This window comes from Lissotriton vulgaris, chromosome 12 (genome assembly GCF_964263255.1).
Source record: "Lissotriton vulgaris chromosome 12, aLisVul1.2, whole genome shotgun sequence".
In the NCBI taxonomy this organism is placed as follows: Eukaryota; Metazoa; Chordata; class Amphibia; order Caudata; family Salamandridae; genus Lissotriton; species Lissotriton vulgaris.
Window position 1 is genome coordinate 591,184,072 of NC_141700.1, and position 72,089 is coordinate 591,256,160.

Below are 72,089 nucleotides of genomic sequence, written 5' to 3' on the forward strand. Positions count from 1 at the left end.
TCAGCTGTGGTGGCCCACACGACAGAAGATGGTCTCGGCCAGGCTGGCACAATGGTGGACGCTCAGCAGCTACAGCTCTCTCTTAATTGCAGCGGTCCACACAGGTTCAGTGAAGGTCTCAAAGGTGCGGATTCTGGTGGGTTCTCAGTGGCGGCAGCTCTCTCTCTCAGCAACAGCGGCCCACACAGATAGAGTGGAAGAGTTAAAGAACCAGATTTAGGTGAACTCTCAGCGGCGGCAGCTCTCTCTTAGCTGCAGTGGCCTGCACACGCTTAGCAAAAGATTAGAAGGTTCAGAGTTAGGCGGGCTCTCAGCAGCAGCAGATCTCTCTTAGCTGCAGCAGCCCACACAGGCTTAGCAAAGGATTCAAAGGTTCCCAGTCCACGATCCTCAGAGTAGAACTAGAGGCTCTGGATCACTCGACGGAGGCCTCACTGCAAGTAGTATTCCTCGCACAGGAAATCCGACGGATGACAGGGTGAAGTCTTATGTCCCTTAGACTTCTGCAGGAGGCGCTCTCGATTTAGGCCCTCGGGTAGTTTCTTCGGCAAGCTTGGTGAAAGTTTCAAAGTTCTTTCCTCTGTTCACTCGGACAGAGTTTCGTCTTGACATCCAGAAGGAACACAAGTGGCCAAGGTTCCAGCGCAGCATTTTATACCTAAAAAGTCTTTGTTCTCTAAGGTCGCAAATCACTGGCTCCAGTCAGAACCAGTTTGGTGGGGTCGGGAAGCACTTGGTTTATGAGGCGACATCCTGCCCTTTCGGAATAAAGGGGTCTGCTATCAGACATCCAGTGGGAGTTGGAGCCATTATTCACCTTCCAAGCACAGCCCTGCTCGGATCAAAGAGTCACCTCTCCCCACACTCTGAATACCGATCTCTCTCTCCAGCCAGGTCTGACTCAGCTGGCCCTGTTGTTCTAAAACCAGACGGCCAATACACATACTAGCGACAGCCTGCAGAAAAGCTTTAGGCAAGAAACTACCGCGTTTTCAGGAAAGGCATTTCAAAACATGTGATATATAAATGGTCCTTACTAAAAGGTGGCCCCTTAATGTGCTGAGCATAAATATATCAAATTTGAAGTTCCTATTGGGTTCCTAGGGCCTGATAGGGTGAATGAAGGTAATCCTTAATGAACAGGCTACATAGATGTAGGCATAAGGGTTATCCTTATTCACACGGTCATTTATATACGGGGAGCATTTGCGCTGTGGCACTGATTAGCAGTGGCACAGTTCTTAGAACATCTACAGCCAGCCAACATACAAGACAGGAAGAGTAGAAGGGAAGGGAGACCCACGCCAATGATGCCAGGTCTAACAGCTACCCTCTAGGTTCCATCATTCACTTTACATTTTTCTGTCAGCATCTTGAACCTCTCATGGCCCCAGGAGCGGCCTTGCAGGTGAGAGCGGTGGGGTTGAGTGGGGGGACTGCACAGACGATGACAAGGGAACATTAAATTATATAATTCATGTTTCCTAATCGTCGTCTGTCAATTTTTAGCCCAACTCCCATACCGCTCTTACCTGCAAGTGCTTCTCCTGCATAGTGCATCTCTGTGGAACAGGCAGGCCATTAAGTGGGCCGGGTCTTGCCGGTGCTCAGCACCAGCAGTTCTAAAAAGCAGATGCTTTGATGGGTCCCTATCAGGCTCCCCATTTTTGACCTCAGCTTAGGATGAAAAACAATAAACCTTAACTCTGCAGCAGTAACACACTTCAATGCATTTGATGTAACTTCAATGTGATTCGTTATAGTTCTTTCACAGTTTCGCCATTTCAGAACTGAAGCCTTTTCAATATGCTGTTATACTACGAAACCATGGTTGTTGCTTATGTATGTTATGCAATTAACAACCATTGATGAAGCAAATAGTACTGGCTTGTTATAAGTGTAATATTACTCATGTAATACATATCTGAATGTAATGTCAGAATCAGCAAAATACCAATCAGCTGGCACACTGACCTAAGCCTATTTTTATAGCTTATGTGCTTTTAAGCAATGCCCTTAATCACATTGAACACGCCCCTTTGAGAGACCCCCCCAGTTTTTTCATCCCACTTAGAGCCCTGGGAACAGATATGTCTGGTTGACAATATGATGTCAATATCCAGTAATACCAGAAGCTTTCTCCCCTGCAGACATCACAGAACTTTTCATAATCTCTGAGATTCATGTTAAAACATAATCATCAAATACACTGCTCTAGGGGAGTGGCTTAGCACCCACTGAAGATGGCGGCAGGCTAACAGGGCTCTGTGGCAGCTGTGAGGTATTTTTCTTCACATACATACAATTTCTTTCACCAGACTGCTACCTTTAATTTCCTAATGAAACAGAATACTTTCGGAACACAACCACATTCACAGGTGACAGCTTAATGGACTCTTTATCATCTTTACTGATAGGGATTTTCATCACCAGTTAATGGACAAAGTAATGGAGTTGTTATTCTGTGTAAAAAAACTTTGGATGTTACCTTGTTGTTACGAGAATCTGATAAAGAAGGTGGATGGCTTCTCGTAAGATTACAAATAAACAAAATACCAATATCTGTTTACACATCCTGAAACATTTTGGCCCTCAATTACATGCAAACTGATGTCTATTTCTGATGACTACTTAGTTTTTGGTGGGCATTGTAATCTGGTAATGGCTCCTTTTTTAGATCGCTCCTTTAAGTCTTCTTTTGTCCCTTTCCACATTCACAAACAATTCACCAAAGCCATCAAATAAAGATCCCTTATTGATTCCTGGAGAATTTGCAACCCCTGTTTACAAGAATATACTTTTTTCTCCCCTGTACATTATTTTCAGTGTAGGATTGATAACCTTTTTGTCTCTAAACCCTTATCTCAATACATCTTACAAGCTGAGATAGGCACAATTCTAATTTCTGATTATACACCGTTAATTCTAGATCTAGACCTCCTTCCCCTTCTCCCCAAAGTTGTTGGCGCTTCAATATTTCTCTTTTATAGGATACCTCTTTCACACAAAAATTAGATACTTTTGTAACAGAAATGTTTGCTCTGAATGAATCTCGTGACTTACATTTCCAAGTATTTGGGATACATTAAAAGCTGCTTCTAGAGATTTTATCATTACTTATGTTTCCACTAAAAAGAAAGTACATTTTAAAACAGCAATAGAGTTAATTAAACATATTAAATCATGAGAACAAGCCTACTTCGTATCCAAATCCACAATTTGTTTAGATAATTTAACTAAGGCTAAATTTAATTTAAAAAAACTCTCTACTGAAGATGCTAACTCATATTTCCATAAATCTAGTTCCAGATACTATGGTGGTCAAAATAAAGCAGGTACACTCTTAGCAAATAATCTTAAAATCAGAAAAGAGACCTAAAATCGAAACTATTTTATAAGGTGATGCCATGCCTCTTTTTAGAGACAACAATGTACCTAATGAATGTACAAAATTTTACTAAAATGTATATGTGCCAGAGTTAGATCCTATCCAATCTCATATTAACTCATATCTTTTTTCCATCCATAAGGAATTTGATTTAAACACTGATTTTTCTTTCCTTGGTTGTGATATCACAACTTGTGATATTCATACTGCCATTAAAAAAAGGTAAAGCTCCTGGGCCTGATGGTTTTCCTATTGAATTCTACCTTCAGTCCTCTAAATAACGAATCCCTAAATTCCATTGATTATTTATTTTCTTTACTTCCTCCAATTCTGCTCCCAGGACATTTAAGGAAGCCTTAATATGCCTTATACCAAACAATAATAATTGACCACAAGTTATGCATAGAGTATAGCCCTATTTCCTTAGTTAATTCTGATTATATGATTTTTGCCAATATTCTTCAGTTACGCCTTGATCCTCTCCCCACCAGTTTAATTGGTTGTGAGAAAGCTGGATTTGTGAATGGTAGACAACTCTCTGATAACACCAGGCTTTTCTTAGATGTTCTGAGAAAATCCAAAGTTTATAAACATTCCTTAGCAGTAATTTCCGTAGAGCTTCCATACTAACATAAATATGGTTTGCTCTTTTGTTGCACTGATAATTTGTACTTTATGGGGTAGATGCTCTGAGAAAATCCCAAGTTTATAAACATTCCTTAGAAGTCATTTCCTTAGATCCTGATAAAGCTTTTGATCGGATACACTGTACATTTTTATTCTCTACACTGTCATGGTTTGGTTTTGGGGAAAAATATTTATCTTAGTCTGTCTTTTATATTCTTCCCCTTCTACGTCTATATTTGTTAATGGTTAATCTGCTCTCCTTTTCTTTTATACAGAGGTGTATGACAAGGCTGTCCCCTATCACCTCTTCTATTTAATCAGGCTCAATCCTTTTCAATATAAAATTCGACAGATCAAGGATTCAAATATGGAGATAAATAAATGTAATTTTCAGTCCAGGCTGATAATATTCTTTTATATATATATCCTCTCCTGATTCTTCTTTACAAACCTTTTTAAACACAGTTTCCACTGTTGCCTCACTTTCAGGTTATAAACTTAATTTTGACAAATGTGAAATCCTTCCACTTAACAAATGGTGTCTCAAACATGATTTACTACGAAACCATGGTTGTTGCTTATGTATGTTATGCAATTAACAACCATTGATGAAGCAAATAGTACTGGCTTGTTATAAGTGTAATATTACTCATGTAATATATATCTGAATGTAATGTCAGAATCAGCAAAATACCAATCAGCTGGCACACTGACCTAAGCCTATTTTTATAGCTTATGTGCTTTTAAGCAATGCCCTTAATCACATTGAACACGCCCCTTTGAGAGACCCCCCCAGTTTTTTCATCCCACTTAGAGCCCTGGGAACAGATATGTCTGGTTGACAATATGATGTCAATATCCAGTAATACCAGAAGCTTTCTCCCCTGCAGACATCACAGAACTTTTCATACTCTCTGAGATTCATGTTAAAACATAATCATCAAATACACTGCTCTAGGGGAGTGGCTTAGCACCCACTGAAGATGGCGGCAGGCTAACAGGGCTCTGTGGCAGCTGTGAGGTATTTTTCTTCACATACATACAATTTTTTCACCAGACTGCTACCTTTAATTTCCTAATGACACAGAATATTTTCGGAACACAACCACATTCACAGGTGACAGCTTAATGGACTCTTTATCATCTTTACTGATAGGGATTTTCATCATCAGTTAATGGACAAAGTAATGGAGTTGTTATTCTGTGTAAAAAAACTTTGGATGTTACCTTGTTGTTACGAGAATCTGATAAAGAAGGTGGATGGCTTCTCGTAAGATTACAAATAAACAAAATACCAATATCTGTTTACACATCCTGAAACATTTTGGCCCTCAATTACATGCAAACTGATGTCTATTTCTGATGACTACTTAGTTTTTGGTGGGCATTGTAATCTGGTAATGGCTCCTTTTTTAGATCGCTCCTTTAAGTCTTATTTTGTTCCTTTCCACATTCACAAACAATTCACCAAAGCCATCAAATAAAGATCCCTTATTGATTCCTGGAGAATTTGCAACCCCTGTTTACAAGAATATACTTTTTTCTCCCCTGTACATTATTTTCAGTGTAGGATTGATAACCTTTTTGTCTCTAAACCCTTATCTCAATACATCTTACAAGCTGAGATAGGCACAATTCTAATTTCTGATTATACACCGTTAATTCTAGATCTAGACCTACTTCCCCTTCTCCCCAAAGTTAGTAGTTGGCGCTTCAATATTTCTCTTTTATAGGATACCTCTTTCACACAAAAATTAGATACTTTTGTAACAGAAATGTTTGCTCTGAATGAATCTCGTGACTTACATTTCCAAGTATTTGGGATACATTAAAAGCTGCTTCTAGAGATTTTATCATTACTTATGTTTCCACTAAAAAGAAAGTACATTTTAAAACAGCAATAGAGTTAATTAAACATATTAAATCATGAGAACAAGCCTACTTCGTATCCAAATCCACAATTTGTTTAGATAATTTAACTAAGGCTAAATTTAATTAAAAAAAACTCTCTACTGAAGATGCTAACTCATATTTCCATAAATCTAGTTCCAGATACTATGGTGGTCAAAATAAAGCAGGTACACTCTTAGCAAATAATCTTAAAATCAGAAAAGAGACCTAAAATCGAAACTATTTTATAAGGTGATGCCATGCCTCTTTTTAGAGACAACAATGTACCTAATGAATGTACAAAATTTTACTAAAATGTATATGTGCCAGAGTTAGATCCTATCCAATCTCATATTAACTCATATCTTTTTTCCATCCATAAGGAATTTGATTTAAACACTGATTTTTCTTTCCTTGGTTGTGATATCACAACTTGTGATATTCATACTGCCATTAAAAAAAGGTAAAGCTCCTGGGCCTGATGGTTTTCCTATTGAATTCTACCTTCAGTCCTCTAAATAACGAATCCCTAAATTCCATTGATTATTTATTTTCTTTACTTCCTCCAATTCTGCTCCCAGGACATTTAAGGAAGCCTTAATATGCCTTATACCAAACAATAATAATTGACCACAAGTTATGCATAGAGTATAGCCCTATTTCCTTAGTTAATTCTGATTATATGATTTTTGCCTATATTCTTCAGTTATGCCTTGATCCTCTCCCCACCAGTTTAATTGGTTGTGAGAAAGCTGGATTTGTGAATGGTAGACAATTCTCTGATAACACCAGGCTTTTCTTAGATGTTCTGAGAAAATCCAAAGTTTATAAACATTCCTTAGCAGTAATTTCCGTAGAGCTTCCATACTAACATAAATATGGTTTGCTCTTTTGTTGCACTGATAATTTGTACTTTATGGGGTAGATGCTCTGAGAAAATCCCAAGTTTATAAACATTCCTTAGAAGTCATTTCCTTAGATCCTGATAAAGCTTTTGATTGGATACACTGTACATTTTTATTCTCTACACTGTCATGGTTTGGTTTTGGGGAAAAATATTTATCTTAGTCTGTCTTTTATATTCTTCCCCTTCTACGTCTATATTTGTTAATGGTTAATCTGCTCTCCTTTTCTTTTATACAGAGGTGTATGACAAGGCTGTCCCCTATCACCTCTTCTATTTAATCAGGCTCAATCCTTTTCAATATAAAATTCGACAGATCAAGGATTCAAATATGAAGATAAATAAATTTAATTTTCAGTCCAGGCTGATAATATTCTTATATATATATATCCTCTCCTGATTCTTCTTTACAAACCTTTTTAAACACCGTTTCCACTGTTGCCTCACTTTCAGGTTATAAACTTAATTTTGACAAATGTGAAATCCTTCCACTTAACAAATGGTGTCTCAAACATGATTTCCTCTCTTCAGGATTTCTTTAGATCCCCCAAAAAATTAAATATTTGGGCCTTTGGTCCCCTGCTTCTATAAAAGATCTATATCATTCAACACTACAATACAATACAATACAATATGTTTTTATTGTTGAATTAATAAAAATCCTTACAATAAGAAAGGTAAGATTAACCAGGTTACATTATAAAAACAAGAAAATAACAATTTTAAAAAAGAGTTAAAACTAAAGCTCTACTCGAAACCCGCCCCCTCTACATTACTGTCTACTTTATCTAACCTTATTTAGCGATGGAATTCGCTAATTCTCTCCTGGTAGGGTAGGTTAGATTCTATTAAGAAGATGCTAGTCCCCATCATTCTTTTCTATGTTTCAGCAATTCCGAATAACTTTCCCACCTCTACTTTAAAAAAAATATTATTCTTTTCTCACTGTATTCTCATGGAATAATACAAAGCATTGTATATCTTTGTCCAAATTACAAAAGCAAATGCAGCAGGGGGGAGTTAATTTTCCTAATTTTCAGTCTTATCAAAATGCTTTCTTTTTAAAACAGTCAATACATTTTAAAGATGGCTCACCCACAATTCCATCTCCCTTATGGTCAGAACTGGAGCTAACTTTTATTCAACCTTTCTCTTTGGTAGAATGTTTGTCTTTAGTCAACACCTTTCTTCCCTGTCTATTCCGATTCTAAAAAATGCTTGCAGAATATTATGTCTATTTCATATTTATTCACTTTCACCTCTAGATCAATTTCTTCAATCCTCGATCTGATATAATACAGTAATTACAATTAATAATAAAACTATCTTTTGGAAAGCCTGGAGAAATAAAGAAAGGTTATGGACTCATCAATTTATACATAACCATTCACCTTTCACTTTTTCGCAACCTCAATCCATCTTTCATTTCCCTCTTTCATATCAACACAAATTTCAGTCACTGATGTCTTCTATTTCTACCACCTACCTTTCACTTTATTTGTTACCCATTTCCCCTCTTCCTATTTCACCTTAACATTATTGCTAACTGCCCCTACTGCTTCTCATATATATATCCACCTTCCCTCTCCCCCTGTTGATCAACATAAATCAGCCCTAGAATTGCAATGGGAAGCAGATGTTCACACCTCCTTTCCTATTCCTTTGTGAAACAAATCAAAATGTTCTTTTTCATTTATAACCACCTTCTACACACTCCTGTTTCTTTACACACATTTATTAGCTCCACTCCATTGTCTTGTTGGTTCTGTTCTGCATCAATTTCTGATATTAAACATATTTTATTGGAATGTCCCACCACCTATCAATTTTGGTTACAAGTAAGGAAACACATTAACTCTATTTTTCATGTACATATACCTTTCTTCTTTACTACTTTATTTTTAGATAGTGTTTTGTTGATTGGCATTGCTATACTTTTAATATGCAGATTGTAGACTTATAAATTGCTGTTGCATTTCAACAGATTTCTAAAAACTGGAAGAATGCTCAGCATATCTCCTTTCAAGCATGTGGTATGCAGTTTATTTAATCATAAACTAGATTCTCTCTGGTCTCCAGTAACCATTTTTTCAGATTCCTCAGTTTCAAGGACTTTCATTCATCAACCCTCAATCAATGAAGTATCTAAACTTCCTTGAATATATAAATTTTTCTTCTTAGAGCTTCCATACTAACATAAATATGGTTTGCTCTTTTGTTTCACTGATAATTTGTCCTCTATGGGGTATATTCACAAGAACATGTGATAACTACCACAAGAGTAGCGTAACGCAACGTTCAACATCTCAGCCTATTGTAGGAAATTAACTCAGTGACAACGTCCAATTCACAACACGGCGGTAGCATGCAATAGTTTGCCGACACTGTGGACAATGTCAGCGAAACAACCACCTCAACAGAGATAAAAACACAAACCCCAACGCAACAAAACCTGCGATGGGCAAAAGCGCGATAAGAAAACAGTGACAACCAGTGCGAGGGCAGCAATACTCACACGCAATGCTGGAAAATAGTACAAGAACAGCATAGGGAAATTGCCACTAAACAAAAATCATCAACAGCGGAGTTCCATGGATGCACCCTGGCCAACTGCAGAGGACAACATGTACATCACAACATAAAAGCACTGTGGAAGAACAGAACCGACAGGCACAACACACGAAAGAGACCAGTGTCAGACAAACCAGAGCCACAGGAGCGACACACCCACCATCTAGTATACTCACACAATCAGGACTGCAACCCAGCAGTGACAACATCCAAGGACAAATAGTACCCCCACCACATTTGAACACAGGACACAACTGGTTCAGCAAATGTGCACAACCAGCCAAATCACATCTGAAACGCAGGCAAACGTAACATCAAAATGTACAAGTACAAGTTGAAACCTGCAAAAATGCTTTATTCACACATGCAGAGCATTTGGACATTTTCGACTGTCGCTTGATTGCCATGGGCGGTCACAATGTGCAGTGCTCATGAGAAATAAGTGTCAATGATGGTATTCCTACGGGCCATTCCTGCCGCTGCTGAAGTAGGATGTGGGCCACTTGCCCCATCATCACCATCTTCAGCTGGTACCTCTGGAACTTGGATCCATGGGTCCCTGATGCGAACACAAATGTTGTGCAACACACAACATGCAACAATCAGCTAGCACACGATGTCCGGCCTGTACAGGAGTTTCTCATCTGTGCAGTTCGGGCACCTGAAACGTGACTTCCACATGCCAAATGTGCGTTCAGCAATGCCCCTGGTACGTATGTGGGCTGCATTGTACTGCCTCTGGGCGGGTGTGCTCGGGTCTCGGAGGGGTGTCATCATCCAAGGGCAGAGTGCATATCCTTGATCACCTGTGACAGTGCAGGGAGAAAAGAGTCAATACTTGGTTCGGCAGAATGAGATGGCAGGTCCACCAATCCAGTGACACCTGTGCGGGCTGTGTGTGGGGTGAGTGTTAGCCAGCCTGCAGGGAGTAGCTGATGCAGGCAACTACACCACCAGTCATCAGTCACTCAGACATGCAATGTCAGAACTACAAGGGGGATGACACGAGTCGCACAGAGCTAGTGGCCCCGGATGCACAGCGGGCTACAGGGGTCCACCGCCAAGGCAGGCTGGCCTGAGGGGTACTGGGGTAGGCCAGGATGACCATGGAGTGTTGTGTTCATGTCTGGTAGGTGTTCGTGTAGTTTGACATGTTGAATGTGGTTTGGTCATTTGTGCATCCCCACAGTTGTGCATTGTGCTCTGGAGGCATAGTGATGTGTGGTGTGGTGACTTGGTACTTACAGTACCATCCCAAATGTGCCATCTTGGAACCGCTGGTTGATATGGACTGTTGGAAGATGAAGGAATCATGCCCACTGCCTGGGTAGTTGGTGACAACATTGGTGAAGAGTCCCCAGTGGTCCACTATTGCCTGAACATTGATGGAATGTGTGTGCTTTCTGTTGCGGTAATAGTGTGCAGTATCCAAAGGAGGAACAAGTGGGACATGTGTGCAGTTGATTTCCCTCAACACGTCTGGGAATCCGGCTATGGCGTAGAAGCCTTGCTTTGTCTCCAGTTGTTTCTGCGCAGTGTTGGGGAAGTGAAGATACTGGGGTATGAAGCTAAGGATGGCATCCAGGACAGGTGTTATGAACTTTGATAGGGCTGGCTGTGAGACCCCTCTGACTCTGGCAGTTGTTGGTTGGAAGGTACCAGAGGTCAACAGGTGCAGCCCAGCCAGCAGCTTTGTCTGCGGAGGGTTGTTGATTCTCAGCTATGTTGGGAACATCAGCCTGTGGGCGATATGGATCATGATGCGGTGAATGGTTGTACTTTTGAGCCTGTAGTGGGCAATGACTTCCTCTGGCATTAGGTCTGTGAGAGTGGTGCTTTTTCGGTAGGTCCGTTGTCTTACGCTGCGCTGTCTCTGTGGTGGTTGGTAGGGGGGTCCGGGTCCAGGGGTTGGTGGCGGTTCTGGGGGTGGTGGCGGTGGGTGTTGTGGCCCTGTTGGGGCTCCGAGCTGTATGATGAGTAGCTCCATGGCGTTTTTCGTTCTTCAGATATGGCTGTGTAAGGGGCTCGATTGCCTACTGCAGGTAGTCATCCATCTTTACACCTACTTGAGGCAGTTGTTAAATACCTGCGGCTACCGCAGCTTATCGAGTTTTTTCGGTTTGCTTTACGGATCTGTCAGTTCATTGTGAAAGTGGTGTTGCTGTTTATTAGTCTATTTCTGCACGGGAACGCCTACTCTGCATTTTACTAGCGTTAGTTGGTGGTATCCACCATAGTGTTAGGTTTTGGGGCAGTTATCGCGAGAATTCTGACGATGTCTGCTGTTTGCACCAGCTTGTGAATGGGTGTTAAATATTTCTCCACATTTGATGCGTTAAGGAGGTGATAAATCGGAGGTAACTCCTTGTGAATATGCCCCTATGATTTTTGTAATTCCACTACTGTTTATAATTAGGCTAATTTCATTACATAAGAACTGCTTTTAATTTTATTTATTTATTTGTTGCCCTTTCTATTTTCTTTTTCACTCCCTTTCTTATGCTGTTTTCTACATATAATTGCAGAAATGTTCCTGTTCTATCTTATTATTGTTCAAATGTTTTCAATCCTTTATTATTATATTGTGAACCTGCTACCTGTTATTTCCCTTTTTCCTACTTAATAAACTTAATAAACTTTACTTTTAAAACATAAATAAAAATAAAACACTGCTCTAGTTATCCACGCCTGAGTCATTGCTTCACTGTAAACCTCCAGGTCCAGGCATGGCTACACCCTTTCACTATATTTGATAGCACATTGGATATCAAATGCACAAAATCTCTTTGTCTGAAGAATGGCAAAAGGTTGAACCAGCATTAATAAACTGGCTAAGAATGCTCATATCCATTTCACACTCTAAGAAGAATAAAATCGTACATCTCTGTTAGTGTTTCAAACCCATCACTCAATGACTAATAATAGTGAGAATAAACCTTAGTAACTCACTGGCTGCCAGTATTTCCAGTTGCACTGGTAACCCCTGTTACTGGCCATATCCAGATTATTTCACACAGACTTTCCACCTGCTCAAAGTGCCTGGCGAAAACATAACTGCCCATTAAGAATAACATGTACGACATGGCGCAGAAACACCAATTCCCAATGTTATTCCCGTTTCTCAATGGCCTGTCTCGCAGAGTTACTAATACCTGTAGTATGGGCACTTGCAGATGTACTGTATTATTTGGAATAGCCCGCCAGTGATATTTCCAAAGTGTGTCCTCAAGGCTACAGTGTCACAATTTGTATCGAGCAATTTGCTTAATGATCATACTACCCCAGCACTTGCCACACTTCAATGACTGCCTATGAAACCAGGGTCATTTATAAAATGGGCAGCTTATTGTACGGAATAGTATGCACCAATTCTCTCCATTAACTGGCACAGATATTGAACTTGTTTTAACGATTCAGTTTGCTCTGGAAGGCTGAGATTTTGTTCCGGTAGTACATGTCCAATATACCACAGTCTTTCTGTGGATGGGAGCGACCCTTGACCCTGTTACCAGGTAGGTCGCTCCCCACACCGCGCAGCTCCACCTGTCTGCACCCATGCTCTGTGCCCAGCTGCTGCTGACAAGGTTCGAGGCCCTCCTCCACCTGCAGGCTACCACCTGCGCATCATCCCTTGTGGCCAGTGTTAGGCCATAGGTCTGCTTCTGGTATTTGTACTGTTTTTCTGATTAAATTACTTTCCTTTTTTTTTCACTGTCATCTGTACTGCATGTTGGTTCAATTGTTGCACTGTGATCGTTTCTGTGCCTTTGCCTTTTGCTTTCTGTTCCCTCCTGTTTTCCCGCTGCTGTGTCCCTTGTGGCCCTGCCCCTCACCCGTCCAATGCTTGTGGATATTTGTACTGCTCTCTGTTTAAATTGCCCTTCTTTCTGTCACTGCAATTTTGCACTGTATTTTGTTTCATTGTTGCCCTGTGATCGTCTCTGTGCCTCTTGCCTTCTGTTCCCTCCTGTCTTCCCACCGCTGAGTCCCCTGTGGCCCAACCCCGCTTGTCCATTCATCCACTACCCCCTCTCAGCTGCTCCTCCCTCCCACCTTCCCTTCTTATGGCACATCTAAGGCATACCCGTCTGCGCCTGGACCGCGCCCAGCGCCAGAACCCCTGGTCCCCGCGACCGCCATAACACCTGACACCGCTACGATGCCAGCACCCTCCTCACACTCAACACCGGCTGGTCACGTACCTGCTGCCTGGCCACCCGAAGCGCACCCAAGCACCCTTCTCCTACTGGAACTGCAACTTCATCAGAATCCAGCCCACCAACCCACTGTCCAGGAAAGAACCCAACCACCTCAGATGCATTCTTCTCAACACCTGTTCCGCACGCCAACATGCCATTGAACTCTGAGACCTGCTCAACTCAACCTCCCCAGAAGTCGCCTTCCTGACGGACACCTAGCTGAACCCCTCCTCGGCACCCAAAATCACCATAGCCATCCCGAAAGGCTACAAGATCACCCGCAGGGACCGCACCAACGGAGTAGGAGGAGGTATCACCATCATCCACAGGAACACTCACAGAGTCTCGACCAATACCGATGACACCCTCAGCCCCGCTGAGCACCTGCACTTCCAGATCCACACCGACCTAAACACCACCCTCAGAGGAACCCTTGTCTACAGACCCCCCCGGACCCCGACCACAGTTCAGTGACTCCATCGCCGCGTCATCAGCACACACGCCCTCGACTCCATGGACTACATCCTACACCGGGACCTGAACTTCCACCTCAAGAACAACAACAACACCAACTCCACCACCCTGATCGGCAACCTCGCCAACCTCAGACTCAGACAAACTAGTCACAACACCCACCAACTCTGCTGGCCACACACTTGACCCCGTCTTCTGTGCAAGCTCCCACGTCACCTTCATCCACACCAAGGAACTCCACTGGACCGACCATCACTGCATCCACTTCACCTTCCGGAAAACCACCACGCACCACCGCACCCAACAGATGCCTCGCTGCTGCTGGAGCAAAGTCACCGAAGACCAGCTAACCACCACCCTTGCCGGAGGCCACCCGCCGACCCCACCGACCCCGCCACCGCCACCCGCAACCTCAGACAGTGAGTCGACAACTGCGCCAACACCCTCGCCCCGCTAAAAAACCCTCCAACAGCCACACCAGCAAGAAAGCCAGCTGGTTCACTGAAGACCTCCAGGCCTCCATACAAGCCTGCCAAAAACTAGAGAGGAACTGGCCCCGTGAACGAACACCGGACAGCTACGCCACTCACAGACACCATCACCTCATCAGATCCGCCAAAAGGGCCTCCTTAAAAGACTGCCTAGACAAAAACGCACACAATAGCAAAGAGCTCTTCAACATCGTGAAGGAACTCTCCAACCCCAGCTCCAACTCCAACGACATCCCACCTTCGCAAGACCTGTGCAACTCGCTGGCCACCTTCTTCCACTACAAGATTGCAGACATCCACAACAGCTTCAAAGCCACAATCGCCCCAACAACCACTGAAATCCCCGCCCCCACGACCACCATACGCACCAACCCCCTGCTCTCCTGGACCAATATAAACAACAACAACACCATCAAGATCATGAACACCATAAACTCCTGATCCCCGTCAGACCCATGCCCACACCACATCTTCAACAAAGCCAGCACCGCCATCGCACCCCATCGCTGGAAAGCCATCAACATTTCCTTGAAGACATCCACCTTCCCTGAGAGCTGGAAGCACGACAAGATCAAAGCCTTACTCAAAAAACCCAAGGTGGACCCCAAGGACCTCATGAACCTCCGGCCCATCTACCCGCTCCTGTTTCCAGTGAAGGTCATCGAGAAGACCGTCAACAAACAACTGACCCGCTACCTCGAAGAGGACAGCATCCTAGACCCGTCCCAGTCCGGGTTCTGCAGCAACCACAGCACCGAAACTGCCCTCATCACCGCCACCGATGAAATCAGGACCCTACTAGACAACAGAGAGACCGCAGCCCTCATCCTCCTGGACCTGACAGCCACCTTCAACACGGTCTGCCACCGCACACTATGCATACGCCTCCACAACGCCGGGATCCAAGAGAAGGCCCTGGCCTGGACCACCTCCTACCTCTCCGGCAGAACACAGAGCGTCCACCTTTCCCTCCGAAGCCACCAAGATCATCTGCGGCGTACCCCAGGGCTCATCCCTCAGCCCAACGCTGCACGTCACCCTACTGTACAACCTCAACATCATCTCTTATGCTGATGACACCAAGCTAATCCTCTCCCTCACCAAGGACCCCCATACCGCCAAAGCCAACCTCCACGAAGGAATGAAGGCCGTCGCCGAATGGATTAGTGACAGCCGACTGAAGTTGAACTCGGACAAGACGGAGGTCCTCATCTTCGGATCTACCCCCTTGACCTGGGACGACTCCTGATGGCAGACCGCACTGGGAACTGCTCCAACAGCCACCGGCCATGCATGCAAACTAGGGGTCATCCTCGAATCCACCCTCTCCATGACAAAGCAGGTCAACGCTGTCTCTTCCGCCTGCTGATTCAACACCCTATGCATGCTCTGCAAGATCTACAAGTGGATCCCCACCGAAACGAGAAGAACGGTCACCCAGGCTCTCGTCAGCAGCAGGTTGGACTATTGAAACGCCCTCCACGATCGAGCCTCGGCCAAACTCCTGAAACGGCTTAATCGCATCCAGAACGCCTCTGCATGCCTGATCCTCGTCATCCCTTGCCGCATCCACATCACACCTAAGAATGGGCGTAAAATCCATTCCATTTGCGGAAATTGCAGATTTTCTGCAATTTCCCGGTTTGCGAATCTCGCGAAATTGCCGAAAAATCCGTGAAATCGTGCGCGGGACGGATTTTCAAAAACTGAAGTACATGAAGCACTTACAGGGTTACAGCAGGTGCCCAAGTTGAAGCTAATTTCTCTGTAACCATTTACAAAATGGTTACAAAGAAATTAACTTCAACTTGGTAACCTGCTGTGTAACCCTGTAAGTGCTTCCTGAGCGGCGCCTCCAGAGTTGTTGCCTACTTGCAACTATTCTCTGACCCTGCTCTGACCCTCGAAGCAGGGTCAGAGAATAGTTACAAGTATGGCACAATGCTCCAGGCTGTCACAAAAATTAAACCACAACAGGAAGCACTTACGATAAAGAAGCAGGTGCCGGACTTGAAGCTCAAATTCAATAGCACATTAACCAGCCCCCGGTTGAGGCTGGGCAGGTGTGCTTTCTCCCCATAATCTACAGTGGTGAACCAGAGGGTGCTGTGATGAACCAGAAGGTGCAGTTGTGAACCAGAGGGTGCTGTGATGAACCAGAGGGTGGCAGTGATGAACCAGAGGGTGGCAGTGATGAACCAGAGGGTGACAGTGACGAACCAGAGGGTGGAAGTGGTGAACCAGAGGGTGGCAGTGATGAACCAGAGGGTGGCAGTAGTGAACCAGAGGGTGTCAGTGGTGAACCAGAGGGTGGCAGTGGTGAACCAGAGTGTGCTGGGATGAACCAGAGGCTGGCAGTGATGAACCAGAGGGTGAAAGTGATACACCAGAGGGAGGCAGTTGGGAACCAGAGGGTGGCAGCGACGAACCCGAGGGTGGCAGTGGTGAACCAGTGGGTGGCAGTGATGAACCGCAGGGTGGCAGTGGTGAACCAGAGGGTGGCAGTGATGAACCAGAGGGTGGCAGTGATGAACCAGATGGTGGCAGGGATGACCCAGAGGGTGGAAGTGGTGAACCGGAGGGTGCTGTGATGAACCATAGGGTGGCAGTGGTGAACCAGAGGGTGGCAGTGGTGAACCAGAGGGTGGCAGTGATGAACCAGAGGGTGGCAGTGATGAAGCAGAGGGTGACAGGGGTGAACCAGATGGTGGCAGTGGTGAACCAGAGGGTGGCAGTGATGAACCAGAGGGTGGCAGTGATGAACCAGAGGGTGACAGTGGTGAACCAGAGGGTGACCGTGATACACCAGAGGGAGGCAGTTGTGAACCAGATGGTGGCAGTGGTGAACCAGAGGGTGGCAGTGATGAACCAGAGGGTGGCAGTGATGAACCAGAGGGTGGCAGTGATGAACCAGAGGGTGACAGTGACGAACCAGAGGGTGGAAGTGGTGAACCAGAGGGTGGCAGTGATGAACCAGAGGGTGGCAGTAGTGAACCAGAGGGTGTCAGTGGTGAACCAGAGGGTGGCAGTGGTGAACCAGAGTGTGCTGGGATGAACCAGAGGCTGGCAGTGATGAACCAGAGGGTGAAAGTGATACACCAGAGGGAGGCAGTTGGGAACCAGAGGGTGGCAGCGACGAACCCGAGGGTGGCAGTGGTGAACCAGTGGGTGGCAGTGATGAACCGCAGGGTGGCAGTGGTGAACCAGAGGGTGGCAGTGATGAACCAGAGGGTGGCAGTGATGAACCAGATGGTGGCAGGGATGACCCAGAGGGTGGAAGTGGTGAACCGGAGGGTGCTGTGATGAACCATAGGGTGGCAGTGGTGAACCAGAGGGTGGCAGTGGTGAACCAGAGGGTGGCAGTGATGAACCAGAGGGTGGCAGTGATGAAGCAGAGGGTGACAGGGGTGAACCAGATGGTGGCAGTGGTGAACCAGAGGGTGGCAGTGATGAACCAGAGGGTGGCAGTGATGAACCAGAGGGTGACAGTGGTGAACCAGAGGGTGACCGTGATACACCAGAGGGAGGCAGTTGTGAACCAGATGGTGGCAGTGGTGAACCAGAGGGTGGCAGTGATGAACCAGAGGGTGGCAGTGATGAACCAGAGGGTGACAGTGGTGAACCAGAGGGTGACCGTGGTGAACCAGAGGGTGCGGTGATGAACCAGATGGTGGCAGGAGTGAACCAGAGGGTGGCAGTGGTGAACTGGAGGGCGGCAGTGATGAACCAGAGGGTAGCAGTGGTGAACCAGAGGGTGGCAGTGATGAACCAGAGGGTGAAAGTGATACACCAGAGGGAGGCAGTTGTGAACCAGAGGGTGGCAGCGACGAACCCGAGGGTGACAGTGGTGAACCAGTGGGTGGCAGTGATGAACCGCAGGGTGGCAGTGGTGAACCAGAGGGTGGCAGTGATGAACCAGAGGGTGGCAGTGATGAACCAGATGGTGGCAGGGATGACCCAGAGGGTGGAAGTGGTGAACAGGAGGGTGCTGTGATGAACCATAGGGTGGCAGTGGTGAACCAGAGGGTGGCAGTGGTGAACCAGAGGGTGGCAGTGATGAACCAGAGGGTGGCAGTGATGAAGCAGAGGGTGGCAGGGGTGAACCAGAGGGTGGCAGTGATGAACCAGAGGGTGGCAGTGATGAACCAGAGGGTGACAGTGGTGAACCAGAGGGTGACCGTGGTGAACCAGAGGGTGCGGTGATGAACCAGATGGTGGCAGGTGTGAACCAGAGGGTGGCAGTGGTGAACCGGAGGGCGGCAGTGATGAACCAGAGGGTAGCAGTGGTGAACCAGAGGGTGGCAGTGATGAACCAGAGGGTGAGAGTGATGATCCAGAGGGTGGCAGTGGTGAACCAGAGGGTGGCAGTGATGAACCAGAGGGTGGCACTGGTGAACCAGAGGGTGCTGTGATGAACCAAGGGGTGGCAGTGATAAACCAGAGGGTGGCTGTGATGAATCAGATGGTGGCAGGGGTGAACCAGAGGGTGGCAGTGGTAAACCAGAGGGGGCTGTAATGAAAAAGAGGGTGGCAGTGGTGAACCAGAGGGTGGCAGTGGTGAACCAGAGGGTGGCAGTGATGTACCCGAAGGTGTTAGTGATGAACCAGAGGGTGGCGCGGTGCACCAGAGGGTGCTGTGATGAAACAGATGGTGGCAGGTGGGAACCAGAGGGTGGCAGTGGTGAACCAGAGGGTGTCAGTGGTGAACCAGAGGGGGCTGTGATGAATCTGAGGGTTTTTAAATAGAGAGAGGGAGCTCGCACAGCGTGTTTGTTCTAAATGATAATGCAGAATGAAGGGTTGTAGGGTGCAACTAGAGTAGAACACTGTCTGGCCAAGCAGCGGGACCCTTAATTCATGAATCTGAGGGTGTCAGTGGTGAACCAGAGGGTGGCAGTGGTGAACCAGAGGTTGGCAGTGATGAACCAGAGGGTGGCAGTGATGAACCAGAGGGTGGCCGGGGTGAACCAGAGGGTGCTGTGATGAACTAGAGGGTGGCAATGATGAACCAGAGGGTGGCAGTGGTGAACCAGAGGGTGGCAGTGATGAACCAGAGGGTGACAGTGATGATCCAGAGGGTGGCACTGGTGAACCAGAGGGTGCTTTGATGAACCAGAGGGTGGCAGTGATGAACCAGAGGGTGACAGTGATGATCCAGAGGATGGCAGTGGTGAACCAGATGGTGGCAGTGGTGAACCAGAGGGTGGCAGTGATGAACCAGAGGGTGGCAGTGATGAACCAGAGGGTGACAGTGGTGAACCAGAGGGTGACCGTGATACACCAGAGGGAGGCAGTTGTGAACCAGATGGTGGCAGTGGTGAACCAGAGGGTGGCAGTGATGAACCAGAGGGTGGCAGTGATGAACCAGAGGGTGGCAGTGATGAACCAGAGGGTGACAGTGACGAACCAGAGGGTGGAAGTGGTGAACCAGAGGGTGGCAGTGATGAACCAGAGGGTGGCAGTAGTGAACCAGAGGGTGTCAGTGGTGAACCAGAGGGTGGCAGTGGTGAACCAGAGTGTGCTGGGATGAACCAGAGGCTGGCAGTGATGAACCAGAGGGTGAAAGTGATACACCAGAGGGAGGCAGTTGGGAACCAGAGGGTGGCAGCGACGAACCCGAGGGTGGCAGTGGTGAACCAGTGGGTGGCAGTGATGAACCGCAGGGTGGCAGTGGTGAACCAGAGGGTGGCAGTGATGAACCAGAGGGTGGCAGTGATGAACCAGATGGTGGCAGGGATGACCCAGAGGGTGGAAGTGGTGAACCGGAGGGTGCTGTGATGAACCATAGGGTGGCAGTGGTGAACCAGAGGGTGGCAGTGGTGAACCAGAGGGTGGCAGTGATGAACCAGAGGGTGGCAGTGATGAAGCAGAGGGTGACAGGGGTGAACCAGATGGTGGCAGTGGTGAACCAGAGGGTGGCAGTGATGAACCAGAGGGTGGCAGTGATGAACCAGAGGGTGACAGTGGTGAACCAGAGGGTGACCGTGATACACCAGAGGGAGGCAGTTGTGAACCAGATGGTGGCAGTGGTGAACCAGAGGGTGGCAGTGATGAACCAGAGGGTGGCAGTGATGAACCAGAGGGTGACAGTGGTGAACCAGAGGGTGACCGTGGTGAACCAGAGGGTGCGGTGATGAACCAGATGGTGGCAGGAGTGAACCAGAGGGTGGCAGTGGTGAACTGGAGGGCGGCAGTGATGAACCAGAGGGTAGCAGTGGTGAACCAGAGGGTGGCAGTGATGAACCAGAGGGTGAAAGTGATACACCAGAGGGAGGCAGTTGTGAACCAGAGGGTGGCAGCGACGAACCCGAGGGTGACAGTGGTGAACCAGTGGGTGGCAGTGATGAACCGCAGGGTGGCAGTGGTGAACCAGAGGGTGGCAGTGATGAACCAGAGGGTGGCAGTGATGAACCAGATGGTGGCAGGGATGACCCAGAGGGTGGAAGTGGTGAACAGGAGGGTGCTGTGATGAACCATAGGGTGGCAGTGGTGAACCAGAGGGTGGCAGTGGTGAACCAGAGGGTGGCAGTGATGAACCAGAGGGTGGCAGTGATGAAGCAGAGGGTGGCAGGGGTGAACCAGATGGTGGCAGTGGTGAACCAGAGGGTGGCAGTGATGAACCAGAGGGTGGCAGTGATGAACCAGAGGGTGACAGTGGTGAACCAGAGGGTGACCGTGGTGAACCAGAGGGTGCGGTGATGAACCAGATGGTGGCAGGTGTGAACCAGAGGGTGGCAGTGGTGAACCGGAGGGCGGCAGTGATGAACCAGAGGGTAGCAGTGGTGAACCAGAGGGTGGCAGTGATGAACCAGAGGGTGAGAGTGATGATCCAGAGGGTGGCAGTGGTGAACCAGAGGGTGGCAGTGATGAACCAGAGGGTGGCACTGGTGAACCAGAGGGTGCTGTGATGAACCAAGGGGTGGCAGTGATAAACCAGAGGGTGGCTGTGATGAATCAGATGGTGGCAGGGGTGAACCAGAGGGTGGCAGTGGTAAACCAGAGGGGGCTGTAATGAAAAAGAGGGTGGCAGTGGTGAACCAGAGGGTGGCAGTGGTGAACCAGAGGGTGGCAGTGATGTACCCGAAGGTGTTAGTGATGAACCAGAGGGTGGCGCGGTGCACCAGAGGGTGCTGTGATGAAACAGATGGTGGCAGGTGGGAACCAGAGGGTGGCAGTGGTGAACCAGAGGGTGTCAGTGGTGAACCAGAGGGGGCTGTGATGAATCTGAGGGTTTTTAAATAGAGAGAGGGAGCTCGCACAGCGTGTTTGTTCTAAATGATAATGCAGAATGAAGGGTTGTAGGGTGCAACTAGAGTAGAACACTGTCTGGCCAAGCAGCGGGACCCTTAATTCATGAATCTGAGGGTGTCAGTGGTGAACCAGAGGGTGGCAGTGGTGAACCAGAGGTTGGCAGTGATGAACCAGAGGGTGGCAGTGATGAACCAGAGGGTGGCCGGGGTGAACCAGAGGGTGCTGTGATGAACTAGAGGGTGGCAATGATGAACCAGAGGGTGGCAGTGGTGAACCAGAGGGTGGCAGTGATGAACCAGAGGGTGACAGTGATGATCCAGAGGGTGGCACTGGTGAACCAGAGGGTGCTTTGATGAACCAGAGGGTGGCAGTGATGAACCAGAGGGTGACAGTGATGATCCAGAGGATGGCAGTGGCGAACCAGAGGGTGGCAGTGATGAACCAGAGGGTGGCAGTGATGATCCAGAGGGTGGCAGTGGCAAACCAGTGGGTGGCAGTGATGAACCAGAGGGTGACAGTGGTGAACCAGAGGGTGGCAGGCATGAACCAGAGGGTGGCACTGGTGAACCAGCGGGTGCTGTGATGAACCAGAGGGTGACAGAGATGAACCAGAGGGTGCCAGTGATGAGCCAGAGGGTGGCAGTGGTGAACCAGAGGGTGATGTGATGAACCAGAGGGTGGCAGTGATGAAACAGAGGGTGGCAGTGATGAATCAGAGGGTGGCAGTGGTGAACCAGAGGGTGGCAGTGATTAACCAGAGGGTGACAGTGATGATCAAGAGGGTGGCAGTGGTGAACCAGAGGGTGGCAGTGATGAGCCACAGGGTGGCACTTGTGAACCAGAGGGTGCTGTGATGAACCAGAGGGTGGAAGTGATGAACCAGAGGGTGGAAGTGATGATCCAGAGGGTGGCAGTGGCAAACCAGAGGGTGGCAGTGATGAACCAGAGGGTGGCAGTCATTAACCAGAGGGGGGCAGTGGTGAACCAGACGGTGGCAGTGGTGAAACATAGGGTGCTGTGATGAACCAGAGGGTGGCAGCGATGAACCAGGTGGTGACAGTGATGAACCAGAGGGTGGCAGTGCTGAACCAGAGGGTGGCGGTGATGAACCAGAGGGTGACAGTGATGAACCAGAGGGTGGCAGTGGTGAACCTGAGCTTGGCAGTGATGAACCAGAGGGTGGCAGTGGTGAACCAGAGGGTGTCAGTGATGAACCAGAGGGTGACAGTGATGAACCAGAGGGTGGCAGTGATGAACCAGAGGGAGGCAGTGGTGAACCAGAGGGTGGCAGTGATGAACCAGAGGGTGGAACTGGGGAACCAGAGGATGCTTTGATTTACCAGAGGGTGGCAGTGATGAACCAGAGGGTGACAGTGATGATCCAGAGGGTGGCTGTGGCGAACCAGAGGGTGGCAGTGATGAACCAGAGGGTGGCAGTGATGATCCAGAGAGTGGCAGTGGCAAACCAGAGGGTGGCAGTGTTGAACCAGAGGGTGACAGTGATGAACCAGAGGGTGGCAGTGATGAACCAGAGGGTGGCAGTGATGAACTAAAGGGTGGCAGTGATGGACCACAGGGTGGCACTGGTGAACCAGAGGGTGGCAGTGATGAACCAGAGGATGGCAGTGATGAACCAAAGGGTGGCAGTGATGATCCAGAGGGTGGCAGTGGCAAACCAGAGGGTGGCAGTGATGAACCAGAGGGTAACAGTGATGAACCAGAGGGTGGCAGTGATGAACCAGAGGGTGGCAGTGGTGAACCAGAGGGTGGCAGTGATGAACCAGAGGGTGGCAGTGAGGCAGTGATGATCCAGAGGGTGGCAGTGGCAAACCAGAGGGTGCTGTGATGAACCAGAGGGTGGCAGTGATGAATCAGAGGGTGCCAGTTGTGAACCAGAGGGTGGCAGTGGTGAATCAGAGGGTGCTGTGATGAACCAGAGGGTGGCAGTGATGAACCAGAGGGTGACAGTGATGAACCAGAGGGTGGCAGTGGTGAACCAAAGGGTGGCAGTGATGAACCAGAGGGTGACAGTGATGAACCAGAGGGTGGAAGTGATGAACCAGAGGGTGGCAATGGTGAACCAGAGGGTGCTGTGATGAACCAGAGGGTGGCAGTGATGAACCAGAGGGTGACAGTGATGAACCAGAGGGCGACAGTGGTGAACCAGAGGGTGGCGGTGGTGAACCAGAGGGTGGCCGTGATGAACCAGAGGGTGGCAGTGGTGAACCAGAGGTTGGCAGTGATGAACCAGAGGGTGGCAGTGATGAACCAGAGGGTGGCGCTGCTAATCTGCCCAGTAGCCCTGTGAGTGTGAGCCCCCCCACTGCTGGTCTGCCCAGGGGTTGTGAGTGCAGGCGCTATTGAACTGCCCTATGGCCCAGTGGGTGTGAGTCCCCATGCTGCTGAACTGCCCCGGAGCCCTCTCTGGTGAAAATCATTCGTGCTCAATTTCCTGGGAGCCCTCTGGGTGTGAGCACACATTGTGCTAAGTGCCCCCTGCCCCAGTACATATATACCCATACCGCACAGCATAATTATGCTCTTGCACCATGAAGTCTGGTGCCTGGATGCTCCTGATCCGTGTAGGTGGTACCACCGTCTGGTGCAGTCAAAATGTAAAGTCATAACTTGCTACACAGCACCAATAAACATGTGTCCCCCCTGGCACCGGTATGTGCATGTACCAGGCGTGGAGCACCTGCATGCTACTGCACCCTACTGCCCAGCGCCAGCATATGCCTGTAGGTGGCAGTTTAGTATGAGATGGGACATTGTCCAGCAGCAGCAGCTGCATGCGCCTGAACCCACTGAGCAGGATCAGAATGGCATTGTATCAACACACGCAGAAGAGCTATCTTGGACATCTGAAGGATTCTGGGGTCCTGTGCCAAACGTATTTTTGCATCCATGAGTTTCCCGAGCGCCATCCCCGTGTAGCTCCTGTGACCAGGAGGCTGCTTTCTCCTCATCTGCTGCTCTGCTCGGTCTCTGACTCTTTATAAACAAGATGCATGTGAAATCGCATAGAAGCCCCGCCCATTTGGCCCCGTTCACCACACTCTAGCAGTATGAAACGTCTTCCCGCCCCTTCCCACTATAATGGCCACCTCACTCATGGGACCTCGGCACCTTTTGGCACGCTGGCAAAGTTACAGGCACACGTGGTCACATATTTGTATAAATGGCACAAAAATCCGCGAATTTGCGGGAAAATGCATAAACTCGCTGATTTTTTTTGCCATTTCGCATGAATTGGCAGACCGCAAATTTCCAAATTTAGCCCATACTTAATCACACCCCACCTGAGAGACCTGCACTGGCTCCTCGTCGAACAAGAGGATAACCTTTGAGCTCCTCTCCTATGCACACATGGTTCTCCACAACACCGGACCAGTCCCCCGCATCCAAAGAGCAACCCCCGGCGGCTGATCGTTCTCCGACCTCGCCGCCAAGACCTGGAACACCCTCCCAATCCACCTACAGCAGACCCAAAACCTGATGACCTAGAGAAGACTCCTCAAGTCGTGCAGCACTCCCTCCCCTGCCGTCCCCAGCGCCTTGAGAACCTCAGGGGTAAGTAGTGTGCTTTACAAATGCTATGATTGATTGATTGATTGATTGATGATAACTGGACATTTGGCATCCCACCTTGAGCTTCGAATACTACTTTTTAACACTGATATAAAAAAGTCTCTTCATCTACACACAATGCTTTTGTTGACACTTAACTACCCTACCATCTTGTAAGATATTCTGAATGGTGCACTTTTTCTCGAATACTGCCGCGCTGTAATGATTTGCATTTAACCATTTGACCTTAATAATTTTGTAATTGTATGACATACTATTTAAGGTTCCCTGTTTTAATTCTATGTTTATCAATTAAGAAATTGTTATTCTGTTTGTAAAAAGTGGATTAATATTTGGGTGAGTATTTAGCCCAGCTCGAGGAATAACAACACAACTTTTCAGGGTGAAACCTCAAAGTCACTAACGTAACCTATGGTAAACCCATGGTACACTTGGCACACAACAGACTGCCTTAACTTAGGGCAAAGTACTTTTCACTATGAAAACTGTAATAAGTTCAAATAATTAGACACACAGAGTACACATCAATAAACAAAATGAAACCAAAAGATCAAAAGTCCAAAAAGGGGAACCAGAGATGTGGAATTTTAAGCTTTATGTAACAATAGCATCAAAAACATTAAGCGAAAATTATAATCTATGGAAATGATAGACCAGAACTTAGTGATTTGAGCCGGATCGTGATGGAGCCTGGGTCGTATACATCAAGGGGATTGGTCCTGGTGAAAGTCTGCAATGCAAAACGTTCAAAAATGTTTCTAAATCCTACTTCAAAAAGGGATTTTGTAACTTTCCTGAAAAAAAAATGTTGGAAATTCTTCTAAGTGCTCAACAGGAATGGAACTTTGTCACTTTTTTAAGAAAAAAACTACTACCTGTGCACGATGCCACTGAAACTGTAGCCATCGCTGCACTGTGTAACTAAAGGCAAGTCAGATTGGTCCCAATGGCACTCTGGATCTTAGGGGTTCGAATGGAACTTTGCAATTGTTTTAGAGGAGTGGCAATTCTTAAACAGGATGAAACTAAAGGCCTGTCCGGCACTATGGAACTGCTTGTTGCATACGTTTTCAGAGGGTCCTGCTAAAGCTCTGGAGAAAAAGCTTTAAAAAGTTTCCAGGCTTTTTTCTGGTGCCCAAATTACTACTGAAGTACACTTCTTAGTCCCCCAGAAACTCAGAGGAAGGCACCTAGGGCCTCGTATACAATGGAATGGCACAGCACAATGCCGCAAGCTATTTTTCAGCGATGCGCTGCGTCATTCTAAAAGTGCAGGAATGGGCCATATTTACAAGAATCTGGTGCATTTGTGTACTGACCCCTGAAAGAGTGCTAAAAAAGAAGCCCAGCTCCAATGCAGGCACCCTTACGCCATGTTCCAAGGTTGCCTGAGTTGCGGGTATGATTGATTTCGGGCAGAAAAAAACACCTTTCTGCACAAAATCAATCAATTAAGGCAAGTTCCTCCTTCTATGTGTGCAGCAGAATGCAGCACACATAGAAAGAGGAAATAACACAGTGAAATAACAATATTTCACCCTGTTGCACTTCCCTGATGCCACCCTGGGGTGGTGTTAGAATCTGATATATTCCCACGATTAATATTCCTTGTCAATCTGGGCATGCTTCAAATCCATGGGTTTCCTGTGTGAAAGGGGCACATATTTGCAAGGCCATAAAAAGCTGTGTATCATGACTTTGCATGCCTTGAAAATATGCTGCAGCACATTGCGCCATCGGAGCATCAAAAAAGGAATGGTCTGGAGGAGCGCCAGTGCCCCTGAGACCTTGTAAATGAGGCCCACAGAGACTATAAGGGTGTCAGGTACAGGCAACAGCACCCAGCTGCCTTTTGGCTAGGTTAGCGCTACAGAAATACCATATGTCCAGTTGCCACTGGTCAGGTGGGCACTCGGGAGGAGGCTTTTTGTGCCAATGTAGCCACCCAGGAGGTCATCCAAATACCCCTTAGAGTCCTAATCTTTGTGCTTGTTATAAGAGGGAGCAGGTCTAGTCCTTCAGGGCTCCTCCCAGGTCAAAAACAGTAGGTCAAGCCCTCTTTTGATCTTTCACAGGTCCAGAAATAGTGCTGAGGATGGTCTTTTGAAGTGCCACATTTATGCCTGGCACCAGCTATTAGGTGGGAGCGACTCCTGGCACTTCACTAACTAATGGAGTAACAGTCCTGAGGTGCAATCTACTCTCATTTGTAGCAATTCATGTTTGCCCTCTGAAAACAATCCCAGAGAGCAACTTATTCCCAAAACCTAAAATGAAGAAACCCCTCTCGCCTTCTGCCTATGTGCCCATTTGCAGGTGTGGCCAGGGTTATGAGCAGTCCCCTCCTCTGTGGTCACTCAAAACTGGTTCTGGGGGTAGCTTTCCTTTTCCTCCTACCGGGTTTGGCGCCTACCTCACTTGGATGAAAAACAGACTGTTTCCTTCAGGACTCTTATATTCACTTGTGAACGGGTAGGCTCCATCACATTCATGAAGTTCCAGGGTCCTCTCTAATTGGTCTTCCTGCAAAGGGAAGAAAACACTTCCCAGGCCATTGTATGTGCTAGGGACATAGTTTCACACCTATTTCGGCCTGCATTCAGGCCAAGTGCAGACTGAGCAGTAGCTGGAGAGCTAATGCAAATTAGCCTTCGGCAGCTTCAGGCCAGGTAGGGTAACTTTCTAAAAGATGCATCTGCAATATGTTTTATAAGAATCCAACTTTGCCATTAGATAGAATTGTTACTAAATATGAAAAGAAGACTTTGAATTGAGTTTTAGCTGGTACACGTAAAACTATATAGATAAAAGTGTATTATCTATACTTCACTAGTCAGGCTGTACCAGACCCATAGCAAACGTCTGTGTTATTTTGGGCATAATCAATAGGGATACATACCATTTGTGATGTCAAACATGTTCCAATCTCAAATAGTTTGCACCTTACCTTGTGGCCACTCTGGTAGGCCTGAAGCCATGTTTTGAAGGCCCACTCCGCTGATGGCACAATAGGTTCTATATGCCACAGGTGGCATTCAATTTCCAGACCCTGGGCACGTTTCCTACACCATATACTAGGAACCTATAGGCAAGTTAAACATGTCATTTTACCTATGTTGAAAGCACAGACTCTTTACTCCTGGTTAGCCGGGGTAAAGTTCACACATTTGTAAGTCCAGCAAAATAAGAGTACAGAGACAAAAATATCTGATGAAGCTGCCCATAAAAGGTGGGTTTTCTACATCTGTATTTTCCCCCATTTCAATTTGCAACTATAATTTCATTTTGAAACTATAAGTGAATGTACATAGTGATTTTCCATGCCAGTACTACAATGCACTTGAATTGCTCTCTCTGCGAAGTGCTCAATCACCCTTGGGGCTTTGTCCAGCCACAGAAACGGAAAAAAACAGAATAAACAAATGCATGTGAGAAAAAGTGTTTTTCAGCCTCAAGGACTCACAGTCTTGTGAATGTAAATATAATGAGGACTAGCTTTGCATTTATACCGCTGCTTTATCTTTTGCCATACATTCTGTAGGAGTGCATAATGTCTTTTCAGAAAAAATTGTCTCACTGGTCATAGCTAAAGCAAACAGCAGTCTGAATATTAAAGGAACCGCTTGTGTTGCTCACAGTGCTGTTCAGTTCTATCTTGATGGAGGTGTAGCTGTGCCCTGGGCTGAAAGAAAGCACAAAAACATCTAAAGAGAGTTGAAGATTCAAGAAAGGCAGACCCTGCATCTTTCTCAGGCTCTCTTCAATGGTGAGTACAACAAGGGGGCAGAGTTAAAACCGTGGCTTTGGTGATGTATGAATTGTGAACAGTGCGGTTCACCTGGGGGTTCAGCCTTTTGCTGGCAGAGATCCTCAGTTTAGGGAACTGACAGCAAGAAGATGGTCTCCAAAACCATCTCTGTGTGTGGGACTCTATTGAAAGCAAGAGCACATGGCTGGCTCTTTTAAGATGTCACACTGGTGGGCGATGGTGGAGCACTTTGAGCAAAACGTAGGCAGAATGGATGTATTTTGAGGAGATAAGAAGCAGAAAACTAGTACGAGCCCATGCAGTTCACAGAGACACGAGTAGAATGTCTGATCCCACACTGTTGAAGGAACAGGAGTGGATCGGCTATGCAAGGAGCGCTATTGGTGAGCATAATTTACTGTAACCACTGCTTCTGAATGCATCTGTCAACAACGTTTATTTTCATCTCTTTTTCTAGTTTCTGAAAGGTTATCAATGGGTATTTCTTAACAGAAAATATGTCGCCAAATTCCTAGTTCTTCGGATGCAAAAGTGTTGTGCATCGAAGTGAGAAGATGTATCCATCCATATGAGGGGAGCACAACAGAACACTTGATTTAAAAGGGACATTACTCCTGCTACTGGTTTATTTTTATTTCCTGCAATGAAGCAGGCGCATGATCTACATTGTTGGAAGAATGAAGGATGTGGTAGTTTCAGGTGTGGCGTTAGCCAAGACCTTTTAACTTGACAAAAATTCTATGCAAATCATATGCATGTGTATATATATATATATATATATATATATATATATATATATATATATATATATATATATATATATATATATATATATATATATATATATATATATATATATATATATATTAAAACAGGGTTTCATCCCGGAGGACAAAAAACAGTTGGTCACACCTGGAAGCCTCGTTTCAGTAGCTTTAATGAGGTTAAAACAAGCAGCTTGTGGCTTATGTCCGACATGTTTCGTTCCGCGTGGAACTTTTTCAAGGTAAGCCTTTGCTCATGCGTCACACCACAGATCGATCTTCAATGTCATTTTATTTGCCTCCAGTGGCATTCATTGGCGGAATCACTTCCTGTAAAAAATGCATTGTGGTACTTGTGGTCGTGCTCTGGTTGCAGACCCTTCATTACATCGTCCGAGTTCTTCACAAGTTGTTTTATTTGGTTTCGTGTCTCCCTCAGTGTTGTTGTGGACAGTTAATTGTTTTTTGACACGAGAGGTCGGACAGTGTTTTGAAGAGCCTGTAGTTCATTTAAAAACCCTCCAGTGGGTTGAGCACTGCGCTGCTGTTCTGGCGACGCTTGCTTCAAAGTACCTCGGTAAAAAGACCGGCTTCCTCGGGTCAGTCTGCATCAAGACTGACACCTCTCCAATGCCGAGATCCAGTCCTCGGTGGCGCCCTTCTCCCTTCTTCGGTTTTTCCGATTCAACAAGGTGGCTCAAGGCGGGAGAGAGCTGGCGCTCTTGTGGCGGTGTGAATCCATTCGGCTGAACCACGCCGATACGTATTAAAACAGGGTTTCATCCCGGAGGACAAAAAACAGTTGGTCACACCTGGAAGCCTCGTTTCAGTAGCTTTAATGAGGTTAAAACAAGCAGCTTGTGGCTTATGTCCGACATGTTTCGTTCCGCCTGGAACTTTTTCAAGGTAAGCCTTTGCTCATGCGTCACACCACAGATCGATTTTCAATGTCATTTTATTTGCCTCCAGTGGCATTCATGGGCGGAATCACTTCCTGTAAAAAATGCATTGTGGTACTTGTGGTCGTGCTCTGGTTGCAGACCCTTCATTACATCGTCCGAGTTCTTCACAAGTTGTTTTATTTGGTATCTTGTCTCCCTATGTGTTGTTGTGGACAGTTAATTGTTTTTTGACACGAGAGGTCGGACAGTGTTTTGAAGAGCCTGCAGTTCATTTAAAAACCCTCCAGTGGGTTGAGCACTGCGCTGCTGTTCTGGCGACGCTTGCTTCAAAGTACCTCGGTAAAAAGACCGGCTTCCTCGGGTCAGTCTGCATCAAGACTGACACCTCTCCAATGCCGAGATCCAGTCCTCGGTGGCGCCCTTCTCCCTTCTTCGGTTTTTCCGATTCAACAAGGTGGCTCAAGGCGGGAGAGAGCTGGCGCTCTTGTGGCGGTGTGAATCCATTCGGCTGAACCACGCCGATACGTATTAAAACAGGGTTTCATCCCGGAGGACAAAAAACAGTTGGTCACACCTGGAAGCCTCGTTTCAGTAGCTTTAATGAGGTTAAAACAAGCAGCTTGTGGCTTATGTCCGACATGTTTCGTTCCGCCTGGAACTTTTTCAAGGTAAGCCTTTGCTCATGCGTCACACCACAGATCGATTTTCAATGTCATTTTATTTGCCTCCAGTGGCATTCATTGGCGGAATCACTTCCTGTAAAAAATGCATTGTGGTACTTGTGGTCGTGCTCTGGTTGCAGACCCTTCATTACATCGTCCGAGTTCTTCACAAGTTGTTTTATTTGGTTTCGTGTCTCCCTCAGTGTTGTTGTGGACAGTTAATTGTTTTTTGACACGAGAGGTCGGACAGATATATATATATATATATATATATATATATATATATATATATATATATATATTCACTTAAAAAACCATAGGTTTCAGGCCTTATATAGTTAGGAATTAGCATTTAAAAAAACATTGAAATTGCTCCTATATAGTTAGTTGTACTAACTATATTTCGCGCACCGCAATCCACTGCTGATGATGTCACATATTACATCATTCATGACATGGTCAGTGACATCACTGATGACATCACTGATGACATCTCAAATGACATCACTGATGACATCTCATTTGACATCACTGATGACATCACTGATGACATCTCATTTGACATCACTGATGACATCACTGATGACATCATCCAGTGACTGTGTGTTTCAGTAAAGTTTAAATATGTTTTACATATTGAAGAATGAGTGGATGTATAATTGTCTGGATGAAGGATTTAGTAGGTGCGTGACTGACTGTATGAGTGAGTGATTAAATGTGTCTTACTAAATGCATGGGTTAGTGACTAAACTGACTGAATGTGTGCATCCGTATGTCTGTTGTTGTGTAAGCTGCTGCATGTGTTGATCAGTAGCTATATGAGTGGCTATATGGGTTATTTATTGGTTGCCCAAGTATTTGAATGGGAGACTGAGTGTGTGTGTGGGTGGCTGGGAGGTGTGTGACTCTGTGCATAGATGTGTGAGCAGTTGATTCACTAGGTTTATGAGCTCAAGAGTGCATGTGGAAACAGCTATATGGGCGGTTGACTGTGTGCATGGGTGTGTTGGTGAGTGAATGGATATCTCAGTGCTACATGTCCAAGTAAGTACATATGTAAAACACAGTGCATGTGAGAGTTGGCATATATAAATGACTATACAGAGCCAGTGAATGTGCGAGTGGCTGTATGGATCATTGTGTACTTGTATCAGTGATTGTATAAGAGAGTAAGTATGTGTTAGTATATGTTTGAATAAGTAAGGTGGTGTGTGTATAACTGTATAGTTGAGGAAATGGAAGTGTGATTGATTCTTTGCATGACTGACTAGGTGTGTGAGTAACTCCATGGATGAGTGGCAGTGTGTGAGTGTCTGCATAGGTGTATGAGTGCATATGATAGTGTTGTATTGATGAGTGACTGTATGTATGAGTGATTCTATGGGTGAATGAGTGAATGTGTGTGTAGACCTAGGAATCAGTGAGTGCGTATGTAGTAACTGGTATTGGTGCGTGTTGGACTTGGCCTCTTTCCCCCAAAATTTTTCGCTTTTGACCCCCCTATTTAGGATGTCTCCCCCATGGGATTAAACCTGTATAGGCCATGAGTGGTGTGAGACACCTTGTTGAAAATGTAAAATTACATGTTGTTAAATGGTGTACAGAAAATATCCCCCATTTTAAAAATGTACCTGACTGAAATGTATTGAATGTAAAATGGATGCCATGGCCATGGGTTTTGCTACTGGACTGCCATAGGTCAGCGGTCTAGATAATATTACCCAGCTTCCCCTAGCTTTTGGAGGGAAAGCCTGGCACCCAGGGTGCTCACTCCCTCCCCTTGAGCCAGTTTAGGCCAGATTTGCCAACATTTTAGAAGGTCCTGGCACTGGCTGGGAGGAGGGTATAAATGGGGAGAAGTGTCACCAGAGAGTCAGTCAGCACTGGGACAAAGAAGGGAGGGGACCTGCTGTGAGGTGCTACTGCCACATGGGCCTGTGAGCTGGGCCCTGCACCCCTATAAACCCCCCCGCTGCTGTCCCCATGGGCCCCTGACAAGGGAGGGCCCCTACCCAGGTCACTGACGTTATTTGGACCGGGTACCACGCCGGCACTGCGTGAAGAAGCACCCAGGAGGTGAGGAGTGTGCCCCTGAGGAGGACTGTGGGACTGTTCACCCCCCCCCTGTGAGGTGTGCTGCCAGGTGCTGTGCTGCAATAGCGCTGTTTTGGGGAGGTGGATGCCCCCAAGGAAGCTCTGGGCTGTGAGGTACCTATGGTGAAGGGCTGTGGACAGCTGACTTTCGTAAACTGCAGTATCGCCCCCTAAGCGCTGGGAGTCCAAAGACTGATACTGCCTGTGGAGCTGCCTGGGGAGGATTGTGCCCCAAGGGACTGTGCCCTGTGATTGGTGTGGCCCCCGAAGTGCTGTTGGCCCTGAGGACTGTGTGGGCAGAGGGAGGAGTAGTGCGCTGTGAATAGCGCCATTCCCCTGAGGAGAATCACGCTGGAGGAGCCTACCCGCGTGTCAGCGCGCTATCTGCCATATGATTAATTAATTAAGAAGGGAGCCTACCCCTTTATCATAGCCGGAGATCACCGTCGCAGCCCGGGCGCTGAGGAGACTGTGAGGGGACTTTTTCACAAGAAAGGGAGCCTACCCCTTGTCTTGGCCTCGCGCTGTGTGGCAGCGCGGAAAATCCCCGCCCGGCGCTGTCAAAAACCATAGGTTTCACACCAGTTATAGTTAGCTGGAAATTTTACTGACATAAAACCATTGAAATTCCCATGTTATAGTTAGTTGGACTCACTATAACTTGCGCGCCTGCAATGCACTGCTGATGACGTCACATATTACATCACTCATGACATGGTCAGTGACATCACTCATGACATCACTGATGACACCATCCTTGTGATAGACTGACAGACCTCCTTTCAGTGTAATGTAACCCTTGAAACACATATTCAAAAATAGCAACTAAAATTTTCTAAAAATGGAGATACCCATACCAGTTACATCAACCAATTCAGTAATTCCACCATCTATATACACATCCACTCATTCACCAACAGTTCTATATACTCACTCATACATGTACTCACTCATCATATGTAGTGATACACCTATACATCCTGTTACACACCGACAGTCATCCAAAAGTTACTCACACACATACTCACACATGAAAATAAACTATTGAACATCCATTTATTTGCATATACAGCTATACACACACTACCACCTTACTTCTAAGGAAACTTACACATATTTACTCTCTTAAACAATCACTTATAGAAACACATACTTATTTAAACAAGAACTCTTACAATCTCTCACTCTCACATATACTCACTTATATACATCATTACTCACATATTCTAGATTAAAACATATGTAGTTACTGATAAAGACACTAGTGAGACAGCCATTCACTCACTAACACACACATATACACACTCATCCACCCATACAGTCCTGCACATATGCTGTCTTCAAAACACATACAAACAGTGAGTCAGTCATTGATGCTTCTATGTGCTAAGTAATACCCCCACCAAACCATACAGACACTCATACTGATACTAAAAAAACATATAATAACCCATATACACTCACAAGTAGCTACTCACCAACCCATGCAGCAACTTATACACAAAGTGAAACACTGATACATATATTTAAATATTGAAACATTACTCGCTAATATATGTATTCACTAAGATACACTTAATAAGCCAGTTAACCAATCATTTAAAAAAAAAAAAAACCATCCATTTAGACACTTATTTAAACATTTATACTTCCATCGACCTTTACATATACATATATAAAACATATTTATTTTTCAGAAAGGCACACATTCACTGGATGGTGTCATCAGTGATGTCATGAGTGATGTCACTGACCATGTCATGAGTGATGTAATATGTGACGTCATCAGCAGTACATTGCAGGCGCGCAAGATATAGTGACTCCAGCTAACTATAACGTGGGAATTTCAATGGTTTTATGTCAGTAAAATTTCCAGCTAACTATAACTGGTGTGAAACCTATGGTTTTTTCAGTGAATTTAATAGGTTTTTTAAATGCTAATTCCTAACTATAACTGGTGTGAAACCTATGGTTTTTTCAGTGAATTTCATAGGTTTTTTAAATGCTAATTCCTAACTATAACTGGTGTGAAACCTCTGGTTTTTTCAGTGAATTTTAAAGGTTTTTGAAATGCTAATTTCTAACTATATATAGGGCCCAAAACCTATGTTTTTTAGAGTGAATTTCAAAGTTTTTTTGATAGCAAATGTCTATAGCTATGAAATGTAATATTTTTTAAAATGAATCCTATATTATATATTTATGTAATTACATTTTTGTTATGTATATTGTCCATTTTTTTTTTTGGCCTGGAGTGCTCCTGGGGCGCATACCGGCGTAGCGTAAGCGCGTCGGGTCATGTGACCTGAAAATAACACTTTCTATTGGTTCATACCAGTTTTGGTTTCCAAATGATGAAACCCCGGGTCATGTGACCTGAAAATAACACTTTTCATTGGTTCAGGACACTTTTGTTTTCCAAATGATGAAAGCCCCCACCTTTTTACCTTATTCTGACTTTGTCCTTTGACTGAGGAAGACCTGTTTGTACCTCTCTGTACCTTTTTGTACTTTACAATGGCTTCAGTAGCAGCATCAGCAGGAGCATCTCAGCCACCACCACCACCACCACCAAGAGGCCCACCACAACACCACAGTGGTGGAGATGAAGAAGAGGAGGAGGAGGAGGAGGAGGAGGGGAGGAGAAGGTGGCTGCAAGAAGATAATACCCCATATAAACCAAAGCAGCACATTGTATGGGAGTTTTTTTCCTACCCAAGTGGCTTCAAAAAGGTAAATGCGCCAAAGGTGACTTGCCTTATCTGTGACATGGAACTTTCAAGGGGGAACCCTAATAAGAAGTACTCCTTTGGCAATAACACCATGATTCGCCACATGCAGCGCAAGCATCCCAACAACTATGCTGCGGCAGAGGTCCGAGAACTGGCCACAAACCCTCCTGAATCTTCACCTAGCACCTCCAAAAGAAAGCAACCCACTCCATCGGGACAAGAGACAAGGGAGATGGTCCCAAACATTCAACCAAAGTTTGGTAAATACAAGATAATTTGTATTTATTGTGGGAAGACCATCACCTATGGTGAGCAAAGCATAACGCTCATCAACCGTGCTGGTGACAACCACAAATGCCCCAAAAATCCCTAATTTTTTCCTGATTTTTTTTTGCTCCAGTTGAGCCGTTTTCAATTCCCTGTTTTTTGTTTCTCCCCATAAAAATAACAAAAAAAATATAAAATAGTTCATAAAAGCCAAAAAAAGTACAAAATGTTCAAATAAACTATAAAAAAATATAAAACAACAAAAAGAAGAAAAAAAACAGTTCTTTTTAGAACTACCTCCAAATTATAAAAAAGGCTACATTTTTTGAAAACTCTATCATTCTTTTTTCCCCATGGTACGCTCCCCGGTCTGCTCCCCGGTGCGCGTACCGGGCGCTCCCCCCGCGCAAATCGAAAAAAAAAAAACATTTTTTTTTTGCCCCGCAGGGCCCTTTTATGGCCCCCACATCAAACCTAGGGGGTCAGGGGGGGGTCTACTCTGTCCCCTTATGGTCATTTGCCCCTTTGTTTTTGCCACATCTTGTGTCTCGATCCTACCGAGACACAAGATGGCGGCCGCTCCCGACTGTTTGGAATTGTTTACAGACTCCCGAGAGCCAATCAGCTTTCCGTGCACAAGTCGCGTAGCGCGCCCGGTGCCCTCCCGGGTGCGCATACTGGGGCGCAGCCCTAGATATACATATTTTTTTTAAGCTAAATTACTCAAAATCCACTGGAGCACATATCTTGAGACATAGCAAAGACACATCGGGCTACCATTCCCTACAATTTTGCCAAGTTTGGTGGAAATCCATTCAGCCGTTCGGGCTAAAAGTGAGGTCGACCGCCCTATGGAAATTAACATGGGGAAAACACGTTTTGGGACCCCCTTTTATCTCGGCCCCCGCTTGACGAATCCCCCCCAAACTTTGAGGGAAAGACCGGAGCGCCGCGAGGCGAATTTGAGGAAATTTTCGGACAGATTCCTCAACCGGCGCCAAAGATATCCCCAATAGAATGTTGCGAATTTCCTATTGAAAATAATCGTAACTATAACTACCTACTGGCGACCGCCAGTAGGTAATATATATATATATTCACTGAAAAAACCATAGGTTTGACACCAGTTATAGTTAGCTGGAAATTTTACTGACATAAAACCATTGAAATTCCCACGTTATAGTTAGTTGGACTCACTATAACTTGCGCGCCTGCAATGCACTGCTGATGACGTCACATATTACATCACTCATGACATGGTCAGTGACATCACTCATGACATCACTGATGACACGATCCAGTGAATGTGTGTCTTTTTGAAAAATAAATATGTTTTATATATGTATATGTAAAGGTCGATGGAAGAATAAATGTTTAAATAATTGTCTAAATGGATTTTTTTTTTAATTGATTGGCTAACTGGCTTATTAAGTGTATTTTAGTTAATACATATATTAGCGAATAATGTTTAAATATTTAAATATATGTATCAGGGTTTCACTTTGTGTATAAGTGGCTGCATGGGTTGGTGAGTAGCTACTTGTGTGTGTATATGGGTTATTACATGTATTTTTTAGTATCAGTATGAGTGTCTGTATGGTTTGGTGGGGGTATTACTTAGCACATAGATGCATTAATGACTGACTCACTGTTTGTATGTGTTTTGAAGACAGCATATGTGCAGGACTGTATGGGTGGATGAGTGTGTATATGTGTGTGTTAGTGAGTGAATGACTGTCTCACTAGTGTCTTTATCAGTAACTACATATGTTTTAATCTAGTATATGTGAGTATTGATGTATATAAATGAGTATATGTGAGAGTGAAAGATTGTAAGGATTCCTGTTTAAATAAGTATGTGTTTCTATAAGTGATTGTTTAAGAGAGTAAGTATGTGTAAGTTTCCTTAGAAGTAAGGTGGTAGTGTGTGTATAGCTGTATATGCAAATAAATGGATGTTCAATAGTTTATTTGCATGTGTGAGTATGTGTGTGAGTAACTTTTGGATGACTGTCGGTGTGTAACAGGATGTATAGGTGTATCACTACATATGATGAGTAAGTATATGTATGAGTGACCATATAGAACTGTTGGTGAATGAGTGAATGTGTATATAGATGGTGGAATTACTGATTCGGTTGTTGTAACTGGTATGGGTATCTCCATTTTTTTGAAAATGTTAGTTTCTATTTTTGAATAGGTGTTTCAAGGGTTACATTACACTGAAAGGAGGTCTGTCACTCTGTCACAAGGATGGTGTCATCAGTGATGTCATGAGTGATGTCACTGACCATGTAATGAGTGATGTCATCAGCAGTGCATTGCAGGCGCGCAGGTTATAGTGAGTCCAACTAACTATAACGTGGGAATTTTAATGGTTTTATGTCAGTAAAATTTCCAGCTAACTATAACTGGTGTGAAACCTATGGTTTTTTCAGTGAATTTAATAGGTTTTTTAAATGCTAATTCCTAACTATAACTGGTGTGAAACCTATGGTTTTTTCAGTGAATTTCATAGGTTTTTTAAATGCTAATTCCTAACTATAACTGGTGTGAAATCTATGTTTTTTTCAGTGAATTTAATAGGTTTTTTAAATGCTAATTCCTAACTATAACTGGTGTGAAACCTATGGTTTTTTCAGTGAATTTCATAGGTTTTTAAAATGCTAATTCCTAACTATATATAGTGCTTTAAACCTATGTTTTTTTCACTTAACTTTGTTTGGTTTTTTAATAGCAAATTTCTATACCTATAAAAAATATTTTTTTTAAATGAATCCTATATTGTATATTTATGTAATACTATTTTTTTTATGTATATTCATGTTTTTTTTAAAATTTTGTTGCCCTGGTGCGCTCCCGGTGCTCATACCGGTGAGCGCACCGGTTAAGCGCAATCTTCCGACGCGCCCCGGTGCGCGTACCGGTGAGCGTCCTGTTAGCGCTATTGCCGCGAACGAAAACATCATCGTGACGTATCACGTAGCCGCGTCCGCGTGATACGCACGGCGTAAGCGCACCCGGAAGCACCCGAGCGCATACGATCGCGCTACGTAAGCGACCCGGGGCGCGCCCCGGTGCGTGCCCCGGGGCAAGCAGCGTAAGCGCGTCGGGTCATGTGACCCGAAAATAACACTTTTCATTGGTTCAGAACAGTTTTGGTTTCAAAATGATGAAAGCCCGGGTCTTGTGAACTGAAAATAACACTTTTGATTGGTTCAGGACAGTTTTGTTTTCCAAATGATGAAAGCCCTCACCTTTTTTCCTTATTCTTACTTTGTCCTTTGACTGAGGAAGACCTGTTTGGACATCTGCTAGTACCAATTTTGTACTGAAAAATGGCTACAGTAGCAGCAGCAGCAGGAGCATCTCAGCCACCACCACCACCACCACCACCACAAGGACCACCACAACACCACTGGGGTGGAGATGAAGAAGAGGAGGAGGAGGAAGAGGAGCACAGGGAGTACCTGCCTGAAGATACTACCCTCTACAAGCTAAAGGAGCACATTGTATGGGAGTTTTTTAAAATCCCAAAGGGCCTCAAGAAAGTGAAAGCGCCATTGGTGACTTGTCTGATCTGAGGCACTGTACTTTCCAGGGGGAACCCTGCCAAAAAATATTCTTTTGGCAACAACACCATGATTCGCCACATGCAACGCCGGCACCCTAACAACTATGCTGCGGCAGAGGTCAGAGAAAAGACCAGAAACCCTCCCCAATCTTCTCCCAGCACCTCCCAAAGTCCCCAACCCACTCCATCGGGACCAGAGGCAAGGGAGATGGTCCCAAACATTCAAACCCAGTTTGGAAATTTCAAATTAGTGTGCATATTTTGTGGGCCTACAATTTGCTATGGTGAGCAAAGTGTTAAACTCATCAACCGTGCTGGTAACAACCACAAGTGCCCAAAGAAACTGTATTTTTTTCCAGATTTTTTTTGCTCCAGTTGAGCCGTTTACAATTTCCTGTTTTTTGTTTGTCCCCATAAAAACTCCAAAAAAATATAAAATTGTTCATAAAAGCCAAAAAAAGTACAAAATGTTCCAAAAACAATAAAAAAAATATAAAACAACAAAAAGAATAAAAAAACAGTTCTTTTTAGAACTACCTCCAATTTATAAAAAAATGCTACATTTTTAAAAAAAATCTGTCATTGTTTTTTCCCCATGGTACGCTCCCCAGTGCGCTCCCCGGTGCGCGTACCGGGCGCTCCCCCCGCACAAATCGTAAAAAAAAAAATTATTTTTTTTTGCCCCGTGAGGCCCTTTTATGGCCCCCACATCAAACCTAGGGGGTCGGGGGGGTCTACCCTGCCCCCTTTTGGTCATTTCCCCCTTTGTTTTTGCCACCTCTTGTGTCTCGATCCTACCGAGACACAAGATGGCGGCCGCTCCGGACTGTTTGGAATGTTGACAGACACCCAAGAGCCAATCAGCTTTCCGCGCGCGAAGTCGCGTAGCGCCCCCGGTGCGCTCCCCGGTGCGCGTACCGGGGCGCGCTTATAGATATATATTTTTTTTTTACCTAAATTTCTCAAAATCCACTTGAGCACATATCTTGAGACATAGCAAAGGCACATCGGGCTACCAGTCCCTACAATTTTGCCAAGTTTGGTAGAAATGCATTCAGCCGTTCGGGCTAAAAGTGAGTCCAACCGCCCTATGGAAATTAACATGGGGGAAAACACGTTTTGGGACCCCCCTTTTATCTCGGCCCCCGCTTGACGAATCCCCCCCAAACTTTCAGGGAAGGAGTGGAGCGCCGCGAGGCAAATTTGAGGACAGTTTCAGGCAGATTACTCAACCGGCGTCAAAGTTATTCCCAATAGAATGTTGCGGATTCTCTATGGAAAACAATCCTAACTATAACTACCTACTGGCGACCGTGAATATATATATATATATATATATATATATATATATATATTCACTGTAAAAAACCATAGGTTACAGACCATATATAGTTAGGGATTAGCATTTACAAAACCTTATTTTACTCGCACAAAACCATTGAAATTCGCATATATAGTTAGTGGCACTAACTATATATCGCGCACCCGCAATCCACTGCTGATGATGTCACATATTACATCATTCATGACATGGTCAGTGACATCACTGATGACATCATCCAGTGACTGTGTTTCTGTAAAGTTTAAATATGTTTTACATATTGAAGAATGAGTGGATGTATAAGTGTCTGGATGAAGGATTTAGTAGGTGTGTGACTGACTAAGTGAGTGAATAACTGTGTCTTACTGAATGCATGGGTTAGTGACTAAACTGTCTGAAAGTGTGCATCAATATGTCTGTTGTTGTGCAAGCTGCTGCATGTGTTGATCAGTAGCTATATGAGTGGCTATATGGGTTATTGATTGGTTGCCCAAGTATTTGTATGGAAGACTGAGTGTGTGTGTGGCTGGCTGGGAGGTGTGTGACTCTGTGCAGATCAATGTGTACTAGTATCAGTAATTGTATAAGAGAGTAAGTATGTGTTAGTATATGTTTGAAAAAGTAAGGTGTTCTGTGTTTAACTGTATAGATGAAGAAATCAAAATGTGATTGATTCTTTACAGGACTGACTAGGTGTGTGAGTAACTCCATGGATGAGTGGCAGTGTGTGAGTGTCTGCATAGGTGTATGAGTGCATATGATAGTGTTGTAAAGATGAGTGACTGTATGTACGAGTGATTGTATGGGTGAATGAGTGAATGTGTGGGTAGACGTAGGAATCAGTGAGTGCGTATGTAGTAAATGTTATTCGTGTATCAATGGTTTCAAAAATGATACTCTGTATTTTACACTAGGTGTAACAGAGGTTATATTAGAGTATAAGGAGGTGCATTGTATTATCACATGAAGTATATCATCAGTGGTGTGATCATTGATGTTAAATGAGTTGTCATCAGATTGCTATATATATAATAAATATTTAAATAACGAACCAAACCACATCCACTGGATGATTTTATCAGTGATGTCATTTGAGATGTCATCAGTGATGTCATCAGTGATGTCACTGACCATGTCATGAATGATGTAATATGTGACATCATCAGCAGTGGATTGCGGGTGCGCGATATATAGTTAGTGCAACTAACTATATATGCGAATTTCAATGGTTTTGTGCGAGTAAAATAAGGTTTTGTAAATGCTAATCCCTAACTATATATGGTCTATAACCTATGTTTTTTTCAGTGAATTTTTAAGGTTTTGTAAATGCTAATTCCTAACTATATATGGTCTATAACCTATGATTTTTTCAGTGAATTTCAATGGTTTTTTAATAGCAAATATCAAAAGCTGTAAAATGTATTCTTCTTTTAATGCAAAAATATATTTTATATGTTTGTAATATAATTTTTTTTTTAATATATTTTTTTTGTTATAATTTTTTTTTGTTTCGCTACCGGTCCGCGCACCGGGTAGCTTCCCGTTAGCTCAATTTGGTTCCGCGACCCGGTCCGCGAACCGGTAAACGTTCCGTTAGCGCAACTACCGCGTTAGAAAACAACATCGTGACGCGTCGCGTAAGCGTGACGTATCGCGTTGACGCGTAATGCGTCTTATGACGCCGCGTTAGCGCACCCGGAAGTGCACCGGAGCGCGAACCGAGGCGCAAAGCGCAGTGCCCCGGAAGCACTCCGGGTGCGTAGCGGGACGCGTAACGTAAGCATAACAGGTCATGTGACTTGTTCATAAAACTTTTAATTGGTTCATTTTACTTTTGGTTTCCTAATGATGTAAGGCTTGGTCATATGACCTAAAAATAACACTTTTCATTGGTTTAGAACATTTTTTTTCCCAAATGATGAAAGCCCCACCTTTTTTCCTCACTCTGACTTTCCTTTTTATGAGAGAAAGACCTACTTTGATTCCTTACAAATGGCTTCATTAATAGCTGCAGCTGGTGGACCCCCACCACCACCACCACCTCCTAGGAAGAGAGGACCACCTCCTCAGGTTATCTTTCAGGAAGAGGAGGAAGAAGAGGAAGAACAGGAAGAGGAGCAAGAGAGCAGGAGGTTTTTACCTGAACAGCCGAGGAGGTCCCATGTCAAAGAAAATTATATATGGCAATTTTTTACATTTCCCCAGGGCCACAAAAAGGTAAACGCCCGGTACGTTACCTGTCTGATCTGCCAAAAAGATCTGTCCAGAGGGACAGAAAAAAATACAGTTATGGCAATTATACCATGCATCGGCACATGGAGAGGTGGCACCCTATAAATTATAGTGCTGCACAACTACGTAACCTGCAGGATAACCCCCCACCTGTGGCCAGTACATCCATTGAAGAGGCAATGACGGGACCAGAGGCGAGGGAGATGGTCCCAAATATACAAATGAAGTTTGGGAGTGTGAAGCACGTCTGCATTTTTTGTGGCCAACTGATTTGCTACAGGGAGAGTAGCATACATTTAATCAATAGAGCTATTGATAATCACAAATGTCCAAAACGCCCCAGAAAATAAATTATCTTTTTTTTTGTTGCTCCAGTTGAGCCCTTTATAATGAATCACTTTCGTTCCCCCCCCAAAAAAAACAAAAAAAATATAAAACCGTTCAAAAAATACAAAAAAACAAAAAAAATGTTCAGAAAAAAAATAAAAAAATATAAAACAACAAAAATAATTTTTAAAAAAGTTCTTTTCAGAACTACCTCCCTTTTATAAGAAATTGCTAGAATGTTTAGCACTCTGGCAACCTCTATTTCTTTTGATTCGCTTCCCGGTTTGCGCACCGGTACGCGAACCGGAAGCGAACTAGAACATTTTTTTTTTTTTTAAAAGAAGAGTAAGTAAACAGAGAGTAATGTTAAAAGAAAGACAGCTAGAGGGAGTAACACAGAGATACTGTTTAAAGAGGGACTGAGAAAAGGAGTGGAAAGAGTAGAGTAAGTAAGTAATAGAAAAAGGAATGAGGGAAGTAGCAAAGGCAGGAAACTGAGGGTTAAAGAAATGAAGCAGTGGAAGTAATAAAAGTTAAATGTGAAAGAGATGTAACGGAATGAGTACTAAACACTTACCTTATAATTATCGTTAACTTAGTCACTTGTAATTTTTATACTTTCAATCTGTGAATGAGAGAACAAAAATTTTAAAATTGATAGAAAGTAGTAAAAGATGAGTGAGCATGAGACAAGATGAGTACATATTAAAAATCAAAATTCAAAGTACAGAATTAATTATACATATTAAATGGTTTATTTTTGCTGTTCTCAGAATATATCAAATTTCACTGAAAACAGTGAGTTGAAGGTATTCATCATATAACAGCGGGGAAAAAACCCACAATCAAAATGATTGTGTTTAAAAAACCCATATAATATAATCAATCAGAAATCAGAACTCCTCAAAAGTAACTTACTTTCCATGACGTCAAAGGATGTCCTATAAACAGCTTATACTCTGTTGTGCTGTTATTATTTTCTGCCCACCACTTTCTGAAAGATAACCTCCATCGTTTTAAGAAAAATAAGACATACAAAGCAATTTAAAACAGCACACTAAATTACAGCAACACTTAGAATCATTATAATCCAGTTACCTACCCTAAATTCTCACTTCTGAAAACAAGTCAAAAGGCAACATTGCTTCATAGTCAAATACTAATCATTGCCGAAAGACCAGCCTTTTTTACATTTCAAATAAGCTGTGTAATATCCTGATGTTGTTAAATGACCATCATGTCATATAATAGCTGCAGTTACAAATGTTCTTCCTGAAATCGACGACTGTGCAGCCAAAACATTTTTAATTAGACTTGACAACTTATTTACATCCGGTTTGTATACTTGGAATTGTAAAATGACATTTCACCGATAAGTTTCTATAAATAATGTGGACAGCATTGCAGACTTACATTACCTCTACTCCTTCTTTTGATCTGCTGCTTGAATTAGCTTTTTAAAACAAACAATTTTCGCTCTGTGCTACACTTATCCACAAGGCTATATAGTGTAGGAGCCATTAGAACCTTTTGAAATTCCTCAGAACAAATCCCAAGATTCCTTCCCATAAATTTTGGTTGTAAGAACACCAGGTAAGAATTTTGAAGGTGAAAAGGCAATCTTTTTTTGAAAGTTAAAACAGAATAAACGACAGAGCTCTTGAGGCGGAAGCCGAGAGCAGGGAAACGCAATTTTAAGAATACTTTTTAACTATTGTGTGTTTGAATACTGTTGGCTCTTCTTTTTAAAGATTGATTTTAAACTGTTTGAGTGTGTTACAACTGTATTCCCCTAAAGCCTAACCACTGCCCCCTGACAATCGACCCCTCGCGCAGCTGAGCTAGGCGCTGAGGAGGGTTGAGGACAGCCGCCGTGAAACCACAGGGACACGCCCACCGAGTTAGGCCACGCCCCCCGCTACTCTCGCTATAAAAGCGCGCGCTCTCCTGCCAGCGCTTGATAAACGACAGAGCTCTTGAGGCGGAAGCCGAGAGCAGGGAAACGCAATTTTAAGAATACTTTTTAACTATTGTGTGTTTGAATACTGTTGGCTCTTCTTTTTAAAGATTGATTTTAAACTGTTTGAGTATGTTACAACTGTATTCCCCTAAAGCCTAACCACTGCCCCCTGACAATCGACCCCTCGCGCACCTGAGCTAGGCGCTGAGGAGGGTTGAGGACAGCCGCCGTGAAACCACAGGGACACGCCCGCCGAGTTAGGCCACGCCCCCCGCTACTCTCGCTATAAAAGGGCGCGCTCTCCTGCCAGCGCTTGATAAACGACAGAGCTCTTGAGGCGGAAGCCGAGAGCAGGGAAACGCAATTTTAAGAATACTTTTTAACTATTGTGTGTTTGAATACTGTTGGCTCTTCTTTTTAAAGATTGATTTTAAACTGTTTGAGTATGTTACAACTGTATTCCCCTAAAGCCTAACCACTGCCCCCTGACAATCGACCCCTCGCGCACCTGAGCTAGGCGCTGAGGAGGGTTGAGGACAGCCGCCGTGAAACCACAGGGACACGCCCACAGAGTTAGGCCACGCCCCCGCTACTCTCGCTATAAAAGCGCGCGCTCTCCTGCCAGCGCTTGATAAACGACAGAGCTCTTGAGGCATAAGCCGAGAGCAGGGAAACGCAATTTTAAGAATACTTTTTAACTATTGTGTGTTTGAATACTGTTGGCTCTTCTTTTTAAAGATTGATTTTAAACTGTTTGAGTGTGTTACAACTGTATTCCCCTAAAGCCTAACCACTGCCCCCTGACAATCGACCCCTCGCGCAGCTGAGCTAGGCGCTGAGGAGGGTTGAGGACAGCCGCCGTGAAACCACAGGGACACGCCCACCGAGTTAGGCCACGCCACCCGCTACTCTCGCTATAAAAGCGCGCGCTCTCCTGCCAGCGCTTAATAAACGACAGAGCTCTTGAGGCGGAAGCCGAGAGCAGGGAAACGCAATTTTAAGAATACTTTTTAACTATTGTGTGTTTGAATACTGTTGGCTCTTCTTTTTAAAGATTGATTTTAAACTGTTTGAGTGTGTTACAACTGTATTCCCCTAAAGCCTAACCACTGCCCCCTGACAATCGACCCCTCGCGCAGCTGAGCTAGGCGCTGAGGAGGGTTGAGGACAGCCGCCGTGAAACCACAGGGACACGCCCACCGAGTTAGGCCACGCCCCCCGCTACTCTCGCTATAAAAGCGCGCGCTCTCCTGCCAGCGCTTAATAAACGACAGAGCTCTTGAGGCGGTAAGCCGAGAGCAGGGAAACGCAATTTTAAGAATACTTTTTAACTATTGTGTGTTTGAATACTGTTGGCTCTTCTTTTTAAAGATTGATTTTAAAATGTTTGAGTGTGTTACAACTGTATTCCCCTAAAGCCTAACCACTGCCCCCTGACAATCGACCCCTCGCGCAGCTGAGCTAGGCGCTGAGGAGGGTTGAGGACAGCCGCCGTGAAACCACAGGGACACGCCCACCGAGTTAGGCCACACCCCCCCCTTTCCCCCTCATTTAAGAATGTGCTGTTTCCGGAGGCGCAGCGGACGGGCGCAGCGGGCGCGCCGGCGGTGCGCCGAAGGCGCGCCAAAGGCAAGCACGTCTGCGCCCGTCCGCGACCTGACGGGGCCAGGGGCCACAACCCCTGCCCCCCACACCATCCAGGTCAGGACATACAGCTCAGCCGCCATAAAAAAGATAAGACCTCCTATTATGGCGCAATGCCCGCACTCCTTCCCTCCAGCCGACCTCCCTATTCAATGCCCTGGCTGCAAACACTCCTTTGACACCAGCGAGGCACCAGCCACGCCACAGGACTACCAGATGTACCTGTTAAACTGCTGATCTCTTCCTCGGCATAGCATGCAGATATGCCTACTCCTAGAGAATCACGACCTGGATGCCATCTTCTTGACGGAGACATGGCTCACGCCCCATTCAGAGCCAGACATAGTCACCGCCCTTCCCCCTGGGTTCCAAATCCATAGAATGGACCGGACCGAGGGAAGAGGGGGAGGCCTGGCTATCATTCTAAAAGAGAAATACTGCTGCCGCATCTCGACCGAAGCTATTCCCGAATGCGAAAGCATTGCATTCAGAATAGACTTCTCTGCGAACAGCTCCCTTTCTGGTACCCTGATATACCGCCCTCCAGACTCAGGAAAGCTGTTCATTAGGTCTCTACCAGATATCATCGCGAATCGGCTTCTAACCCCGGCTAACTCTGCAGTTCTAGGAGATTTTAACTTCCATTTTGACTCCCCCACAGACCTTGTTGCTAGGGAATTAACAGAGGACCTGGCAGCTCTGCAACTGACTCAGTTGGTTAGGTCCCCCACCCATGAAAAGGGAAACCTGCTCGACCCAATCTTTAGTAACTGCACCGGACTAACGGTTGGGCAACCCACTCGCCTCCCATGGACAGACCATTTCCTCATCCCATTTACCTGGTCTACCACCAAACTTCCCTCATTGCCTCCCCGTCCTATAACTAGGAGGAATTGGAAAAAACTTTCCATAGAGCCATGGACAACCATCCTTGAAGACTCCCGTCCACCTCCCTGTACTAACCCCAACCAAGCAAATAACAACTATGAGGGCTGGATCAGGAAATCACTGGACACGATCCTTCCTCTACGGAAATCCGCTCCCAAGAGATTACACAAGTCTGCTCCCTGGTTTTCAGACTCCCTGAGAGACCTGAAACGCCTCTGCAGGAAAAAAGAGAGAGCCTGGAGAATAGATTTCCTTCCAGAAAACAAAAAACACTACAAAGAGGCTATTAAGGCCTACAGAAATGGGGTGAGAACAGCTTAGTCCGCCTACTTTGCAGATCAAATAATGGCAGCAAAATCAAAACCCAAGGAGATCTTCCATCTGGTCAAAAAATGCATTACTGTCAATACTGCCCCCCCAGTCCCGAAATCACTAGAGCAATGCAATGAACTTGCAGACTTTTTCCACAATAAAGTCACGCAGATTTATTCTGATTTCCCGCTAACAGCTAACAATTCAACTTACCAAAGCCCCCTGAATAACTCCCTCCTGCAAGGACATCCTATGCTGGATCATTTTTCCCCACTAAACCTGGAGACACTGCAACAACTGGCAGTCCAAGTCAAATCTGGGTCTCCCCTCGACCCTGCCCCACCAGAAATACTGCTCCAGGCAGGCCAAGCCATCTTTCCAGTGGTGCTAGAGCTCCTTAATTCATCTATTTCCTCCTGCACAGTACCAACCGGGTGGAAGAGAGCCATGGTACGGGCTTTGCTAAAGAAACCCACCCTCAATCCAGAAGATCACTCTAGCTACCGCCCAATTTCATTACTCCCCTGGGTAAGTAAGGTGCTAGAGTAACACATAAATACCCAGTTGACACAATTTCTGGAAAACCATGCACTCCTGGACCCATCCCAGACAGGTTTCAGGCCAAAACATGGTACTGAAACTGCTTTGCTGACAGTCGTCGAAGAGTCTCGAAGGATACTGGATCAAGGGGGATCAGTGGCAGTGATCCTCCTTGATCTAAGTGCAGCCTTCGACACGGTCAGCCACGCCACTCTGCTGAACCGTCTGCATAACATTGGTTGTCGGAGGCCAATGCTCTAAAATGGCTGGAATCATTCCTGCATAACAGATCCTTCCAGATCTTTGATGGGGACATAACATCAGTCAGAAAACCCCTAGACTGTGGAGTACCACAGGGCTCCTCTCTGAGCCCTGTGCTCTTCAATGTCTATATGAAACCATTGGCTGGGCTCGTCGAACCATCAGGCATAAAAATTGTATCATATGCAGACGATACCCAGCTAGTGGTTTCATTGACGCAGGAAAGCACCGGCCACACCTCAGGAAACCTGATGAACTGTCTGGAGGATATAAAAAAGTGGATGACAGGCTCTTCATTAAAGCTGAATGGAGACAAAACGGAGCTCATGCTCCTAGGCACTGTTTCACCCACTTTACTCCCCTCCATGTGGCCTGGATGTCTGGGCACACCTCCCATCCCCAAAGAGAATGTAAAAAGCCTGGGAGTATGGCTGGATAAAAACCTCTCCTTCTCCACCCAGGCCACTAAACTTTCCGCCATCTGTTTTGGCTTACTTAGAACACTAAGGAAGGTCCTCCCCCTCCTCCCAATGGAAGCAAAACAAGTGGCAGTTCAGGGCCTGATCCAGTCCCGGCTGGACTCAAATAACGCTCTGTATGTGGGGGCCCCAGAGCTGTCCATGCGAAAACTACAGGTCGTCCAAAACTGCGCAGCCCGCACGTTGCTGCAGATTCCGAGGACGCAGTCTGCAAAACCCGCCCTGGTCACCCTACACTGGCTCCCAGTAAAGCAGAGAGTGGCATTTAAGGCACTATGCATCGCCCACCGAGCTTTCTGGGGGTCTGGTCCAAGGATCCTCAACAAACTGGTTACTCAATACCATCCTAATAGAAACCTCCGATCTACGGAAGCTTTTTTAGCCGTAGTCCCAAGAGTGCGGAGAGCCAGGACCGGAGGAAGGATGTTCTCCTTAAAGGCCGCAAAGATGTGGAACACACTCCCGCTACAAATCAGGTCCAATCCCAACTTACTCTCATTCCGAAAGCAGCTGAAAACTTACTTGTTTGCTAGATCCATCTAAGCTCGTCTCCACCACTCATCAGTTCTGTTTTTTATGCCTTAGCGCTTGGACGCCCATTGGGCAGCAATCGCGCTTTACAAATCACAATACAATACAATACAATACAAGAATCATTGCAGAATGACCAGCCGTTTCCAGACTTCAAATAAGTTGTGTAATGTCCTGATGTTGTTGAAGGACTCTCATGATATATAATTGCTGCAGTTAGAAAAGTCCTTCCTGATATTGACAACTGAGAAGCCACAATTTTTTTTATTAAAGTTGTCAATTTTGTTCCATCAGGCCTACATCGTTGGAACATTAAAATGACATACTGGCCATATCTTCGTATAAATAATGTGGACAGCATTGCAGACTTACATTGGCTACACTCCATGTTTTGATCAGCTGCTTTTACTAGCTTATTAAAGGATACTGATTTAGTGTCTGGCAAAGTTAAATATATAAATCTTTCTGAATCTACACTAGTAGTACTTGATAACGTACAATTCTCGCAGTCATGCTGCCATTGATAAGAAAGGCCAAACAGATGATCTACATCTACACCTTCATCTTGCAATACATTAAGCATATACATTAAAAACTCCTGACAATCTTGCTGAATATTTTGAGAGAATTGTGTTTGACCTGAACATTTGTCTAACAGATTTCGAATTTCAGACACACTTTCTACTCTTGTTCTATCAGCGATAAATTTTTCTAACACAGAATTCAACAAACAGCAAAAACTTTGATCCAAATTGATCACAATCTGTTCTTTTAAAGTTTCTAGAGAAAAGACAACATTAACCACTACATTAGCATAGCAGTTCACACCAGAACTATTTTCAAATTGAAAACCAACAACATCTTCAACAGAATTCATTTTCTTTCTGCTTACAATTTTGTGTTCATCGACTTTTTGTCTTTTTGCTACAACCTCCCTACTATTAGTGACATGTCTACGTTTCCAGCCTACCACACGTTTCTCAAACAAAGGATATTGAGGCAAATGTGGCGCATACTCTCTTCTTAACCTATTGTATTCCATAACACAATCTAGATCCGCACAAATGTTTGTGACATCACACTCAATCAAGTACAAACCCGATAAAGTTCTGACTCGTGACAATGCTAAATAAGCCACACCCTCCTTGAACACAGAACTGCCAATATTCACCAAAGCACTGTCTACACTTAAACCTTGTGATTTATGGATTGTCACCGCATATGCCAAGCAAACAGGAAATTTCTTACAGCGAACATATAAGTCTTTTACAAGCAAAAACCTAGCAGAGCAACGACAAATTAGCTGTACTTCCTCAATGCCATCAAATTTAATTTTTAAAAATTCAATTCCATCTCTATTTCTCTATTTCTCAAAATCAACAACATTACCCATTGATCCATTTACCAGACCTCTTTCAACATGTAAATTCCTTCTCAAAATGATACGGCAATTTAAGCACACATTCAGAGTCTTTTCAAAACCAGCAGTTTTAGATATAGTCTTCTCTAATGAATCCAATTTAGATTTCAAATTCTCAGACAAAACAATTGTTGCACCCATATGCTCTATTCTGTCAATAGCTTCCAGTTTCACAATCTCTTGGTTTTCTAAATTCAACATTTTGTTGTTGAAGATGGAACATTCTGCAAGAGTTGGCATCAAACATATTCCCGATTTCTTCTCAGTAATTTTATGAAAAATATTCTCTGGCAGAACGTCTTCTTCTGGAAACAAATTTGTCAGTAATCGTGCATGTAAAGCTTCTTTCCCACGCTCAGTCACTTTCCCGATTCTAACATCTTGTAGAATATTCTTGTAATCTTCATCCTTCGCCTGACGCACATTTTCACGCAGCTCAGCATAATTGAAGTTTAACCATATGTTAACGTTGCCAATGCTCCCTAGGCATTTCCTGCTATCTTCATGTGTAAGCAGTTTAAACACTGGTTGTCCTTTCACTGGTGTCAGCTGCAGAAGATCACCGAAAACAATGATGTGTTTGCCACCAAATAACACATCATACTCTGTTTTAAGAACTTCCTGCATTCTCAAATGCACAAAGGCAAGCATGACATTGGAAACCATGCTTACTTCGTCAATGATAAGAAGTTTCATCTTCTTCAAGACTCTAGATACTTCACAACAAGCATCTCCCGATAACTTGTGGTATTGTAATTTGTTATCATGCTCCACTGGCAGCATCAGTAGCTGATGCAAAGTAATACCTTTAATGTTATGTGCTGCCAGTCCAGTTGGAGCGGTGACAACACAAGACAGCGATGACTCAGTCCTTTTCTGCAGATAACATGAAATTGCTTTAATGAGGAAACTTTTTCCAGTTCCTGCTTCTCCACTCACGTACAGTCGGACAGGCTTCAACGACGTACATGAGCACTCTTTCTTCTCATGACTTAATCCATGATCAATTTGGTTGGTAACTTCATCATATATTTTCCTCTGCTCAATGTTGAGTTGTCTTTCCAAATCTTCTAAGTTAACCGCATCCTCATGAGCATGTGCCATGGCTCTTTCCACTTCAATCATGGCAGTGGCAGCTTCATTTTCGATAACTGGTTCTCCTAGTGGATCCTGACTCAATGAAACAGAACTCTGACTGTCCTGAGAACTGTCTCTAGCAATCTCGGCTGCTATTGTTGCTTCCTGCTCGATTTCTGCATTCAACATTTCTAGATATTTTGGAAAAACAGGACATTCTATGGACTCCTTGGCTGCATTGAAAGAGTCTTCGTAACAGAGGAAATCTCCAAGCAGTTCCTCTTCTGCACGCCAAGGCTTGAAAAGTTGCAAAAGAGCTAAATAGAAAAACTCTTTTCTTTCTGGAGATTCGCAATCCAATTTTCGATGATTTACCAATTGACATTTTCTTTGCTTGACCAGACATCCCTCACTTTCAATTACAGCATACACTCCTTTATCAATATCTTCTTTGATGTTCCTCTTGAAAATGTAATTTTGTAGAACCTCATACTGACAAACATTCTCCAGGTGACTGCTTCTATTTGGATAATATGTATCCAACATGTTGGTCTTCAAAATATCTGTACTGCTTGGCTCCTTCTCCGCCAAATACTCAATTTCCCGTACAGGTTTCAGAACTCAATTACGCGTTGCAGCAAGACCAAGACTCGCCCAAATGATACTCCTAGATTTGGCATAGAGACTTGCTGAAGATAACCGGTCAGAACATTCGTAAGCTCCGATTTCTCGATGCGACAACATCTTCAGACTGAAACTGTACAACTTCTTACTGAGGCTCTTTTCATGGGAAATGTCCTCCCACATATCCTTCAGTTCTGTCTTTTCTTTTTTTATGATGTAAGACATCACATACCGAGCCACAGCCATACAGTTGTCAGCCACAAACTGTATATCCATGTTAGCATTCCACATGGACAAAATCACTGAGTTGTAGTCGTTGATGTACTTGGACTCTTCGTTTCTTTTCAAATTGTATGTATTTTTGGGTGATTTCCTCGTCACATTATGTCGCAGCGAAGACATCAAATTGTTCACTCTTCCTTTAGATATCACCGATCGTGGAAATCCAAAACGACATTTGGTGTAGTACTTGCCCTTGTTTCTGAATTTACGACAACAGTACTTTCCACAACAATGGCTTTGAAACCGTAAAACTTGTTCTCTTAGACTTTTGTCATCCTTTGTCTTTGGAACAGCACATGTAGAATACTGTTCTATGAAACTCATCACTAAGTCATCCGGATCTGTTCCAAATTTGGGTGCATCTTTGATCCATAGCAGCATATGTATATGAGGAGCACCTCTTGCTTGATACTCCTTTCTCCAGAAGAAATCCATCACCTCTCCAAGAGGTGGATTTTTCTTGTTTGTGATGAAAGACATCATAGCTTCAAATCTATGATTGAAGTACCTGCATACATTAACTGGATCCAAAGAGCACAGTTCTCCAGGTGTCTTGAATTCAATATTTTCAATGTTTCCATTTGCCTCTCGTAGAAATTCAAGTAAGTCTTCCCAGCCATACTCGGCACAGCTGAGAGTGAGGAACCATGTGGGAGTTCCTAAGTTCCTCCGCATACATTTTAAGTCACCATGACGGCGGTACCAATACTCATTAGTACCACGCTGACAAGCCATGAGATTAATCAGGTGAGAATCCAAAATACTGTCTTGCACATTGACTTTATCCATAAAGTCCCTTGCCGAGATATTTCGCAGTTGTACACCACTTTTCAAGATGTGGTTCACTGAATAAGACAGTCCAGACAGATCACTTTCAAACAGTAGATGAAACAAATAGGGAATGCATTGACGAAACCTAGGATCTTCTGCATACAATCGTAAAGTCCGGTATTCTGAAGCAGGAATTTGATCAGGTCGCTCATCATATCGTCCTCCTCGACCTGTGGGAAATAACTGTGGGAAACACCGAGCTTCCAAACTTTCCTCCCAAACACTAATGGGACTCCCTTTGGCTTGTTTCATTTGAAACAACTCAATAGCATTTCCCATGACTTCCTTGGAATGCAAAGAATGAACACTATAATGTTCATATATTTCTTCATTTTTAGAGGCTTCTACTTTCTCAATTTGTCCAGCACACAAATCGCTGTCCTCTTCTTCACTTACTTCCTCTTCTTCAACACATACATTCTTGTAGTACTCATTGTTTTTTTATCAAATACAATGTTGCCTTTTTGACTTTCCTAACATCCACTAAATCTTGCCAGATTTTCTTACTCTTTGTCGGAACCTCTTCCACTTTCTCTACTCCAATTGTATTAATGTTTTTCTTCAAATCTAAAGGCAAATAAACAACTCTTCCCCTTAATCTTCTCTGTAAATATGATGGAGGCAATTTTCCTGTCTTTGGCTCCATTCGTACAATAGCCTGAAAGGGATGGACACTTTGAATCAAAATAGATTCATAAGTATTTAAATCCTTCAATTCAGAAGGAATGTCAACCAATTCCAGATTATTATGAACCTCTCTAGCAGGCATCCGGTTTTGGTTTAATTTGGTAAAACAATAAGTACACATACGTTGGTCCGATCCCAAATCAAAATAATTTTCTACCATCAAGTATGTGGCAAAATCCTTCCATTCACTATTGTTTTCCATTTCACTTTTTGCATATAAATCCACTAACTTAGTCTGATTCTTATAATAAGTCCGTCGACAACACACACAAGTGAAATTAGGCCTCTCACTTAATTTCACCATAAACGTGGAAATTTCCTTGTGAAACCTATCTGTACTGAAAGTCTGTACACTCTCTTCCACAATACCTTCTTCTACTGGGTCAATTTCAACATTGTTCTCTTTACCAGCAAAGTAACAGAACTCAATTTCTTGACAAATTTTCTTCACATCTACTTCAGAACCATGCAAAAGAGCAGTGCTTAATTGTTTAAGCATAATTGCTGGACTCTTAGCATAATACAACATTCTAACTAATTTCCTCACTTTATTATGATGCACTGCTAGCATCCTGAAATGATGAAAAACGCTCTGGCATACTCTCCTGGAAAGACAAGCCAGTAAATGACCATGCAAACCTGTCACTTCTCTCACTCTGCAAGGATCTAATTCTTGCAACAATTTTATTTTCTGTTTTAAACTTTTCTTATTAAATGTCCGTACAAAATCACAAAGCAAATTGATGGAATCCTGTCGCACACTACAAATAGAACTACACTTCCAGGTATACACTGGTCCCTTAGGACGTCTCCCGAAAACTTCATTACCTAACACCTCTTCTGCCTCTGTTGACACAAGTTTTTCTTTTTCAACCGGACAACCAGCTTTCACCTCATAAGCTCGACCACTGGTGTCAACTGCATGCACCAAATCATTGTCCTGAAAATAACTCTCCTCATTAAAAAATGCCTCACAACTTGAAGTATGCATCCATTCTCCTGAGAAAACTTCACAAAAATTACTACGATTAACTACTCTCTTCCATCTACTATTTGATTTGAAATCATAAATTACCTTGTTTAGTTTCCTAATTCTATTGATTACCAAAATAAATAACTTTCGCTTAATTTCGAAAGCCTGATCAATAATTTTCTCTACATTTTTCTTTTTCTTATAAAATGCCACTTTCTGTTGGCCTTTCTTAAATTGTTTTAACAAATTGATAATTATCCTGTTGCGGAACATTCGTCTACGAATGTCCCTGAATGTATTTTCCCTTCTATTGCCATGCACAGAGTTATCTCCTGCTCTAGCAAAAACTTTTTTGACGGGCCTTTCCTTTTCCTTTAAATTGTCTCTGTTCTTCTGCACTAAAACATGTTCAACACTGGTATTTTTTTGTCTGCAAATTCTTTTTAAAAATGATTTCATTTTCTTACCCGGAGCTTTTTTGGCAACTTGAAACGATTTTATAGTGGAGGACTGCTGCAAAATTCCATTATCTCCATTTTTACCAAGGTGGGGTGTAAGTCGCTTTGCTTCTTTCTTTTTTCTTTGCCTTGAGGGCATGTTTGAATTTTTCAGAAGATCTTGAGTTGAATCTGTGGTAAATTTATTAAAAAAATGTTATTAAATACTATTACCAAACAGTAAATCAATAACAGTAAGCAAACAATTGAATGGAAGGATTTTGCAACATACTTGATGGTAGAAAATAGCAATGGAATGGAATGCTTCTACATATGACCTGTGCTCTGTTATATGTTAATCTCAACTAATTTCAAAACTCTATTTCTATTTAGAGATTGTTCCACAACAGACATTGTTGATGTTATTGTTATTGACTTAAAATTGCCAAGCACACATGAAGGCATATTTACTAGACCCTTGCATCAGGGGGAAGTGACTTAAAATTGCCAAGCACACATGGGGGCGTATTTACAAGGCCCTTGCACCAGTGGGAAGTGACTTAAAATTGCCAAGCACACATAGGAGCATATTTACAAGGCCCTTGCACCAGTGGGAAGTGACTTAAAATTGCCAAGCAGACATGAGGGCGTATTTACAAAGCCCTTGCAGCAGGGAGAAGTGACTTGAAATGGCCAAGCACACATGAGAGCGTATTTACAAGGCCCTTGCACTTGGAGGAAGTGACTTGAAATTGCTATGCACACATGGGGGCGTATTTACAAGGCCCTTGCACCAGGGGGAAGTGACTTGAAATAGTCAAGCACACATGACGGCGTATTTACAAGGAACTTGCACCAGGGGGAAGTGACTTAAAATTGCCAAGCACACATGAGGGCATATTTAGAAGGCCCTTGCACCAGGGGGAAGTGACTTAAAATGGCCAAGCAAACATGGGGGTGTATTTACAAGGCCCTAGCACCACTTATGCATCACTTTTAACATTTACAATGTGGAGCACCATGGGGCAAAAATGACACAGATGCATCATGCATCTGTTCCGCAAAAGCGACGCATTGCAGGAGTCACATCACAAGTAAATACATTCTCATAAATTTTAAAAGCATTCCTTTTCCTTAAAAACGATTTTCTGATCATAATTTGAAAACACAGCACAGCTCCTATGTACAACCACACCTTGTCAGTACTAATATTTCACATTATCTCCAATTACAATTTGTAAAAGAAGCAAAATCTTCTTGGAAAACATAATGCAAACACTTGACACAAAACAACATTTTAAATGCACAGCTGGCTTCCTTATTTTCTCCAAAAAGCATACTAGTCTCTACCAAATTAGTCTCCCAGATTCATGGGAGAAGTGACTTCAAATTGTCTAGCACACATAGGGGCGTATTTAAAAGGCACATGCACCAGGGGAAAATGACGGCCAAGCACACATGAGGGCGTATTTACAAGGCCCTTGCACCAGGGAGAAGTGACTTGAAATGGCCAAGCACACATGGGGGCGTATTTACAAGGCCCTTGCACCAAGGGGAAGTGACTTGAAATTGCCAAGCACACATGGGGGCGTATTTACAAGGCCCTTGCACCAGGGGGAAGTGACTTGAAATGGTCAAGCACACATGACGGCGTATTTACAAGGAACTTACACCAGGGGGAAGTGACTTAAAATTGCCAAGCACACATGAGGGCATAATTAGAAGGCCCTTGCACCAGGGGGAAGTGACTTAAAATGGCCAAGCAAACATGGGGGTGTATTTACAAGGCCCTTGCACCACTTATGCATCACTTTTAACATTTACAATGTGGAGCACCATGGGGCAAAAACAACACAGATGCATCATGCATCTGTTCCGCAAAAGCGACGCATTGCAGGAGTCACATCACAAGAAAAAAAATTCTCATAAATTTTAAAAGCATTCCTTTTCCTTAAAAACGATTTTCTGATCATAATTTGAAAACACAGCACAGCTCCTATGTACAACCACACCTTGTCAGTACTAATATTTCCCATTATCTCCAATTACAATTTGTAAAAGAAGCAAAATCTTCTTGGAAAACATAATGCAAACACTTGACACAAAACAACATTTTAAATGCACAGCTGGCTCCTTATTTTCTCCAAAAAGCATACTAGTCTCTTTCTAAAGTAAAGGAACCATATCTCACCTTAGCAAATGCTTTTTGAATTTCAAAACAGTCTCAGAAACACACCAATTTTTCTTTAGCAGAGCAAAAGGTATGCACTCCAGAGGCTGCAACCAACAAAGGCACAGAAATGCTGAAATTCATCACACAAATCTCTCAAATCACCCAATCAAAACTCTTCCCTCACTTTTTTCAAATCAACACCCTTCCCCCTCTGCCCTTTATGCCCTTTTTCCATAGCAACACCTCCTGACAGACCTCTCATGTTTACAAGTTCACACAACAATGTTTCAAATGAACTCTGAACTCTCAGTACACCTGCTAATCCACTGCAATGTTTCTCAAAATCATTTTTTCTTAACCATTCAAATTACATCTTTCAAAGAACACATCCATGCACCCTAACTTTCTGTTTTCAGCAATGGAAATCCACCAATCACTGCTACTGAATCATTAGCACTCAAACTCCACAGTTTTTTTTCTTTACAAACTCCTACTGTTTCAACTGCCATTTCATTCCCACACTTCATCTGACTGCAGCAGAACATACCTCTCACCATGTTTTCTGTCTGGATTCTTGGACATAGCTACATCCACTGGGCTCACAGGTATGCTGATAACAGAAATTTACACAACCTCAATTTACAAAATGTGGAAATCAAATGGATTGGGCAAAGAGGATTGAGATGTCACCAATTGATACCATTGGTGAAAACCTTTTTGCATTTGCCAAACCCTGACCTCATAATAGTGCACTGTGGAGGAAATGATATGGGCACTTTGACTGGGGTAGGTCTGGAAATGGAGGTGGTCCAATCAATTTTGTCCACAAATTGAGAAAGCGAGGAAGCATGTAAATAAGTCTGTTTCAGCTTATTTGAGAGACCATGGAATGGGCGCCATCTACAACAATAACTTGCGTTACTACATGCAAGATATCTACAGAGGAGATGGTGTGCACTTCTCAGATGAGGGAAACAGAGTTTTCATACAAAATTTAAGACTGTGTATTGGTACCTACTTATAAGTACCTAGAAGTTACACAGAACCCAAAAGCTCTTTTCAGAGCTACCTTAACTATGATTACTCTTTCAAAATTTCGAATGTACCTTTTTTCACTAATTTTCACTTATGTTCGCTTCCCGGTCCGCTACCCGGTTCGCGTACCGGCAGCTAACCGCGCAAAAAATTCAATTTTTTTTTCAAACATATATGAGCCTCCTCAGCCACCCTCAGAAAACCTAGGGGTTCAGGATACGTCTCCCGTGCCCCCTTATACCCATTTACCACATTGTTTTTCCTCCACCTTGTGATTAAATTTGACCGAAACAAGGTGGGTCCCAAAACTTGTTTTCCCCATGTTAATTTCCATAGGGACATTCTGACAAGGCTACAGCTTGAACGGCTGAACGGAATTACACCAGATTTGGCAAAATGGTAGGGACTGGTATGCAGCAGTGCCTTTTGTATGTTTGGTGTAAATCCCTCCAGTAGTTTTTGAGAAAATTGAATTTGAAATTTTTCAAATGGCATTTTCTATGGGACCTTTAGACACGGCTACAGCCCGAACGGCTGAACAGAATTACACCCAACTTGGCAAAATGGTAGGGACAGGTATGCAGTAGTGCCTTTTCTTTATTTGGTGAAAATCCCTCCAGTAGTTGTTGAAAAAATTGAATTTGAGCAAATTATATATCTATGTGCGCTCAACATTCTATTGGGAATAATTTTGGCGCCGATTGAGGAATCAGCGTGTAATTTTCCAGAATTTTGGCCAGCTCCGCTCCGCTCCTTCCCTGAAAGTCTCGGGGGGATTCGTCAAGCGGGGGCCGAATGGGGGTCCCAAAACCTGTTTTCCCCATGTTAATTTCCATAGGCACCTTTAGACACGGCTACAGCCCGAACGGCTGAATGGAATTACACCAAATTGGGCAAAATGGTAGGGCCTGGTATGCACATGTGCCTTTGCTATGTTTGGTGAATATACCTCCAGTAGTTCTTGACAAAATAGAATTTGAAATTTTTCAAATGGCATTTTCTATGGGACTTTAGATACGGCTACAGCCCGAACGGCTGAACGGAATTACACCAAACTTGGCAAAATGGTAGGGACAGGTATGCAGTAGTGCCTTTTCTATATTTGGTGAAAATCCCTCCAGTAGTTGTTGAGAAAATTGAATTTGAGCAAATTATATATCTATATGCGCTCACCATACGCGCACCGTACGTGTACGGTATGCGTACCGTACGCATACGTGCGCGTACCCTTACGTGCGCGAGCGAGTTTTTGATTGGCTGGCAGTCAACTGTCAACATTCCAAACTGTCCAAACCAGGAAGTGTTGGCCACCATCTTGTTTTTCAGGAGAACTGAGGCACAAGAGAGCCCAAAACAAGAGTGGAAAACACGAAAAGGGGGCAGGGTAGGGACCCCACAACCCTCTAGCCCTTCTCAGGGGGTCCCAGAAGGACCCCCAAGGGCAAATAAAATATTTAAAAAATTCGAAAAAATTGAGGGGTACGCACACCGTACGCGTACGGTACGCGTACCCGGCGATTTAAAAAAATAATAATTTTTGTTTGCACTTGGTGGTCCTCCTGGGACCCCCTGAGAAGGGCTAGGGGGTCAGGGGGTCTCTACCCTGCCCCCTTTCCACGTTTTGTGCTCTCGTGTGCCTCACTTCTCCTGAGAAACAAGATGACTGCTCAGGTGGTCCCAGAAGGATAATAACATATATAAACGTTATCCGCTAATAGAATTAGCATTTACAAAACCTTTGAAATTTATTGAAAAAAAATATAGGTTTCACGCCTGATATAGTTAGGAATTAGCATTTAAAAAACCTTGCAAATTCACTTAGAAAACTATACGTTTCAGGTCTTATATAGTTAGGAATTAGCATTTTAAAAACCTTGCAAATTCACTTAAAAAACCATAGGTTTCAGGCCTTATATAGTTAGGAATTAGCATTTCAAAAACCATTGAAATTGCTCCTATATAGTTAGTTGTACTAACTATATTTCGCGCACCCGCAATCCACTGCTGATGATGTCACATATTACGTCATTCATGACATGGTCAGTGACATCACTGATGACATCACTGATGACATCACTGATGACATCTCATTTGGCATCACTGATCACATCACTGATGATATCATTCATGTGATAATACGATGCACCTCCTCACACTCTAACATAACCTTTGATACACCCAGTGTTAAATACAGACTACCATTCTTGAAACCATTGACACACCAATACCAGTTACTACATACACACTCACTGATTCCTAGGCCTACACACACATTCACTCATTCACCCATAGAATCACTCATACATACAGTCACTCATCAATACAACACTATCATATGCACTCATATACCTATACAGACACTCACACACTGCCACTCATCCATGGAGTTACTCACACATCTAGTCAGTCATGCAAAGAATCAATCACACTTCCATTTCCTCAACTGTACAGTTATACACACAACACCTTACTTATTCAAACATACTAACACATACTTACTCTCTTATACAATCACTGATACAAGTACACAATGATCCATACAGCCACTCGCACATTCACTGGCTCTCATGTATAGTCATTTATATATGCCAACTCTCACATGCACTGTGTTTTACATATGTACTTACTTAGACATGTAGCACTGAGATATCCATTCACTCACCAACACACCCATGCACACAGTCAACCACCCATACAGCTGTTTCCACATGCACTCTTGATCCCATACACCTAGTGAATCAACTGCTCACACATCTATGCACAGAGTCACACACCTCCCAGCCACCCCCACACCCACTCAGTCTCCCATTCAAATACTTGGGCAACCAATCAAAACCCATATAGCCACTCATGTAGCTACTGATCCACACATGCAGCAGCTTACACAACAACAGACATACTGATGCACACATTCAGACAGTTTAGTCACTAACCCACGCATTTAGTAAGACACATTTAATCACTCACTCAGTCATTCACGCACCTACTAAATCCTTCATCCAGACACTTATACATCCACTCATTCTTCAATATGTAACACATATTTAAACTTTACAGAAACACACAGTCACTGGATGATGTCATCAGTGATGTCATCAGTGATGTCAAATGAGATGTCATCAGTGATGTCATCCGTGATGTCATTTGAGCTGTCATCAGTGATGTAATCAGTGATGTCACTGACCATGTCATGAATGATGTAATATGTGACACCATCAGCAGTGGATTGCGGGTGTGCGAAATATAGTTAGTACAACTAACTATATAGGAGCAATTTCAATGGTTAATTCCTAACTATATAAGGCCTGAAACCTATGGTTTTTTAATATATATATATATATATTCACTGAAAAAACCATAGGTTATAGACCATATATAGTTAGGAATTCGCATTTACAAAACCTTATTTTACTCACACAAAACCATTGAAATTCCATATATAGTTAGTTGCACTAACTATATATCGTGCACCCGCAATCCACTGCTGATGATGTCACATATTACATCATTCATGACATGGTCAGTGACATCACTGATGACATCACTGATGACATCTCAAATGACATCACTGATGACATCTCTGATGACATCACTGATGACATCTCATTTGACATTACTGATCACATCACTGATGATATCATTCATGTGATAATACGATGAACCTCTTCAGACTCTAATATAACCTTAGATACAATCAGTGTAAACAGACACTCACAGACTGTCACTCATCCATGGAGTTACTCACACACCTAGTCAGTCATGCAAAGAATCAATCACACCTCCATTTCCTCAACTATACAGTTATACAAACTTTACTTATTCAAACATATACTAACACATATTTACTCTCTTATACAATCCCTGATACAAGTTCACAATGATCCATACAGCCACTCACACATTCACTGGCTCTTATGCACGGTTATTTATATATGTCAACTGTCACATGTACTGTGTTTTACATATGTACTTACTTTGACATGTAGCACTGAGATATCCATTCACTCACCAATACACTCATGCACACAGTCAACCGCCCATACAGCTGTTTCCACATGCACTTTTGAAACCATACATCTAGTGAATCAACTGCTCACACATCTATGCACAGAGTCATACACCTCCCAGCCACCCACACACACACTCAGTCTCCCATACAAATACTTGGGCAACCAATAAATAACCCATATAGTTACTCATATAGCTACTTATCAACACATGCAACAGTTTACAGAACAACAGACATAATGATGCACAAATTAAGACAGTTTAGTCACTAACCCATGCACTCAGTGAGACACATTTAATCACTCACTCATACAGTCAGTCATGCACCTACTAAACCCTTCATCCAGACACTTATACATCCACTCATTCTTCAATATGTAAGACATATTTTAACTTTACAGAAACATACAGTCACTGGATGTTGTCATCAGTGATGTCATCAGTGATGTCATTTGAGATGTCATCAGTGATGTCATCAGTGATGTCACTGACCATGTCATGAATGATGTAATATGTGACATCATCAGCAGTGGATTGCGGGTGCGCGATATATAGTTAGTGCAACTAACTATATATGGAATTTCAATGGTTTTGTGTGAGTAAAATAAGGTTTTGTAAATGCGAATTCCTAACTATATATGGTGTATAACCTATGGTTTTTTCAGTGAATTTTCAAGGTTTTGTAAATGCTAATTCCTAACTATATATGGTCTATAACCTATGGTTTTTTCAGTGAATTTTCAAGGTTTTGTAAATGCTAATTCCTAACTATATATGGTCTATAGCCTATGGTTTTTTCAGTGAATATATATATATATACATACATATATAAACATATATCATCTGTATATCTATATAAATACAAACATAAATGCATGCATACATATACTTATATGCATACAGATGCATGTTATTTACATGAAAGTTGAAAAAACACTAATAAAAGCAAAGCTAAAAAGCCACCTCATTACAAACAGAATGGCTTTAACTTAAACGAGGGCGAGATCTATTGCATTTTCAATGCTTGTTTACTTTGTCATCAGTGATGTCATCAGTGATGTCACTGACCATGTCATGAATGATGTAATATGTGACATCATCAGCAGTGGATTGCGGGTGCGCGATATATAGTTAGTGCAACTAACTATATATGGAATTTCAATGGTTTTGTGTGAGTAAAATAAGGTTTTGTAAATGCGAATTCCTAACTATATATGGTGTATAACCTATGGTTTTTTCAGTGAATTTCAAGGTTTTGTAAATGCTAATTCCTAACTATATATGGTCTATAACCTATGGTTTTTTCAGTGAATTTTCAAGGTTTTGTAAATGCTAATTCCTAACTATATATGGTCTATAGCCTATGGTTTTTTCAGTGAATATATATATATATACATACATATATAAACATATATCATCTGTATATCTATATAAATACAAACATAAATGCATGCATACATATACTTATATGCATATAGATGCATGTTATTTACATGAAAGTTGAAAAAACACTAATAAAAGCAAAGCTAAAAAGCCACCTCATTACAAACAGAATGGCTTTAACTTAAACGAGGGCGAGATCTATTGCATTTTCAATGCTTGTTTACTTTGAATGCATCAAGAAGGCATTCAGATGTGTCACACATTTGCCAAAAATTCTGAATGTTAGCACTCTAGTTGCACATTAGATCACTGTAGTAAAGCTACTGCTCACCAGGGACGTCTGCTGCTGGTATTCAAAGTGCATGTTTCAGTCTGCATGTCACAATTTTTTTAATGAAATAGAAGAGGATTTGAGAAGTCACTCAGAATGATCCCTAATTTTTCTTTCTGAAGCACTAATCATACTTTCTATGGCAAAATTAACCCCCTCATCTTGTTCCTTTTTAAATTGAGTGTTTTCAGACTTACCACTTCATTCCAATCATGATGGCTTCTGGTGTGCCATACTTTTGTCATAAGTAAGACTGTTAGCGCTCTAGTTGTTCTTTAGAACACTCTGGGACATTCTGTCATTGGGCTATACTTGGGCTACATCTGGGTGATATTTGGGCTACATTTAGGCTCTTTTGTCTCTGGTGGCCATTTTGGGAGACTGCATGTCAGAATTTTTTAATGAAATTGAAGAGGGTTTGAGAAGTCACTCAAAATGTGCCCTAATTTTTCTTTCTGCAGCACTAATAATACCTTCTATTGCATAATATACCCCATCATTTTGTTCCTTTTTAAATTAAATGTTTTAAGAGTTACCACTTTATTCCCATCACGATGGCTCCAGGTGTGCTATACCTTTGTAATAAGTAGGACTGTTAGCGCTCTAGTTGTTCTTTAGAACACTCTGGGACATTCTGTCATTGGGCTATACTTGGGCTACATCTGGGTGATATTTGGGCTACATTTGGGCTCTTTTGTCTCTGGTGGCCATTTTGGGAGAATGCATGTCAGAATGTTTTAATGAAATAGAAAAGGATTTGAGAAGTCACTCAAAATGTGCCCTAATTTTTCATTCTGCAGCACTAATCATACTTTCTATGGCAAAATATACCCCCTCATGTTGTTTCTTTTTAAATTAAATGTTTAAGAGTTACCACTTTATTCCAATGAAGATGGCTTCAGGTGTGCCATACCTTTGTAATAAGTAGGACTGTTAGCGCTCTAGTTGTTCTTTAGAACACTCTGGGACATTCTGTCATTGGGCTATACTTGGGCTACATCTGGGTGATATTTGGGCTACATTTGGGCTCTTTTGTCTCTGGTGGCCATTTTGGGAGACTGCATGTCAGAATGTTTTAATGAAATAGAAAAGGATTTGAGAAGTCACTCAAAATGTGCCCTAATTTTTCATTCTGCAGCACTAATCATACTTTCTATGGCAAAATATACCCCCTCATGTTGTTTCTTTTTAAATTAAATGTTTTAAGAGTTACCACTTTATTCCAATCAAGATGGCTTCAGGTGTGCCATACCTTTGTAATAAGTAGGACTGTTAGCGCTCTAGTTGTTCTTTAGAACACTCTAGCAGGCTGCAGTAGAACACAAAGGAATCAACTGACAGTCTCTGTCCTTGTTGGATGTACATGTTTTACTGAGAATGTCAGACTTCATTTTCACATCACTGAGAAAGATAATGTGAATTTACAGAAAATATGCTTTCAGTTTAGCTTATAGATCCCCTTCCAAACCACTGTGGGAAAATCATGAGATATTAGTTTTCTTTCAAACAATATTCATGATATCACAGCAGAAGGTTTTTTCACATGGTAAATTCACCTTAGAACCCACCACAATTCCTAAAACGAGTATGGTACCATCAACAAATCATTTATAATGTAACTAAAGTCCTAAAACCCTCTATTAACTACAATGCTTTTTAATGAGGTGCTATCATGTATATTGGTCCCAAGATGGCTGCCAACACTTCTTGGATGAAGTGCTGACAGCCAATCAGATCAGATGTGTGGTTAGGCTCCGCCCAGATATATATCTTTTTTTGAACCTAAATTACTCAAAATCCACTGGAGCACATATATTGAGACCTAGCAAAGGCACATCGGGCTAACAGTCCCTACAATTTTGCCAAGTTTCGTGCAAATCCATTCAGCCGTTCGAGCTAAAAGTGAGGCCAACCGCCCTATGGAAATTAACATGGGAAAAACGCGTTTTGGGACCCCCCTTTTTTCTCGGCCCCCCCTTGATGAAACCCCCCCAAATTGTCAGGGGCTGCTCAGAAACGAAATGTTCAATTTTCCTGAAAATTTAAGCCAATTCCGTCCACAAACGCCAAAGTTATTAGACATAGAATTTTCAAAAATCCCATAGAGAAAAAATCCTAACTATATATACCTACTGGCGACCGCCAGTAGGTAATATATATATACATATATATATATATATATATATATATATATATATATATATATATATATATATATATATATATATATATATATATATATATATATATATATATATATATATATATATATATATATATATATATATATGTATATATATATATATATGTTGGCCAACCTTATTATGCTGCACAGTGCGTGTTATATGGTATTGCAATATGTAACAGATAACCAGGCTCTTGGTAATACAGATAGTATGTGTTCTGTAGTGCAATGGAGTCTCCAACAAATGTTCATGATGGGTCAACTGAAATTGCAATGGCAGGCAAAGTTGGCAGAGGTACAAATGATTTATATAACAACAAAAAAGGGGGCACAGCAAACTAAATAATCTATCCCAAACTAAATCTTCCAGCGCACTGCGCCACACCTAATCACCTGCAATCGTCAACAATAAACATGCTTCCACTAACCAACCCAGTGAGTCTTAATTTTGTTGTGGGGTGATAGGAGGGGTGGAGGTGGTGATTTACACCTGTAGGTTTGTGAATAGCATTTTGAAATGCTTTAGTAGTATTAGTGTAGTACTAGTAAATGTACTACAAAATGCAATATGTTAATAGGCCCCCAACAGCCCAGATAGACCTATCTATTGTAAGATCTTTGCAAAGACCCTGAGCATTTCTTTAAATGAAAATATCTTGAAAATGGATGAATGAATGACACCACATAACAAAAACCCACTTTCTTAGGAAAGTTCTAATTTTTTCAAAAGTTGGTGTAATTCCATTTGTTCTATCGAAACTCTGTGCTAACCTTAACTATCCAGTCATGACCGGCACTGTATATACCGTGGGTTAAGGATTCTCATGGCACCCAGCTATGAGAACCCAAACCCACTTATGATGAAGGAGCGGGCAGAATCCAATCTAGAATCCCCCAAACGTCTTGTACTCATACTCATTAAGTATGAGTATGAGTACGCTTGTTAGAGGAAATAGATCAAATCAATGAGGATTTGGACTCAACTGGTGACACTGATGAAAAAAGCAAACTCAGACACAATATGATGCTACAATTAAATAAAAGAAAGAAATACATTTACATTTTACAGGGATAAGTGTGATTATAAGCAAGGGCAAACTTTTACATTTGCACGCAAGTAAGAAGCATTGCGATCATCTAAATATAATAAATCAAAAGAACCAACAGCTGGAACTTCTAAAAATCCAATACCCAATACGGACTCATCACACTCAGGAATGAGTTCAGCTATTGACAGCGAGTCAGAAAGAGAAACCAATATGGCACGAGAAGCCCAAACATCGGCAGGCCAAAAGATTTTGCTGGTAGATGAGGTGTTTTTTTTAGTAACCGACCAGAGACAAACTCTCCGACCACGCGCAAACAGAAACAATCAAGCAGCATCTGAAACTGGAACAGAAAGAAACGACGACAAGCCTGCAAGAAACAAGTCAACATGAAGTGTAGTTCCTATATTCCCAATAGGCTCTGCGCATTGAAATAACATAAATGGTAGTTTAGACATAGGACTGAGGTCGACTAGGTCTCTACTGAATATGTTAGACTTAATTAGGTATGCCAGCTAGCTCAGAGGTCACTAGAAACTTTCTCGAATGAACAGGGAGGAGTTAACTTCCCTGATTAGACAAGAAGGGATTAGTTTCTGACAACCGCATAAACATGACAACTTTGCTCCCTCCAGAATAAGGAGTATATCTCCAGAGTCGTGTGAAAACAATAGATAGCTATTTCACTCAGTTAATCGTGCATACTTAGTTTCACCAGAGTGCAGAGAAATAGAGAGACGGGCGTTTTCAATAAAAGGTGTTATTTATTGAGCAGTCTTCTTTCTCATACCAGAGAAGTGAATTGCCATAATTGCAATACTTATCATAAAGTAAAGTGCGTACAGTAAAAGGAGTATTATGAAATAATACTGTAAAAGCATTGATATGGTTTCTGAGCCATATGAGACTTAAAACGGATAACATATATACAATACATACAAAGATAAAAGTTTGACTAAACGTACTCAACTGGTGCTTCTAAATTACGCCTACCCCAGTGTACCTAACCTAAGCCTAGTACATGGGAAGGAGTAAGGGAGTTGCAGTTTAAGTTAGTTTTGCCAAGAATCTGAATCAAGAACTCTCTAAGGATCTAATCAGCTCCGTACCTTGGTTTTAGAATGAAGGAGGTCTTGTATCTCGCTCCCAGGACTCGATCACCCAGTAACCCGCAAGGGTGACTGGAAACACTGGAGCTGGATTTTCTCGGCAGGAGAAAAGACAGCGTCTTTCTCAGTGCGTCAATTGGGAGGGCCGGCTTCCTTCGGCACTCGCATCAGCTGGGCTTTGGGTAAGTAGATAGCCGCTCTGCTCCAAACCACCGTGTCTTGCTTAAGGCAAATGCTGGTATATTTATACCTGGAAGGTGCCGAGTTTGACGTAAAGTTGGACATAAGATGTCACTAAAAACTGTCACTAAGAACTGGCAGTTCTTTCAGGACTCGCAGGAGTTCTAGGACAAATCAAAACAAAAGCAGCGGGAATTCCCAGGCTGCTGGAGGTTTGGTTTGTTTAAAGAATGCGTTGTACTTTCTAGCAGTCTTAAGGAAGTAGCCTTGCCGTATTTGGACTGCATTGGCTATTACTAAATATGGATATGATTCATATACCTTTATAAGGATATGATTTGTTATAACTACATAAGGGCATAAATCGGGAATATTTAATTAGGGTCCTAGATACGTTCACAACAAACACAGCGGAAAAGGGTAAATTTGGACTGGCAAAAGAGAAGATAAGTAGCCAACCCAATGCCAACAATAACAAAATAATTATGAATCTGACAAATGTGGAACTCGTTGGGATAACAAGCAAATACTGAGCCTGGGTCTTTCATACTGTCCTGCCAAGAACTTTAACTATCCAAACCTAAGACTGTATATACACAAGGCAGTGAGGAAGTTGAAAATGAAAACATATTTCATTCTAAATCCCCAAAAAGATGATGATAACAGTGAATTGAATCGTGAAATCATAAATCAGAGGATCAGGCACCCACTCTAACACAATCCAACATGAATTTAATCAGTGAACTACAGGACATGTGGGAAGATGGTGCCACCAATGCAAATCAGGAAGGTCTAAATTCAATTGGGACTGACCAAGCAAGCACACAAGAAAGTTCTACCAGGGTGAAAATAGCAACCCCCACTGCTTTTAAACCGAAGTCCACCTTCAATCTTATATTGTTGAGTGACTCGTTTGATATCTTTTATGAGAATGTGGTGAGTTGAGTGAAGCAACTCAACCTGAAGATACAAAAAGGGGAATTTGCCTACACCAGGCAAAATGGTAAATATCGAGAACTCATTTCCAAACTACAGACAAATAAGGATGTGATAATACGTAATTCAGACAAAGGGGGAAATATTGTCATCTTGACAGAAGACAATTACCTTAAGGAAGCTTACTCCCAACTCAATGATCAGTCAAGCTATAGGAGATGCAACATAGCAACTTTGAAAGAGATGTGCCCAAAACATTACAAAAATGTATCTTTGTGGAAAATTAAGGGTCTGTTAAACAAGAGGAACATGATTTTTTAAAGAACAATCCCCCTGTGGTACCCACCATTTACTTTATCGCTAAAGTGCACAAGGACCCGGTGAATCCCCCAGGCAGACCAATAATATCCGCAATGGGCAGCCTCTTGGAGCACATGTCACAGTGTATTGACTAATTTCTTCAAGATTTATTGAAAACGTTGCCCTCTTATGTAGCAGACACAAGCGATTTCCCTATGAAATTGTCAAATTTCGAATAGGAACATGATTATATACTAATTGCTATTGATGTCTGCTAGCTCTATACCAGTATAAGACATGAGGATGGGGTACATGCACTAATCTATTATTTGTAGAACAAAACAACAAATACAGCAACCCACAATGAAATGCTACCCGAAATGGTCATGTTTTGTCGATCAAATAATATTCTTTTGTTTAAATACTA